Here is a 71,683-nt window from a genome sequence, read left to right as displayed (position 1 = left end):
CGGTGCAAGATTTTTATATTGAGAGTGGTGGGGGGCACAGAACACATTGCCAGAGGTGGTGATGGAAGCAGATACGTAGATAGCCACATGGTAGTGCAGGGTACAGAGGCATATGGATCATGTGCAGGCAGATGAGATCAATTTAACTTAACATCATGTTCAGCAGATACATTGAAGCCCAAGAGGTCCGTTCCTGTGCTATACTGTTCTATGTTCTCCAAGTTCTAAGGTCATCATGGACATGGTGGGCTGAAAGACTTGTTTGAAGGCTGCATGACCCGATTAGATTAGTGTTTTGACCATTTCAAAAATACATTTCAAGTGTATTCTTCCCAGTTACCAGGAGAAAACTGCTTCTAAATAATAATTGGAAAACCTATCACACATTTTAACCCATGATTCAAATCCACCAGGGCATCTGAAAAAAACATGATCCAATGGAAAATAGTCTCCAGCACATAATATTCCTCATCAATTTAATATGCACATATATAACGACATATAATCATAGGACTGACTTAAGTAATTTAATTTCTGAGAAGATTTAAACCACAACTATCCAAATCATCTTAATGGGATTACATGCTGATTTGTATTCACTCTTGAGTAGTTCGAGAATGTAATACTTTAGATTTGAAATGTTCTGTTAACATTTCTCAGCTGTCTCGTCCTCAAGTTAAAAATCCAACCATGTTATTAATGTGGATTATTTTAACAATGCACTCTATTCAAATGTCTAAACACATATTAGCCTGAATAGCATGTCGGTCATTGTAAGTCAGAACACATCCTGCACGTAAAGATCTAATTTTTCTTTGATAATAATTATACATTAAGAATTATCGAACACTTGCTCATCTTCCTCCATTAATCAATTTACATAACAAAGCCTCTTCAAATTAGAGAAAACTCAGCCGGATTGCTTCCTGTTCTGTAAACAATGATTCTTGGAAGAGCAAAAAATAAACTGCTGGTGGAACTCAGCGCAACATCTTTGGAGAGAAATAGACAAACAGTGTTTTGAGTCTGGTTCCTTCTTCAAGGCTGGTATAGAGGGAAGATGGATGGTGGAGTACGAGTGGGCAAGAAATTGGTAGAGCCAGGTAAGGAGGCGTTGACAACAGATGACTCAGGTGGCGGCAAGAAGGGTGGAGAGTCACAAAGGTTGGAGATGGTGCAGAAGGCAGCAGAAGGTGGAAGAGGAGGGTAAAGGCAATGGGAGCTGGGGAAGTGTAAGGAAAGTTATGTGAGGGGACTTGGGGAGATCAGGACAGTGAAAGAGGGGAGGGTTAAGTGAAATTGGAGAATTCATTGTTCATGCCTTTGTGTTATAGATTACCCAAGAGAAATATGAGGCACTTCTTCCAGTTTGCATGTGGCCTCACTCCAGCAGTGGAGGAGGCCCAGACAGATCCATATGAGAATGTGAAAGGGAATGGAAGTAGCTTGCGACTGGGAGCTCCAGCTGGTTCAAGCTCTTAATCAGGGATATCTCTAGTTACATTGACAACACTCAGACTTGATGTACTGCTTTTGTTTTGAGCCATGAACTGAAAGGATAGTTTGCATTTTCAAACTATGGAACTTCTCATAGTAAGTCAATAACTTGAAGCATTAATCAGTATCTTCCTTCACAGATACTGCTTAATCCACTGAGTACTTCTAGCAATTTTGGTTTTATTTTAGCTTTCCAGGAGTCGCAGTATGTTAATTTAACTAAATGGTTTTAGTTTAGCTTTAGTATTAGACATACAGTGTGGTAAAAGGCCCTACGACCCACCAAATCCACGCTGACCAGCAATCACCCCGTGCACTAGCACTATCCAACACACAAGGACAATTTACAATAACCCATTAACCTGTACGACTTTGGAATGTGGGAGGAAACCAGAACACCCGGGGAAAACCCAAGCGGTCATGAGAGAACCTATATACTCCGTCATACAGCACCTGTAGTCAGGATCGAACCCGGGTATCTGATGCTGTAAGGCAGCAACTCTACCTCTGCGCCACCGTGCTGCCCCTGGTAGTCTATCCTGGTGTACCTACATATCTTTAAACAATTCAAATACAAAGACAAATAAATTGTACTTCTACAATTGAGCCTCTCAGGGATTAAAAGGCTCACTGTCCATCATGTCCATCCATTATAATTAATGGCAAAACAGAGGGCACCGAACCTGTGAATCCCTTTGGCCAACGGTAATACCGTCCCATTGCAATAACATACACTCTCTAAGTACTCATACATTACCTGCATGGATCGGACTGTGAGCAGTACATGAAGCTCATTGTTTTTTACCAACAGAGGCACAAGCACTGAAGCTCTGGGAAGGGCCAAGTCTGAGTATTTATTTCCTATATCATGTGCCTTCAGGGCATATTTGGCCTTATCTTTAATGGATATTCTAATGAAAAACAAAAGATATATCATGTTAAATTCTGATGGAGTTTTAAGTAGTACAATGATTTCCTGGTTGTAACTGACTGGAAGTATCACAATTCTTCATTTAAATCCCTGACAATGTGAAGAAGACAATCAAGCAATTGAAAGGAGACACTTTTTTTCTGGATCCATTGATAGATGCGATTTAATTCAATAATATTTAAAAAAAGATTGGGTAGATCTGCAGTTGGAGAGATGGGACTGCTCGGAGAACTGGCAGAGACTCAACGGGCCAAATGGTCTCCTTCTATGTCATAGAAAAAATGAGGGAAGTGAAATATGATAGCTGACAAAAATCCATTCCATTTCGATATGGCATTCAGCCAGAAAGTCACAGAGAGTACTCACACTAGTACGAATGAGTGTGTTTAGTTTGTCAGAACACAATTCGAAAGGAGTATTTTCATGGCTCGCACATCATTGCAGAGCGGGGGTGTTCAGCTAATTAGTCCAAAATGCAAACAATTTGCTTTAAGCATTTATTATCAAATAAACTCATCGGTTAATTATATGGTAACAATTACCCTGCTGCTTTCTTGCATTTCAAATAGACAATTTGAGACAGCACTCTGGAATGTTACTACTCTGCAATATTATTTTGCAACTTTTCCTCTAAAAGTGTTAATATTGTATTTAAGATTAAATGTTTGGTGTGCACTTTGAAAAGCGAATCTACTAGTTTAATTTAGTTTAGTTTAGACACAGCATGGATACAGGCCCTGTGGTTCACCGAGCCCACGCTGACCATTGATCGCTCGTTTACACTAGTTCTGTTATCCAACTTTCTCATCCACTCCATACACATTAGAGAAAATTTACAGATACCAATTAACCTAAAAACCTGCTCGGCTTTTGGGAGATGTGGGTGGAAACCGGAGCACCCGGAAGAAACCCATGTGGTCACAGGGCGTGCAAACTCCACACAAACAGCACCCTGATTCCAGATCGGACTTGGGTCTTTGGCGCTGTGAGGCAGCAGTTCTACCAGCTGCACCACTGTGTCGCCCTAAATTGTTTATTGAGTGTACACTACTTAAACCATTTCCTATCACTTGCATGCATCAGCATATTTTCATTCTTTTCATAGCCGTCTGTTTATTGATTTTGCTTGTACATATATGCTATTTGCTTTAAATATTCCCAGTAGCAGCGAGATCTACATTATAAGTGCACTCTGGGTAAAACGCAAATTTGAGAATTGAGTAAAATGTATCCATGCAGCAATGAGCTATTAATCTTTTTGACTGAATATTGCCATATCAGGGACATAATATAATAAAATAATGCAGCAGCTGTTGTTTGTACAAAAACAGAATGCAGATCAGCTGAAACAAGTGATATAAAAGACTGTTCTCAAACTAAAGGATTGTATCATCTGATGGGTTCCTATGGCAGGATCATCAATTTGTAAAGTTGACTCAGTCAGATGCTGCCTGACCGATTTCCAAAGACTAGGTTATTCTCTATTGCAGGGTTCAAGAATTGTTTCTCTCTTTCATCTCCCTCTATTTACATCTTCTCTAGATGGATTGAATAGTGAAAGGCCTGGATTGAGTGAATGTGGAGGGGATGTTTCCATTAGTGGGAGAGTCTAGGACCAGAGGCCATACCTCAGAATAAAAGGATGAACCTTCAGAAAGGAAATTAGGAGAAATGTCTCTGGTCAGAGGGTGGTGAATCTGTGGAATTCATTGCCACTGATGGCTGTAGAAGCCAAGTCACTGGGTATTTTTAAGGCGGGAATTGACAGATTCTTGATTAGTAAGGGAATCAGGGGTTATGGGGAGAAGGCAGGAGAATAGAGTTGAGAGGGGAAAACAGATCTGCCATGATTGAATGGAGTAGTAGACTTGAAGGGCTGATTGGCCTAATTCTGCTCCTAGAACTTCTGATCTTATGAAGATGAGTTACAATGAACTAGTCTTCAACTCTTTCTCTCAGCCTGAATCCACAGCATTTGTGTAATTTATTCTACAGTCAACATACTGTCATGGATATTCCCCCTAGTTCTTTCCACTGCTCCCCTCTCTGCAACTTAGAACATCATGTTTTCCGATCTTTTTCTAGTTCTGATGAAAATTCATCCATCTAAAACATTACTCTTTAACCAGAGTTCACGTATAATTTAGAACTGCTACTGGGAATATTTAAAGGATATAGCATATATGTATACGCAAAGTCAATAAACAGATGGCTGTGAAAATAATGCAAAAAATGTTGATGCAAGTAAGCAAAGGGAGAAGGTTTAAGTGCAACGTAAACTCAATAAATATAATGGTCTGACTTAAACTAGTGGAGACCTAAATTTAGAGCTAGGTCATTCAGAACCAAAACCAGGAACTACAACGTGTAAGAAGGAATGGCAGGTGCTGGTTTACACCGAAGACAGACACAAAATGCTGGTGTAACTGAGGCAGCATTTCTGAAGAGAAGCAATGGGTGAAGTTTTGGGTCGAGAACATTTGTCAGGATCTGCAATCTTGCACAAATGGTTGCAGATATGTGGGATTTTATCTCAAAAGTTGTACAAGCTTCATTGATAGAAATGCACAACATTGAGATGAAATCATTTTTGTTTAGTAAAACAATCAATGGACTAAGGAGCAAAAACAGTGTGAAAGAAGGAACTGCAGATGCTGGTTGAAACCAAAGATACGACACAAAAAGCTGGAGTAACTCAACGGGACAGGCAGCATCTCTGGAGAGAAGGAATGGGTGATATTTTGGCTTGAGACCCTTCTTCAGAAGCAAAAGCAAATGTAGTTAAGTACACCAAAGTGGCAAATGGTCTACTCCCAATAATATAGTTTTGGAATTAATAGTTTTGTGATTCAGTCTGCATTTGTTCATATTTGTATGCCTTTACTATAATTCCTCCTTATATTTTACATCATGACTTTTCAGTCATTCCTTCTGCCTCCAATACCAGTGTTTGCATTTTTCAACATTACTCTTGTTCAAAAATGCCAATTAAAGGAACTTTTCTTTCGCTCTATTGCCTTGAAGCATATCATTGCCGTATTACAACCTCGTCTTATTTATTTCTTCTTCCATCAATTCCATTCCCCCGGAGGCTTTATAATGCATAACTGCAATATTTGATCAGCAAATGATGCCAACAAGCTAGGTACAATGATTTGTCATGGGATGTCAGCATCATCCACTTTACATAGAGTAGGAAAAGGCTATGTGGCCCACCATCCCTGTATTATTCTTGTCATAGAAACATAGAAAATAGGTGCAGGAGTAGGCCATTCGGCCCTTCGAGACTGCACCGCTATTCAATATGATCATGACTGATCATCCAACTCAGTATCCCATCCCTGCCTTCTCTCCATACCCCCTGATCCCTTTAGCCACAAGGGCCACATCTAACTCCCTCTTAAATATAGCCAATGAACTGGCCTCAACTACGTTCTGTGGCAGATAATTCCACAGATTCACCACTCTCTGTGTAAAAAATGATTTTCTCATCTCGGTCCTAAAAGACTTCCCTCTTATCCTTAAACTGTGACCCCTAGTTCTGGACTTCCCCAACATCAGGAATAATCTTCCTACATCTAGCCTGTCCAACCCCTTAAGAATTTTGTAAGTTTCTATAAGATCCCCCCTCAATCTTCTAAATTCTAGCGTGTCATTAATCTCTAAAGGATGCAGGGAAAAAATATAAGGATGTTGCTACGACTCGAGAGCCTGAGCTACAGGGAGAGGTAGGGCAGGCTAGGACTTCATTCCTTGGAGTGCAGGAAGCTACGGGGTGATTTTAGTGTGTAAGATCATGAGGAGAATATATGGGGTAATGCAGTCTTTTTCCTAAAAATAGACGAATCAAGAATCAGAGGACATGTTCCCAGGGGGAAGTTTTAATTAATAGGAACTTGAGAGTGGTGAATATATGGATCGAGCTGCCAAAGGAGGTAGTTGAGGCAGGTTGAAGGATATTTTAAAAACATTTGGACAACTAATTGGATAGTAAAGGTTTGTGGAATACAGGCCAAATGGGACTTACTAAGATGGGGCATCATGGTCGCGTGGGCAAGTTGTGCTGAAGAGCCTGTTTCCGTGCTGTATTATTCTATTCCATCTAATTCCTACTCTTTCTCTGTAACCCTTAAAAATAATCCCATTCAAACATGTGCAAATCCAATTAGACAATTGCAACAGAATATATCCTTTTAAGCAGTTTATTCTACACATAACATTGTTTCAATAACGAACTTGATCCTTCTCTGATTACTGCCTTTTATTCTAATTTTGGCAAGCTATGACAATGTGCACTTCATCCAAGGCTGAAGACTGCCGAGTCATATTATTCATATATATACATACATACAACATATCACTTATTTAATATTAGAAACATATTAAATATTTACTGATCCCTCTATTTAAGAAATCAGTGAAACTACAATGGATTGTGGATTTTTTTGGTTTGTTTATAAAAACAATTTAGGCATTGATACTCACAAACCAGGAAATTATTCTATTTACATGAGTTACACTCCCAAGTGTAAATCTTAATTCAAATCTTTTCCAGAAATTCAAAATACTGCTGGTCATCACACTAACTGCATCCTTGGACAAAGCACACTTGTAAATCCCAACCCTAGAATTGGCAAATGATGCAAAAAGTTGGGGACAAGTCTTCTAGTGTAATAATAGTACCTCATTTTTAATCCTGATCTCTCGGTTGTCATGAAGCTGAATTGAAGTATTGTGCTAATTCTTTTCTTACTAATTTAGTTTGACATTACTTATGCATAATTCACTTCTGGCACCGTTAAATCAATTAAAACTGTAATGGTTTCTCTGAAGAACAAAGCTTTTAAATGGCTTTGTCTCAACAGCCACAGCCATATTTCAAACTTCCAGTTCAAAAACGCGTTGCTTGAATACTGAGGTAAAGTATAATTTGTGTATTTTGTGACTATATAAATAGGGATGTTTAATCAATGATATTTCACATTAGTGAATAAAAATATAAATTATCCAGACATTATTCCTACTCTACTTGGAATGTTAGTACAGGGTATAGGAGGTTCCTGACCTGACGTAAGGAAATCTGACTTTCTGCAAATTCTATCACATATCTTTATGGCATTTTAAAGCTAGTGATAATAATATGCTTCTGGTATTTATTAATGATTGGATACAAAATATAGTTAATTAGTTTAATTATGGATAGTATTAGGGTGATTATTCACTGAAATGATAATAGATATACGCATAGTAATATAATATGGAAAATAGAATTAGGTGGACACGGAATGGTGGAGTAACTCAACGGGTCAGACAGCATCTCTAGATAAAATGGACAGGTGACATTTCGGGTGGGGACCCTTCTCAGAGTCATTCATTTATTACCACATGTACGGAGGTACAGTGAAAAAGCTTTTATTGTGGCAAAATATCCTGAGGTCTTTCCCAAGAACATTTTTAACAGGTTGACACAATGCCACATCATCACGTTAGGGTAAATGATCAAAACCTCAGTCTGTTTTAAGGAACAAGGTGGTGAGTTTTTTTGCTACAATTAAATAGCTGACAGTTACAGCCAGCCATCTTATGTAGTAGCTAATTCAGAACTTTGATGTCAGGGGATTTATGAGGCAAGTGACTTTGAATATCATTGTCTAGCATTTGTCTTCCTTGATTATTAATTGGCTTTATCAGTCCAAGCTTGCATGTTGTGCAGGGTCTGAAATGCATGCATGGGCTGCTTAATTGCTGGAGGATCCACCAATACATTACAATCTTCAGCGACATCCCACATTTGATATTGTGATGTAGCAAGCTCATTGATGAAGCAATGTACGATGGGTACTGTTCAATTTAGCTGAGTAGGTTGCTAGGCTACTTCAGAAGACAGGTTAAGAAAAAATCTTTGGTCTGAAGTCAATTAACAAACCAGCAGTGGTGGATGTTGTCTATATGAACTATATTGACATGGTGCCACATGGTAGACTGCTCTGGAAGGTTACATTGCATGAGGTCCAGACAAAGCTAATTGGAGACATAATTGGCTTGATAGTAGAAAGCAGAGGCTGGTGATGGTTGAAGGTTGTTTTTTGAAATGGAGGAGTTGTTCGCTATTTATTTAAACAATTTGGATGAGAATGCACAAGGGATGGTTAGCAAGTCTACCATTGACAACAAAATAGAAGGTATCCAGAAATATGTCAAAAATTACTGCCGTATCTTGATCAGTTGGGTAAATTGGCCGGTGAATGGCAAATGCTGTACAATTCAGGTAAGTGTCAAGTGTTTTTTCAAAGTCAAACCTGGATGAGACTTTCATTGTGAATGTTACGGCCCAGGGGAGTGCTGCAAAACAGAGAGACTAAGAAGTACAAGTATGTAGCTCTCTAAGAGTGGCATCACAAATAGTCAGGACGGTGAAGGCATTTGGCACTGACCTTCTGAGTCAGGGCATCAAATACTTAAGGAGATTTTGCAGAGATATATCTCGTTTCCCTTTCCCTTGACTCTCAGTCTGAAGAAGTATCTTGACCTGAAATGTCACCTATCCTTTTCTGCAAAGATGCTGCCTGACCTGCTGGAGTTACTCCAGCTTTTTGTGTCTTTGAATACAAAAATCGGGATGTTAAATTACAATTGTACAAGACATTCGTAAGGCCACACTAGAATACTGTGCATAGTTTTGGTTACCCTGCTGTAGGGTAGGGATCAGAGTGCAAAGAAGATTTATTAGAATGTGGCTAGGTCTAGAGGACCTGAGTTATAAGGAGAGGTTAGGCAAACAGGTGATCGACGGTCAGTGAACACGGTGGGCCTGGGACTTTTTCCATGCTGTAGCTTTCAACCGACAATCAATCAAGCTGGATGTTATTCCTTGAAATTTAGGAGATTATATAGCAACTTTATAGAGAGTGGGTCGTGCTGGACCTGGTGTCCTTATCTGCTCATCATTTAATTTTAATTATCTCATGTTCCTTGAGTTCAAATCAAGGCAGGGAAGCCAGACGTGGAACATTCGGGTCCACAAGTGATCAAAGCAGGGATGATGAGGCATACCAGGATGATGGTAGCAGCAGGAGGCTTATGCAGAGATCAATTATCAAGGGATATAAGATCATATTGGAGCAGAATTATGCCATCAGGCCCATTGAGTCTGCTCCACCATGAATCACATACAGGAAGATGAGATTAGTTGGCATCATGTTTGGAACAGGCATTGTGGGCCGAAGGACATAGCTTTTGTTGTGCTATTCTAAGTTCAAAGACAAAGGTGAAATAGAATCATAGTCATACAGTGTGGAAACAGACCCTTCGACCCAATTTGCCCTTGACCAACATGCCCCACCTACACTAGTCTCACATGTCTGTTTGCCCCATATCCCCCTAAATCTATCCTATTCCTGTACCAGTCCAAATGCTTCTTAAACTTTGCAATAGTACCTGCCACAACTACCTTCTCCGTAGCTCGTTTCATATACGCACCATCCTTTGTGTTAAAAAGTTGCCTCTCGAGTTCCTATTTAATGCAACATTATACCTGGTGCAGGTATCTGTTCCAAAGCTCGCCTCAAGTTCAAGTCTAAGACCAAGCTTGCCAACATTCTCAACATAATATTTAATATCAACAAGGAATTGTAAGCAGATATACTGAAATATTAAAGTTAAATGCTAGAAATGTTCAACGGGATTAGGTTAAGGGATTAATTGCCATAGGAATTGGAGGAGAAATGTTGCTAAACCGAGGATTGTTATTCTCCAACCCAGGTGGCCGTGGCTGTTCTGCATAATCAAGGATGAGAAGAATATCTTTTTGGAAACTTGGTTTCGTGGGATATTGAGATCCGTCGAAGTAAAGTAAACTTGAGGCGCAAGATTTACCATGAGATCTTTTTAAATAATGTAGCAGAATTATGGAGCTGAATAATCAACACTGACGTTTTATGTTCTTACGAGGTGCAACGTGATGTTATGCAGTGAGTTTGTTAAAGACTCCCTCTACCCCCCTCCATCCCTTCTCATTCTTTCTCTCACCTCCCATCCTCCATCCCTCCCTCCACCGCTCGCCACCCTCCCTGCCGACCCCTCGGCTGCTCTCACAGAACAAATAGCGCACAGCGAGAAGAGGGAGGAGAGAGGAGAGAGAAGGGAGGGAGGAGAGAGAAGGGAGGGAGGAGAGAGGAGAGGGAGAGGGAGAAGGAGGGAGAGAGAGGGAGGAGAGAGGAGGGAGGGGAGAGAGAGGAGGGAGGGGAGGGAGAGGAGAGGAGAGAGAGGAGGAGGGAGAGAGAGGAGGGAGGGAGGGAGGAGAGAGAGGGAGGGGAGGAGGAGAGGGGAGGAGAGAGAAGGGGGGGAGAGAGAGAGGGAAGGGAGGGAGGAGAGAGAGAGGGAGGGGGAGAGGGAGAGAGGAGGAGGGAGAGAGAGAAGGGAGGGAGAGAGAAAGGAGATGGGAGGGAAAGGAGACGGGAGGGAGGAGAGAGAAGGGAAGGCCAGTAAGTTTGGGAGGGGGAGCGAGTGCGGGAAGGGGAGTGTGAGTGAGGGAGGGGGTGAGGTGGTGAGGGAAGGGGAAGAGGGTGAAGGAGAGAGTGAGAGGGTGTGGGCGAGAGAGAGACGGTTAGGGGGTGAGATTGGGGGGAGTGAGTGAGGGGTGGACCTTGAATCCGCCATCGCCGTCACCGCTCCCGCGTCGCTCCGGCAACAGCATTAAGCTGGAGCAGCCCCGCCCCCCCTGCCCCGCAGCGCCGCCTCCTGCAACGCCCTCAGGCGGCCGGGCGGAGCAGCCGCACCTCCATCACCACCACTCTCTCCAACAGAGCTAGCAAACGCATCACATCAGAGGTCTGAAGAAGGGTCTCGACCCGAAATGCCACCTATTCCTTCGCTCCATAGATGCTGCCTCACCCGCTGAGTTTCTCCAGCGTTTTTGTCTTCCTTCGATTGTTCCAGCATCTGCAGTTCGCATCAGTAAACATCAGAGGCACTTCTCACTTATCCTTGATCTGCCTCTTTTCCATGGCAGATGAACAATGCTGGTCATTATTGCGAATTGTAACATCCAGCGTTCAAAGCACCCCACAGCAATGCAGTACTTTCAAAGTATTGTACCTTTGGAAGTGCAGCTTTGGAACAACAGCACTTCTTGTTCCACTTGGGTACATTTAAACTTATGAACATTAAATTCTACAATTTTAAGTAGTTAACCTACAAGCCCCCCTCCCCCTCCCTGTGCCCCACCATTTCTGCCTTTCCATCTACATTCCTCTAGCATAAACATTTCCAGTTTTAAGTAAATAACCTACATGCACCCCGCCAGCCTGATTTGCACAAAGTTCTCGCCTTCCATCTACATTCCCTCTAGCTTTACAATTCCTTGCTGTCTGGCTCGCTAAGTTACTCCAGCACTTTGTCTTTTCTTGAAGAGCATAGTTTAAGAAAGTGAACCATTTCTCACACCGCCATAATTTTGTTTATTCACCTGGGTCATTTTGCTTAAATGAAATACACCTATAATGTACATACACATTCACATGTCTTCATCGCTGATGTTATGGGGCAATAATAAAGATCTGGCATTCATAGTATTTTATTACACCCATGTGTCACCAAATACTATCAAACAAGAAACTATAAATTGAAGCAACTTCTCTTTATCAAGAATCGCGTTGCACAGCAACCCCCCAAAACACATACAGTGCCCTCCAGAATCTTTGGGACAAAGACCCATCATTTATTTATTTGTCTCTGTACTCCACAATTTGAGATTTGTAATAGAAATAAAATCACATGTGGTTAAAGTGCACTTTGTCAGATTTTATTAAAGGCCATTTTTATACATTTTGGTTTCACCATGTAGAAAGTACAGCTGTGCTTATACTTAGTACCCCCATTTGGTGGGTCTTTGTCCAAAACATTATGGAGGGGACTGTATGACATGCAATCAGTTAATCTGATGATGGGGTGGGGGAGGAGGAACTAATTGGTCAGAGAGCTCTACAGCACTGAAGCAAGCCCTTCGGCCCACGCTGACCAAGTTGCCATACTAGGCTAGTACAATTTGCCCCAAAGCCCTCTCAAACATTCCAATCTATATATCTGTCCAAATGTCTTTTAAAAGTCATAATTGTGTCCCTCTGGCAGCTCTTTCCAGATACGGACTACCCTCGGAGTGAAAAAGTTGCTCCTGAGGTCTTTCTTAAATCTCTCCCCTCTCTCCTTAAGCCCATGCCCCCTAGTTTTAGAATCCTCTACCCTGGGGGAAAAGATTGTGAATGATCACTCAAACACTCAGAGTGTACATGTGTGAATGCTAGCAGACTTACATGCCGCTCATGATCAATAAAGTCACCTCTCAGCGCAAGAAAAGACCCAGCCTGCACATCCACTCCCTATTGCGCAAGTTTGCAAGCCCAGTTAACATCCAGGTTAATCTCTTCTGCATCATTTTTCCACAAAAAGGCTTTGAATTCCACCATGTGATTCTTTTTCCTTTAAATCTGTCCATGTTGAGTTTTTAAAATAATAACACAGTTTTAATAATGTTTCAGAGAGGTGGCCATCAATAGCAGACTATGAAGGCTTTAAAGGTTAGATTGGGGAAATATGGGGTGCATTTCCATGTGGGAATAACAATTAGTTTTGCACATCAATGAAATGACAGATTGAATCCAAGAAATATAGCTTAGTTTAGAGATACAGCGTGAAAACAGGCTCTTCGGCCCACCGGTCCACGTTGACCAGCAACCACCCGTACACCAGTTTTAACCTACAAACTAGGGACAATTTACAGAAGCCAATTAACATACAAGCTTGCACATCTTTGAATGTGGGAAAAAACCAGGATACCCAGTAAAAACCCATGTGGTCACAGTGAGAATGTCCAAACTCCGTAGAGAGCACCCGGAGTCAGGATCGAACCCGGGTCTCTGGTGCTGTGAGGCAGCAACTCTACCTCTCCACTATTGTGCCACTCTATATTTTAAAGATTAGAAATCCATTTTCTGAAATCACACTTTTTTGATTTAGATGAATGTTAACGTGTTAGTGTGTAGCTCTGGGGCAGGTTAAACATATGTAAAAATCAGTCATCTTCAGACCAAATCTAACAGTATGAGCTGAGTGCATGTGAACAGGTGCATTGCCCTGCTGAATCGATAAACTGGCAAATAATTAATGTAGGTTCCTGGGGTCAATGAGGTCTGAAAGGGAAGGTCATTTTAGTGGAGGCCTTTCACTCCATTGAACCAAGACGGCAAGAGGGGACTATTTCATACAAACACAACAGCCATCTCAAAATTGCCAAATCCAATCAGATAGTAAAACAAAAAGTGTTGGAGGTACTCACGGGTCAAACAGTATCTATAGAGGGAATGGACCGGCAATGTTTCTGTTCAAGACCCTTCTTCAGATGCTGCCCGATCCACTGAATTTCTCCAGCTCTGCGTTTCACTCAATTTTCCAGCATCTGCAGTTCCTTGCCTCTCCCGTCACAGACAGTGCCAATTTACAGCAGTGATGCGCTAATAAGTTCACAAGTAATCGGAGCAGGATTAGGCCATTCAGCCCATCAAGTCTACTCCGCCATTCAACCATAGCTGATCGATCTTTCAACCCCATTTTCCTGCCTTCTCTCCATAACTCCTGACACCCATACTAATTAAGAATCTCATTCACTCATTCATTAATGTTACAAATTTAAGGCACTAGAAATATTTTCATTCTGAAAATAAAGCGATGATCATATTGTTAATCCTGGCTAAATTGGAGCAGCTACGACTTCAAAATGGGGTTAAGGTTGCTGGGAGATTTGGTCAAATTGGAATTACTCTCTGCAGAGCTGGGACAAGCTGCGGAGAGGTGCCAGAGTGTCTGGAGCTTAGATACAATTTGCTAGAAAAGAATGGGAAGATCTGGAAACCGTTCTTCAGACTGGTGTGGGGTGGGGGGCGGGAAGAAGAAAGGAAGAGGAGGTGCCAGAGGGCTATCTGAAATTGGTGAAGTCTTTTTGCGGTTGCAAGGGAAAGTGCCCGGGGAGGGGGTGGATGGGTGGGAAGGGACGAATTGACCAGGGAGTTACGGAGGGAGCGGTCTTCGCGCAAAGCAGACAGGGGCGGAAATGGGAAGATGTGGCGAGTGGTGGGGTCACGTTGGAGGTGGCGAAAATGACGGAGGATTATTTGTTGTACGTGACTTTGCCAAGTGTTGATTGGATGAGGTGTTGAGCCATGTCTGGGCTTTCTGTAAATCTGGGTAAATGTTTCCAAGTTGATTTCATCTCGAAATCCGTTTTGAATACAATGGATTGAACTGTTGTATCATTGGGTTAGGTAAATGTCTGTTATGTATGGGGTTAATTGATATCTGTAATTGGGTTATTGAGGGACCACCCCCATGTGGTTCAGCCCCTCGAGGTCCCGGGACATATAAAAGTCCGCGACCACCAGGCTCGGCGTCGATCTTCTGGAAGTGCGCTCGGGACTGTGTGAACTTCTGGAGTGCCTCTGTCTGAGCGAGGATCAAATCAATGGTGGGATAGGTACAGTGTGTGATCTGTGACACGCTTTTGGTAAAATAAAATGTAGTTGTTTCAAGTGCTTGATTCAGTGTTTTTACTGAAACTAGACTAAAGGGAAGCTTAGAAACGAGCAATTATTAATATGACCTCGCTCAGTCTGGAGAAGGGTCCCAACCCAAAGATTGGCTGTCCACTTCCCCCCTCAGATGCTGCCTGAACTGCTGAGTTCCTCCACCATTTTATTTTTTTACAAAAGGGCACAAATTGGTGGGGTAACTCAGGTCAGGCAGCATCTCCAGAGAATGTTTGCATTTTGATCTTATGCAGTATCCAGTTCCATCACCTACACATCTGCAGTTACAATTGCTGTGGGAAGAATTTTTAAAAATTGGTCATGAGCAGCAGAGTGGCACAGCAGTAGAGTTACTGCCAGACACCAAGGTTCGATTCTGACCTCGGCAACTTGTTCAGTAGTGAGTCAAAGGGCCTGTTCCTGTGTTGTACTGTTCTACGTTGGGCAGCACAGTGGCGCAGCGATCGAATTGCTACTTTACAATGCCAGATACCCGGTTTTAATCCTGACTATGGGTGCTGTCTGTATGGATGTTTGTATGTTCACCCTATGACCCTGTGGGTTTTCTCCGGGTGCTCCGGCTTCCTCCCACAAACTAAAGACGTGCAGGTTTGTAGGTTAATTGGTTTTGGTAAAATTGTAAATTGTCCCTAATGTGTAGGATAGTGCTAGTGTATGGGGTGATCGCTGGTCAGCACAGAATCAGTGGGCCAAAGGGCCTGTTTCCACATTATATCTCTAACGTCTAAAGAAACTAGACTATTCTTGGTTCTTTATTTAAGATCTGTCTGCTAGCCACCCTTCCACTTGCAGTATCCATCCTTCCACCAATGAAAGTAAAACTTCTGATTAACTTCTTTGGCAACAGCATCCTCTGGAGGTTGCATTCTGATACTGCACTAAATGTCATTGTCTTTTAATTCAGTCTCACTGTGGGACACTGATTATTAATCCATGCCTGATTTAATCCAGGGTGTGCTTGGCAATCACGCCAGGAAATAAACAAAAAGGGACGTGCAAAATACAGTTCCAGCCATGTTGTTACACTGGGATCAGAGGTTGAAGAGTGGCAAAGGTAGATGACGCAGTCAAAATGTTGAAACAAAGAACTGCAGATGCTGGTTAATACACAAAAGGGCACAAAGTGGTGGAGTAAATGAGCGGGTCAAGCAGCATCACTGCATTGGGACTCGAAACGTCACCTATCCATGACCTCCAGAGATGCTGCCTGACCCATTGAGTTACTCCAGCATCTGGTATTTTACTCGAGATTTTAGCACCTGCAGTTCCTTGAAACAGTTTAACATTGTCAATTTCACTGATATGGGAGGATGCATTAAAAATAGTTTTCCCATATTTCAATACGATAAAACTAAATTAACTTTACGATCAAAACACTTTAACTCTGAGGGCAACGCACATTTTAATTATTTCTCTCCTTAAAAAAGCTCTATACAGTTCAACACTGGAAATGGCATTTAAAAAGTTAAGGAATGTTAACTGTTTAAATGAAATACAGATGCAGCCTTCTGTAGTATTGAATATCTAAAGAATTCAAAGACCATCATGTTATATTTGTGCGCTCCAACACTCTTTTCCCCTCTCTCTCCTTCAACTTTAGCAGCCTGTGATCACTGATAACATACAGCATTCAATTCTCAAAAAGTCCGCAAGATTGTACATTCAAGATAACATCCACCCCAGTGACTCTATGGGGCTGAACGACTGACCCATGTCTGCCCGTAACTCACCTGTACTAAAAGCTCCTTAAAATGGAAGAAGAATATAATGTTAGTCATTGAATTGGGCTTGAGTAGTGTCAGACATACACGATGTATGTGCTTTTGGGGCTGAGTGTGTGTTATTCTGTTCATAGAGGAAAATTATTTTTAAATAAGAGAAGCGCCATCTCTTCACAAGAGTTTATACAATAGAGGGGAGAGAGGTGGTAATCTCTGAGAGCGTTTAATGCCCCAAGATGAGTGACATGGCCACAGTTAAAAGAGCGACTCAATAACAGCCTCATCCTCAAGTCTCCTGATAAAAGATAACCCCCACACAAGCCTACCAATAATGATGACCAAGGAAAACAAATTTAGTTTGGTTCAGTTTAAAGATACACCATAGAAACAGGCTCTATGGTCCACCGAGTGCATCAATTACCCGTTCATACCAGTTCTGTTATCCCACTTTTGCATCCATCTCCTACACTATTTTACAAAGACCAACCAACTGACAAACCTGCACGGTTTTAGGATGCGGGAGGAAACGAACGAGGTCACAGGGAAATCGTTCAAGCTCCACATAGCACCCGAGGTCAGAATCAAACACGGGTTTCTAGCGCTGTGAGGCAGCAGCTTTACCAGTTGCACCACTATGAGGCAGCAGTTCTACCAGCTGCGTCATTGTGCAGCCCTCATGATAAGTTTTTAAACAAAATACTGATGCAGCCTTTTGTAATATTGAATATCTAAACTGTTCAAATACCATCACATTATTTTTGTGCGCTCCAGCACTCAATTGCTTTTCCCAAACCCACCAATAGACAAAAGAAACAAACCACATTCACTCCTCTCGTCTGAGTAAACAGGCAGATCAAGTGCCCGTTTCTTAACCTGTTCAGTCAGTGCAACTTAACCAGAACAAAGGATTGGTCCAAGTCAGCATGGATTTATGAAGAAGAAAGACTAATCTTCTGGAATTATTTGAGGTTGTGACAAGTAAAATGGATGAAGGAGGGCCAGTGGATGTAGTGTATCTGGACTTCCAGAAAGCCTTTGAAAAGGTCCCACAGGGATTAGTGGGCAAAATTAGAGCACATGGTATTGGGGATAGGGTGTTGACATGGATAGAGAATTGGTTGGCAGACAAGAAACAAATAGTTGGAATAAATAGGTCCCTGTCAGAATGGCAGACAGTGGCGAGTGGAGTACCGCAAGGCTCAGTGCTGGGGCCGCACTATTTACAATATGCATGAATGATTTAGATAATGGAATTTGAAGTAACACTAGCAAATTTGCAGATGACACAAAGCTGGGTGGCGGTGGAACTGCGAAGAGGATGCTAGGAGGTTGTATGGTTATCCACTTTGGCGGGAAGATCAGGTAGGCAGATTATTATCAGATTAGGAAAAAGGGAAGTGCAGCGAGACCTGGGTGTCCTTGTACACCAGACTCTGAAAGTAAACATGTAGGTACTGCTGGCAATGAAGAAAGCTAATTGGCTTTCATAACAAGAGGATTTGGGTATAGGAGTAAAGAAGTCCTTCTGCACGGGGCCCTGGTGAGACCACATCTGGAGTATTGTGCACAGTTTTGGTCTCCTAATTTGAGGAAGGACATCCTTGCTATTGAGGCAGTGCAACGTATGTTCACATGGTTTATCCCCAGGATGGCAGGACTGTCATATGAGGAACGATTGGAAAGACTGGACTGGAATTCAGAAGGATTTAGAAACATATGAAATGATAAAAGGACTGGACAACCTAGATGCAGGAAAAATATTCCCAATGTTGGGGAAGTCCAGAACCAGGGGCCAGTCTAAGAATAAAAGGGAGGCCATTTAAAACTGAGATGAGAAAAAACATTTTCACCCAGAGAGTTGTGAATTTGTGGAATTCTCTGCCACAGAAGGCAGTAGTGGCCAAGTCACTGGATTAATTTAAAGGAGAGTTAGTTAGAGCTCTAGGGGCTTGTGGAATCAAGGGATATTAGGAGGGTAGGCACGGGTTACTGATTGTGGATGATCAGCCATGATCACAATGAATGGTGGTGGCCTCCTCCTGAACCTATTTTCTATGTTTCTAATGCCTATCCAAGCTTTAAATGAAATCATATTTATCATTAGTTGGCAGTAAAACACAGTAGAAATCAGCAGATTAGAAATGAGCAGTTCTGGAAAGAGAAAATAAACAGGCTCAGGTTTGAGGTTAGTTTGAACAGGCAGTTCCTGTTGTGGATACAGAGCATAAGCCAAGAATGTGGCTGGCTCCTGTTCATCTGTCTGATCCATGCAATCGTAACCCTGTTAATCTTGTCTCTGAGATACAGTCAGTGTTCCTCACTGGTGCCTTTGCAAGATAGTGCCCCACCCATCCAGCCAGTAAATTTTAGACTGACCGATAACTCTTGTTGCTGCAAACATTACCCTGTGTTCTCCCTGTTCAGCAGCTGAATTGCCTGCTGCACATTGCCAGCAGCTCCAAGCATCACCATTTGTATTCTACTGTATGCAGTGCAAAGAATATCGCTCCTGGTCTGCTACCCAGAGAAGTGACATGGTGTTTGGAATATACTCTCTTTTTAACGGGTTTTCTTTTTCACTTATACAGTAGATGTGGTACAGTTCATTATTAATACCCTGAGGTGCTACTGGACAATCAGTCTCGAGTACAACAGAGTAATTAATGTGTCTGGGTAGATGTTCCCAGCACACAACAAGATCTCCTCCCTGTTCAGACCCGTACAATTCACGCACTGGCTGCAGTCTCGATTCGGTTTGGTCCACTTTCTGCTCCATTCTGCCAACGCCTCTCCACTCCGTCGCGCTACTTAGGAACAGCGGTAAATATCCTCAGTCCGTGCATAGCTTGGATTTCATCTTTCAGCGCCTGGAATAAAGAACGAAGAAACTGCAAGCTGTAGCACTCTCCTCAGCAGAAAGACAAATACATTAGTCTTTAAAAACAAAAGAGACAAGTGTCCTTGTGGGAGTATCTCAGTGGGTCAGGTAGTGATGCTGAATTACTCCAGCACTGTTTGTGTCTTTTCTGTAAACTAGCATCTGAGGTTTCTTAGAAAGATGCAAAATGCTGGACTAACTCTGTGGGTCAGCAGTTACACTGAGTTACTCCAACATTGTGTGTCATCGTTTGTAAACCAGCACATTAAGTTCCTTAGAAAGACACAAAATGCTGGAGTAGCTTTGCGGGTCAGGCTGCATCTCTTCACACTGAAGGAGGGCCCTGACCCGAAAAGTCACCAATCCAGAGATGCTGTCTGACCCGCTGTTACTTTGTGTCCTATTGTGCAAACCAGCATCTTGTTTCTGCATCTGAAGTTCCTTGTTTCATTATGTTAGTCTACCTGTGTCAGCTGCTCTGCACCCTACACAGTGATCATGACCAGACAGTCGGTGAGAAACTGAAGGAGAAACACTAGTAATAGCCCACCTCAAGAAAGCAGTGGGGTTTGCAGGACCAGATGGAGCTGACAGGCTCTACGTTTCATTTGAAAGATAGTATGAATGAACAAGCTATGGAGCCAAACATCAGAGCCAACTAATTATTACAGTTCTGAATGGCCTGAAGGATCCCGACCCAAAAATGTCACCTGTCCATTCCCTCCACTGACGCTGCCTGACATGCTAAGTTCCTCCAGCACCTTTGCGTTTTGCTCAAGATTCCAACATCTGCAGTCCTTGTGTTGTCAATTGCTATGGTTTAGTACACCAGGGTGGAGCAGATTCATTACAGTAGTGACATTCAAATTATTTTTAATTGGACTTTATTCAACTTTACCTTTTTACCCGTTATCCTGTATCTGCGCTTGTCACTTTCCTAATAAACAGTTTACTGTTATCTTGTTTCTGCATCATAAAGGCATGCTAGCTGTGATAGGACAGCACAGTGGCGTAGCTGGTAGAGCTGCATGCCTCACCGCATCAGACACCCGGCTTTAATCCCGACCTCAGGTTCTGTCTGTGTGGAGTTTGCATGTTCCCCCTGTGACTGCGTGGGTTTCCTCCCACATCCCATGGATACCCAGTACCTGGTTGATCATCTGGTGCTGTTGCACAACTCGTTTTCCTTTAAATTCCACTGATTCAACATGAACTTCATACATGGCTCCACAACCTCCTGTGTGGGGGAAAATGATGGGGAAAGAGGGGGAGTGAAAGACCTTCAGTATGTGTTTATCCAATCTCAGTGTAATCATGAGAAAATGTACATCAATCTTGTGGAATTAAAGAAACACAAAGTGTTGAAGTAACTCAGGCAGCATTTCTGGAAGACATGGAAAGGCAACATTTCAGGCTAGGACTCGTCTTCCGACACCTATCCATATCAGTCTTTGTTAAACCAGCAACTGCAGTTCTTTGTGTCTTTAATGAAAAATCACCCTGATGTCCTACAACCCAGTGGCAAAAAAGATGCGGTGAGATCTTCCAAAATTCTCCAACGTTTGAAAAGGTTTAGGTTTATTATTGTCACATGTACTGAGCTTTGCTTTGCCAAAGGTTCGCAGAATGATCCAGGTCAGGGGTGGGGAACCTGCAGCATTAAGGCCGCATGCGGCCTGCTAGACCATTAAGTGCGGTCTTTTGAATTAATCCAAATTTTGTAGAACAAATCCTTTTATTTTTATTCATATGTTTTTGTTCGTCTTTTATTATTTTTATTTTAATCTTAAAATGAACGTATTTAAAATACCAAAGAGTAAAAGAAGATTCAACTAAATAATCCTCCCCGGCTGACAGCCACAATTAAAACATTAGTAAGTCATGAGGGCTATTTTAATACCTGTTATGATCATGATTTAGTTCTAATGCAACTCTAGACTCCAGAAAGCAGTCACAACAAAGTCATTAAAAGGTTAGTTAACTTTAGAATTAACAAACTAGTTTCATGTTCTTGAAGTGAGTACATAGTAGGTAGACTTTTACAAAATAATGTACATTTTGAAGTATATGTAATTGAAGTTTCTTGGATGCAGCTTTATTAGATTACAGCTAACTTAATACGGCATTCCAACATGAAAAGATTCCCCACCCCTGATCCAGGTGAAGCCAACAGCTGGAAGGCCTGTAACAGCCTGAGGCTTGCTTGGAGGAGGCGCCGCTCCATGGGACCAAGCACACGGACCTATTCATGTTCTCCAGAGATGCTGCCTGACCTATTAGTTACTCCAGCACTTAGTGTCTTTTATTTTCAATACTTGCCTGAAATATCCACAACCTTGACCACTGAAGCTTGTGGAAATGTCTTCTTCAAAATATTTGCAATACGGACCTCGCCGTTGGGTAGTGTCGAAAAGTTCCTTCTCATCGTAGCGGTGAGTACAAGGGTCTGTGAGGAGAAATGCAGTCAGTTAATTATCAGATCAGTTTCACATTTCTGTGTACAGTTAATATTGGAACAGGCAAAGATATTCATGATAGATGAGTTGGTAAATACCCTTCTAACCACCTCTCCTCCTCCCATGCACACACCCTATCCGTCCATCCCTCACCTCTCCTCCCCTCCTCATCCTCCCTTCCTCTCCTTTCCCTTTTCTCCCCTTCTGTCCCTCTTCATCTTCTTTCCCTTCCTCCTCCTCCTCCTCTCCCTTTCCTTCTGTACCCTTCCTTCCCTCGCTCTTCCCTCTCCCCCACTTATCCTTCCTCCCCTTCTCACCCCCTCCCCTTCCTCTCCCTTCTCTCTTCCTCTCCCCCCTCCTCTCCTCCCTCCCCTCCTCTCTCCTCCCCCCTTCTCCCCTCCTCCTCCTCTCTCTCTCCCCCTCCTCTCCTCTCTGTCGTCCTCTATCTACCCGTCTCTCCGCACTCCCCCTCTCTCACCCCCTTTTGCTCCACAATCTCTCCCCTCTTCCTCTCCCCTTCCTCCCCTCGCTCCCCCCCCCTCTCTCCCCATCTCTTCCGCTCACCCTCCCCCCTCCCTCTCCCCCTCCCCCCCCCTCCCTCCCCCCTCCCCCCCCTCCCCCCCCCCTTCCTCCCCCCCCCCCCTCCCCCCCCCCTCCCTCTCCTCTCTCCCCCCCCCCCCCCCCCCCCCCTCCCCTCTCCCTCTCCCCCCCCCTCCCCCAGCCTCTCACCATACACCGGCCCAGCTGCTGTATCCGCGCCTCCATTGTCGCCGCTGCTCGGGGTCAGTCAGGACCAGACGTTGCGGTGGCGGCGCAGAGTCGACGTCAACGCACTGCGGCGCGGCTTTCAGATGTCAGAGAGCGCGGCCTGCGCCCCCCGGCGGTGACGGAGAGCGGTGCAGGGAGAGTGTCAGGGGCAAAGATTATAGAGGAGCTTAAGAGGGAACTGCAGATGCTGGAGAATCGAAGGTTACACAGAAAAGCTGGAGAAACTCAGCGGGTGCAGCAGCATCTATGGAGCGAAGGAAATAGGCAACGTTTCGGGCTGAAACCCTTCTTCAGACTGATCAGGGGTGGGGGTGGGTGGGGACAAGAAAGGGAAAAGGAGGAGTAGCCAGAAGGCTGGGGGATGGGAGGAGACAGCAGGGGGGCTGAGGAAGGGGAGGAGACAGCAAGGACTAACAGAATTGGGAGAAGTCGATGTTCATGCCCCCGGGGTGCAGACTCCCCAAACGGAATATGAGGTGCTGTTCCTCCAATTTCCGGTGCTGCTCGCTGTGGCCATGGAGGAGACCCAGGACAGAGAGGTCGGAGGCGGAGTGGGAGGGGGAGTTGAAGTGCTGAGCCACCGGGAGGTCAGCTTGGTTATTGCAGACCGAGCGGAGGTGTTCGGCGAAACGATCGCCCAACCTCCGCTTGGTCTCACCGATATAGATCTGCTGACATCTAGAGCAGCGGACGCAATAGATGAGGTTGGAAGAGATGCAGGTAAACCTCTGTCGCACCTGGAACGATTGCTTGGGTCCTTGAACGGAGTCGAGGGGGGAGGTAAAGGGACAAGTGTTGCATCTCTTGCGGGTGCAAGGGAAAGTGCCCGGGGAGGGGGTGGACCGAGAGGGAAGGGAAGAATTGACAAGGGAGTTATGGAGGGAGCGGTCTTTGCGGAAGGCAGATATGGGGGGAGATGGGAAGATGTGGCGAGTAGTGGGGTCACGTTGGAGGTGGCGAAACTGACGGAGGATTATTTTTTGTATGTGACGGCTGGTGGGGTGAAAGGTGAGGACTAGGGGGACTCGGCCCTTGTTGCGAGTGCGGGGATGGGGAGAGAGAGCAGTGTTGCGGGGTATGGAAGAGACCCTGGTGCGAGCCTCATTTATGGTGGAGGAGGGGAACCCCCGTTCCCTGAATAGTGAGGACATTTCAGATGTCCTGGTGTGGAACGCCTCATCCGTGGAGCAGATGCGGCGTAGACGGAGGAATTGGGAGTAGGGGATGGAGTCCTTACAGGAAGCAGGGTGGGAAGAAGTGTAATCCAGATAGCCATGGGAGTCAGTGGGTTTATAGTGTATGTCGGTTAGAAGTCTATCACCTGCAATGGAGATAGTGAGGTCAAGGAATGGTAGGGAAGTGTCGGAAATGGTCCAGGTGTATTTCAGTGCCGGGTGGAAATTAGTGGTGAAGTGGATGAAGTCAGTCAGTTGTGTGCGGGTGCAGGAGGTGGCACCAAAGCAGTATTCGATGTAGCGGAGGTAGAGGTTGGGGATGGGGCCCTGGTATGTATTGAACAAGGATTGCTCGACGTAACCTACAAATAGGCAGGCATAGCTGGGGCCCATGCGTGTGCCCATAGCTACGCCTTGTATTTGGAGGAAGTGGGAGGAGTCGAACGCGAAGTTATTGAGGGTGAGGACCAGCTCCGCTAGGCGGAGGAGAGTGTCAGTGGCTGGGTATGGGTTGCTTCTCTGGTCGAGGAAGAACCGGAGGGCTGTGAGACCATCGTGGTGGGGGATGGAGGAGTGGAGAAGTTGAGGCGGTTGATGTCGCGACGGCAGTTATTGATAAAAAGTTCTAAAGCCGGAAATTGGCCACGAGGGGGGTTCCCCACCCCCTCTAACTGTGTGACCCCTGCTCTTCCCCACCCACACCACAGCCCTCTCACCCCCCCACCCCCTGACCACCCACCACCCCCCCCCACCACACATCGCCTCTCGTCCCCACCTGCCTTCCTCCGGCCCCAACCCCCATCCCTGTCGAGTGTTCACCATCCCCCCCGACCTCCCCCTCTCCAACACCGAACGGTCCGTCCTCAACAGAGGTCTTACCTTTGTCCCCCTCCGTCCCCACCTCAATGAATTCCGCGCCCACCACGACTCGGAGCGCTTCTACCGTCGCCTCCGCCTCACAGCTTTCTTCCATGGGAAGGAGTCCTCGCCCCCCACTGATGACCCATTTTCCCGTCTCCAACGCACCCCCTCCTCGTGGAACCCCCCTCGTGGCCAATTTCAGGCTTTAGAACTTTTTATCAATAACTGCCGTCACGACATCAACCGCCTCAACTTCTCCACTCCCCTGTCTCACTCCAATCTCTCACCCCAGGAACGCTCTGCCATCGACTCACTCCGCAACAACCCAGATTTGGTTATCAAACCCGCTGACAAGGGAGGTGCCGTGGTAGTCTGGCGCGCCGATCTCTACAAAGCTGAGGCCACGCGCCAACTATCGGACACCTCCTCCTACTTACCCCTGGACCATGACCCCACTGACGAGCACCAGGCCACCATCTCCAGCACCATCACCAACTTCATCCACTCCAATGCCCTGCCCGACCGAGCCTCCAACCTCATCGTTCCCCAGCCCCGCACAGCCCGATTTTACCTTCTCCCTAAAATCCACAAACCTGATTGTCCCGGGAGACCCATTGTCTCCGCCTGTTCGTGCCCCACCGAACTCATTTCCAAATACCTTGACTCCATCCTATCACCCTTGGTTAAATCCCTCCCTACCTATGTCCAAGACACCTCAGACACTCTCCGTCGTCTCCGCGCATTCAATTCTCTAGGCCCTCACCCCCTCATCTTCACCATGGACGTCCAATCACTATACACCTCCATCCCCCACCACGATGGTCTCACAGCCCTCCGGTTCTTCCTCGACCAGAGAAGCAACCCATACCCAGCCACTGACACTCTCCTCCGCCTAGCGGAGCTGGTCCTCACCCTCAATAACTTCGCGTTCGACTCCTCCCACTTCCTCCAAATACAAGGCGTAGCTATGGGCACACGCATGGGCCCCAGCTATGCCTGCCTATTTGTAGGTTACGTCGAGCAATCCTTGTTCAATACATACCAGGGCCCCATCCCCAACCTCTACCTCCGCTACATCGACGACTGCTTTGGTGCCACCTCCTGCACCCGCACACAACTGACTGACTTCATCCACTTCACCACTAATTTCCACCCGGCACTGAAATACACCTGGACCATTTCCGACACTTCCCTACCATTCCTTGACCTCACTATCTCCATTGCAGGTGATAGACTTCTAACCGACATACACTATAAACCCACTGACTCCCATGGCTATCTGGACTACACTTCTTCCCACCCTGCTTCCTGTAAGGACTCCATCCCCTACTCCCAATTCCTCCGTCTACGCCGCATCTGCTCCACGGATGAGGCGTTCCACACCAGGACATCTGAAATGTCCTCACTATTCAGGGAACGGGGGTTCCCCTCCTCCACCATAAATGAGGCTCGCACCAGGGTCTCTTCCATACCCCGCAACACTGCTCTCTCTCCCCATCCCCGCACTCGCAACAAGGGCCGAGTCCCCCTAGTCCTCACCTTTCACCCCACCAGCCGTCACATACAAAAAATAATCCTCCGTCAGTTTCGCCACCTCCAACGTGACCCCACTACTCGCCACATCTTCCCATCTCCCCCCATATCTGCCTTCCGCAAAGACCGCTCCCTCCATAACTCCCTTGTCAATTCTTCCCTTCCCTCTCGGTCCACCCCCTCCCCGGGCACTTTCCCTTGCACCCGCAAGAGATGCAACACTTGTCCCTTTACCTCCCCCCTCGACTCCGTTCAAGGACCCAAGCAATCGTTCCAGGTGCGACAGAGGTTTACCTGCATCTCTTCCAACCTCATCTATTGCGTCCGCTGCTCTAGATGTCAGCAGATCTATATCGGTGAGACCAAGCGGAGGTTGGGCGATCGTTTCGCCGAACACCTCCGCTCGGTCCGCAATAACCAAGCTGACCTCCCGGTGGCTCAGCACTTCAACTCCCCCTCCCACTCCGCCTCCGACCTCTCTGTCCTGGGTCTCCTCCATGGCCACAGCGAGCAGCACCGGAAATTGGAGGAACAGCACCTCATATTCCGTTTGGGGAGTCTGCACCCCGGGGGCATGAACATCGACTTCTCCCAATTCTGTTAGTCCTTGCAGTCTCCTCCCTTCCTCAGCTCCCCTGCTGTCTCCTCCCACCCTCCAGCCTTCCGGCTACTCCTCCTTTTCCCTTTCTTGTCCCCACCCACCCCCCCCCCTGATCAGTCTGAAGAAGGGTTTCAGCCCGAAACGTTGCCTATTTCCTTCGCTCCATAGATGCTGCTGCACCCGCTGAGTTTCTCCAGCTTTTCTGTGTAACCTTATAGAGGAGCTCCTCTATAATCTTTGGTCAGGGGAGGGGGTTTAGAGAAAGGAACGAGGAGGGGAGGTCAGGAATGGGATACACAGCAAAGGTTTACACAAGATAGACACAAAGCTGGAGTAACTCAGGCAGCATATCCGGATAGATGGAATGAGTGACCTTTCGGGTCGAGACCCTTCTTCAGAATCCGATGATCAAAATTTACTCACACTACACCATCTAATTCATTAACACAGCTCCATTGAGACAGTAATAAAAGATGCAATGTCAACAGTTTGTAGAGTGAATGGTTCAATGGTACACGACTGAATGGTTCAATGATGCAGGAGTCAACTGGTACAAGAGTGAATGGTTCAAGTGTCAGCGGTTCAAGAGCCAATGGTTTTAGAGACAATGTTACAAGCCAATGGTTCAAGGGTCAATGATTCAACATGACAATAAAGTACCATTGATCTACTACCTTACACTCTTTTGACTGCTGTCATCAGGGTGGAGGTACAAAAGCATTTAGTTCAGGAAGAGCTATTCACCTAGGACCCTCAGGTTCTTAACAGTGCTGCACAACACAAACATTGCCTTGGCATTACAACACCGCAGACCATCTCTGACACCATTTATTTTCTGGTTATATTTGGCACTAATATTTTGGGGGTTTTTTTGCAGTCTTTCCTTCCATTATCTTGTTGGGTATGTATAATTCATATTTTAGTGTTAACCGAGTCGATGATGTTACTGTAAGCAAAATTTTCATTGTACCTCTGCCACATTTTCAGTCTCAACCCAAAATGTCACCCATTCCACCTCTCCAGAGGTGATGCCTGTCCCATTGAGTTACTCCCTGTCCCATTGAGTTACTCCCTGTCCCATTGAGTTACTCCAGCATTTTGTGCCTATCATCATTTTCCTTGCGACAATAAATTTGACAACAATACCTTGTACCATCAGAATGACCGAGTAGGTCAAAGGTTTCATTAATAAATGCACTAAGTGTAGACACTCCCATCTGACCGGATAACACACGAGCAACCAGTCGTCACTTTTGTTCTGTTGTATGGTTTTATTGCAGATGCATTCATTTCTGTTCATTAACATACTTTAATAAAAATAATACATTATTAGTTCACAATTCTATGCCGACATCGAAATAGCATACATGATCAAAAATGTACTACGGAGGTACATAATGGCATTACTTTGGTGCATTCCTAATTTGAATGCTCAGTGTGCAATATTCAATGGAAACAGAATCATAGCTTGCTATGTCTCATTAAAAAGTTGGTCTGCGCGTGAAAGCATTTGAGCAGTTTAAATACATGCAGTGATATAGAACATGCTGATGAATATTACACCCTCTACAAATATTTCTAAAAGGCAGCCAAAGTAACAAAGCAACATTAGCAAAGGGAATAGAACAATGTACAATTGTTTATACCAAGGAACTGTGAATACTGGTTTATACCAAAGACACACACACACAAAGTGCTGGAGTAATTCATCGAGTTAGGCACCATCTCTGGAGAACATGGCTAAGTAACACTTTGAGGGTGTCGACCTGAAACGTCACCTATCCACATTAACCAGGGACAATGCCTGACCCACAGAATTACTCCAGCATTTGGCATACAAGCGTTTCCTGGGTTGGAGGGGATTTACAGTTGTGTAATGATTCATAACATTTGTTTGGTACAATTGGATTCATGATGCTCCTGTCTTTTAGTTTAGTTTAGTGAAACAGGCCATTCGGCCCACTGAGTCCACACCACCCATCAAACACCCATTCACACTTGTTTTATGTTTTCCATCTTTCTCATCCACTCCCTAGACACCAGGGAGTTAATTAACCTACAAACCCACAGAACGTTGGGATATGGGAGGAAACTGGAGCACCCGGAGGAAACACATGCAGTCACGGGGAGAACATGCAAACTCCACACCTACAGCACCCGAGGTCAAGATCAAACCCGGTCTTTGGCGCTATGGAGCAGCAGCTCTATCAACTGCACCACTGTGCCATCACCCTCTGGTATTTCCTGAAGCACTTCATGGTTGAAGTGCTGTGAATGCCCTATCATCAATGGGCAAATCCCAGCAGCCGATTCACACACAGCAAGATCCCACAAACAGCAATGTTTCACCTTTCATGGGGACAAAGGATCAAGATCAGATAAGTCCCTCACGTCTCATCCGCCACGTCACCACGGCAACTTTTCAACTAGGATTCAGTATGTGTTTCTGGATGTGATGTGCATCCTCAAAAATATGCAAATAGAGTTTAGGTTTCAGTTAAATACGACTGCACACGGCGGCACAGCGGTAGAGTTGCTGTCTACAGCATCAGACCCAAGTTTGATCCTGACTACCGGTGCTGTCTGTACGGAGATTGTACGTTGTCATTGTGACCATGTGGGTTTTCTCCGGGTGTTCCGGTTTCCTCCCATATTCCAAAGACCTGCAGGTTTGTAGATTAATTGGGTTCAGTAAAATTGTAAATTTTCTCTAGTGCGTAGGACAGTGCAAGTGTACGAGGTGATCGCTGGTCAACATGGACTCGGTGGGCCAAAAAGCCTGTTTCCACGCTGTATCTCTACAGACTTATGCAAAGTCTGTCTGATATCAGTGACTTCCTGTGAAAATTACACATTCACATTTTTTAGGAGGTTCTGTTCTCTTACCATTCCTTGTAAATCTTCTCTGCACCTTGCCCAGTCGAGGAACCTTGATTCTTTGGTTAAGCATCATTCTTTGCATTGATGTTGCTTTCAGTAAGATCAGCTAGAACACCTACATCATGCTTGAAATTTGCACATTGGTCGTGACACCAAAACAGAAGCAATGCTTTATTTGGCATATTTAGTCTGGAGTTTCGCAGCAGAGAAGCAGGCCCTTCGGCCCATTGAGTCTATGTTGACCATTAACCACTAACCCTACATCAACCCATTTTTTATTCCCCCTAGATATTCATCAACTCCTCCCAGAACCTACCACTCTGCTACCCACCAGGGACAATTTGCAATGGCCAATGTTGGGGAAATGCTGAACTTCGTAACCTTTCTATGGAAATAGAGGCATTGGTGTGCTTTCATGGCCATTGCTTCGATATGGCTAGTCCAGATCAAATTGCTGGTGATATTTACTCCCAAGAACTTGAAACTTTCAACCATCTCCACTTTGCGCCGTCAATGGAAACTGGGGTACGTGTACTGCTTTGCTTCCTCAGGTCAATCACAATCTCCTTTGTCTTGCTGACATTGAGAGAAAGATTGTCGCCTTGGCACCAGGTTACAATATTCTAAATTTCTTCTCACGACAGGCAGTGAATCTCTGGAACTCTGCTCCTAAGAATGGTTGAAGCAGTTCATTAGATATATTTAAGGTGACGATGGACAAAGGTTTGGAATTGAGGGTTACGGGGATCTGGCACAGATGTTGAGGCCAGCATAGACCGGCCATGATCACATTAAATGGCTGGGCAGGCTTGAGGTCCCTGTTGGCCAATTTCTGTCCTCATTTTCCTGGGTTCTATGTTGAAAGGAGTCTTCATGTTGGAAAAGTTGATGATGGATTGGACATACATGGGAATAGACAATCAAGGATCCAAACTGGTTGGAGATACAGTTTTGGTTCTGGGGATGAGATTAGTTTAGTTTCAGGTAGACACAAAATGCTGGAGTAACACAGCGGGACAGGCAGCATCTCTGGAAAAAAAGGAATGGATGACATTTTGGGTTGAGACCCTTCTTCAGACTGTTTAGTTTTGTTTAGCGATACAACATGGAAACAGGCCTTCCGGCCCACGCCGACCAGCAAACCCCGTACACTAGCACTATCCTACACACTAGGGACAACTTTTACCGAACCCAAATTAACCTACAAACCTGTAAGAAACCTTGGCGTGTGGGAGGAAACAAGAGCACCTGGGGAAAACCCACGTGGTCACAGGGAGAAAATATAAACCCCATACAGACAGTGCCCGTAGTCAGGATTGAACCCGGGTCCTGATGCTGTAAGACAGCAACATCCACCGCCACTTGCCTCCAGTAACCTCGGGCCATCGTTCCCCACGCACAGGCAACATTTTAAATACAAAAATATTTCTTGCTCTTTCTCACCACTTCCAGAAGGGCCAAAGAAAAGTTTTTTTTACAGGATGTTTGAAATATAAAACTTTAAGCCATTTCCCTCAGACACAATACAAAAATAGTGAAATAATCTGAATTATTTGCAGCTATGTACATCTTCAGATGGAACATTTTGCCCACATTCATTGCCGATAAATAAATTGATTGGGAGGGTGAGGACATTGAGGATTCTACAGTGATCGATTCTCCACCAGAATCTTCCCGTTATTGCGAGGGAATCCATCCTTTCTTCAGACTTTGTACTTCTGTCGGCCTTTATCACTGATCACACAAATGTGCTGTGTAAAAAGATGAGAAGAAAGTTCAATGACAGTGGCATGTTTTTCTTTGTTCAACAAGCTAAAGTTAACTTTAAAATGTCAACTGGAAACCTACAAGTTGGTGATCAAGGGCCTCTTTCCTTGCTGTACCTCTAAACTAAACAATTACTGTAAATTAGATACCAGGAATGATTGGGTTATCATATGATGAATGTTTGATGGCACTGAGCCTGTACACGCTGGAGTTTAGAAGAATAAGGGGGCGACCTCATTGAAATCTACTGAATAGTGAAATGCCAGAATAGAGTGAATGTGAAGAGGATGTTTCCACGAGGATGTTTCCTGGGAAAGTCTAGGACCAGTGGCTCTAGCCTCAGAATAAAAGGACGTCCCTTTAGAAAGCAGATGGTGGAATTTATTTAGGTTTAGGTGGGTTTCATTCCAAGTATCCACTCCTGATTAAATTTTGTTGTGTTTATGTACACATTTTTAATAAAAATCCTTCCCCCCCCCCCCCCCCCCCCCCCCCCCCGCACTCACTCATTTTGTCGCCTCCTGCTGGCCAGTGACCATAACAGCTGCTGGCGCCCCCCTCTCGCCTCAAAGACACCATTTAAAAACACGCACGTCTCCCGTGGGGGCTACGGGTAGGGAACGGCTGCGTTGGGGGAGCAGTCTGCACTTGGTCTAGTAACTTATGAATTCAACAGTGCAGAAATCAACAGTGCAGAAATCAACAGAGCGACTGAGTTGTGCAGCTGGTAGAGCTGATGCCTCACAGCACCAGAGATGCAGATTCAATCCTGTAGAATGTGTGTGGAGTTTGCACGTTCTGCCTGTGACCAGAGCACCCAGAGGAAACTCACGGTGCATAGAATTGCAAACTCCACACAGACTGCGCCCGAGGTAAGGATCGAATCCCGGTCTCTGGCGCTGTGAGGTTGCAGCTCCAACAGTTGCGACACCGAGTTCTTCAATGAAGATCTGACAGCTGACAGAAAATTAGTAGTAATAAAAAGGAACTGCAGATGCTGGTTTATACCAAAGATAGATACAAAATGCTGGAGTAACTCAGCGGGTCAGGCAGCATCTCTGGCATAAAGGGAAAAGGTGACGTTTTGAGTCGGGACCCTACTTTGTAGCACTGGATACTTACGTTCAAATCCCGGAAATGTTCATTGTAATCAAGGGCATATCCCACCACAAACCTATCTGGAATTTCAAATCCTACAACTACAAAGAAAGAAAAATTAACACAAGTTGATTCACTGATGCATTTTTCATCGCCAAAGATGACTTAGTTCAAATCTATTCGCAGTTCATTGCATGCACCCTGATAAATATTTACTCCACCATCTTCCCACCAGAGCATTCAATGGGTGGAGCCGAATGAACAACTAGAACCAGTTTACACTTGCAGAAAGGAGCAGAGACAGAGGATGTAGACTTAAGATCATTGCAAAATAGGATAAAGGCAACACAAAAAATGTTTTCCAAGCAATTAAAGTTGTTTTGTTTAAAGATACAGCATGAAAACAGGCCCTTTGGCCCACCGTGTCTACGTTGACCATCGATCTCCCATTCACGCAGGTTCTGTTATCCCACTTTCTCATCCATTCCCTACATACCAGGGGCAATTTAAAGAGGGTCAATTAACACAAAACCACACATCTTTAGGATGTGGGAGAAAATGGGAGCAAACCCACACAGGCGCAGGGAGAACATGCAAACTCCAGGTAGACAACACTGAGGTCAGGATTGAAATCCACACAGGTTAAAACTCATCTCTTCAATATCGCAAGTGGCAGTCAAGATCTAGAAAATGCTCACTGAGTAACCAATCAAGATGGGATTAAGATGTAATTTGTGTGATCTTTGCAGGATTATGCGAAAAGAGCTCAGAAATAGGTAAACTTCCAAAAATCTCAGCCGTGCCCTATAATTCCCCAGAGATATCTGAAAAAGGAGGCTCTGCTATTGGCGCACAGTAGCTCAGCTGGTAGAGCCACTGCCTCAGGGACCTGGGTTCGATCCTGACTTTGGATGCTATCTGAGTGGAATCTGCATGTTCTCCCTGTGACCGCATAGGTTTCCACCCACATCCCAAATACGTTCAGGTTTGTAGGTTAATTGGGCTCTTTAAACTGTCCCTTGTGTAGGAAATGATCGAGAAAGTTGGGTAACATAGAACTAGTGTGAACAGGTAATCGATGGTCAGTGTGGAATCTGTGGGCCGAAGAGCCTGTTTCCATGCCTTTTCTCGAAACTATAATTGCTGGATGTATAGGTTTAAGATAAAGGATGAGGTTTGATGAGGATCTGAGAACTGTTTAATCCACAGGTTAAAACTGAACTCCTCACTATGAAACACATGTGTATTATGGTCTCCAATTTTAATCCTAAAATTATTAATATATTTCCTAGATGCTCAAGTTTCCTCCCACATTTCAAAGGCATGCTGGCTGGTCGGTCGATTAGCTTTGGGACATTACCCGTAATCTTTGGAGTGGGTACCAGTATGAACTATATTCTGCACTCTATCTTTCCCTTTGCTCTACTTATTGTACAGGTCCACCACCGATTTTCCCGTACCCTTGGTTTATCCATTTTGCTGGATCAACAGAGGTCACGGCCTTAGGAGGGCCGACATAACAGCCCACAAAGTTGGGGCGGACGTCAGCTACGGGAATGGATATGCTGCCTCCGGCTGGGCCAGAGTTCCAGGGCCTCAGCCGCAGGGTGCAAATTCGACCCCCGATTGGTACGGAAGTCCCAATAAGGTAGAGATCAGCCGCTTCACCCCGCCTAGGCGCTACATTTTTGGCGGGATATGCGGTGCGGGGGGTGGAGGGGGAGATAATCCAGAAACACTCCAGAACCAAGGGTGCCAGAAAATTGGTCTGGACCTATAGCAGAGAACAGAAATGCTGAGACTCAATGGACCAAATGGCATCCTTTTAGAAATGAAAAAAGTAAGAGATCAAAGGGGTTTTGAGAGGAGTGTTCCCTAAATCTCAATTTATTTTCTCTAGGTTAGACAGGCTACCCCTGACTCCCACCCACCCATCCACTGGGTGTAACTAATGACATCAAACAAGTTAATCTAAAACAAGCAGAAGGTGAATGGGTGCCACACCGTTTGTGGTGTATTAACCAAATAAAAGCACAGCCGCACTTACAGTCAGGTCTGTATCCTGAGCTCCGAGGTGTCCGTTTCAACAATAAGCTGTAGAGAGATTAAACAGAAAGCCGTTTAACTCCAGAAATGTTGTGCATATACTCAATAAGCAAAGTTATAAAATTGATGAGAGAGCCAAAATGCTGGAGTAACTCAGCTTGTCAGGCAGCATCTCTGGAGAAAAGGAATAAGTGACGTTTACCATTCAGACCCAAGAAATTGATGAACGCGAGTATAGAAGTTGGGAAGTCATGTTGTAGTTAAGCAAGGTTTTGGTGACGCCACATTTAGAGTATTGTGTTCAGTTCTGGGCACAATATTAGAGGAAAGATATTGTTACGGTTGAAGAGAAGATTTACAAGGATGAGGCCATGGCTCGAGTTCTGGGCTCTTGAGAGATGTTGAGCAGGCTGGGACTCTTTGTTCTCTGGAGTGTAGGAGGATGAGGGGTGATTTTATAGAGGAACATAAAATCATGAGAGGAATAAATCGGGTAGACGCACAGAGTCTCTTGCCCAGAGTGAAGGAATCGGGAACCAGAGGGCATAGGTTTAAGGTGAAGGGGGAAAGATTTGATAGGAATCTGAGGGGAACCTTTTTCACGCAAAGGGAGGTAGGTGTAAGGAAAGAGCTGCCAGAGGAGGTAGTTGAGGCAGGGATTATCGCAAGAGACCATGGCACATATCTGGAAAAAAGTGGACGAGATGAGAAGAAACTATTTTCACTCTTAAGGAGAGTCAGGAGGAATGGTTAGCAAGGTGTAAAAATGACACTGAGGCCTTTCAGGGGTCAAATAAACACAGAAAAATGCTGGAATTACTCAGTAGGTCAGGCAGTATCTGTGGAAGGGGAAGCAGAGTTAACATTTCAGGTCAATGGGCCATTGTTAGAACCGGGAAACAGATGTACAAGGTACTTTCAAATTGTAGAGGTGTCATCGAACCTGGGACTTTGGTTCAGTGTGAGACAGCACCACTAGCTGCAGTGCCACCGATCTCTCAGAGAACAAGACATGATGGAAACAGACAGACCTGTGGGGTGAGGCAACATCATATCAGCCATTTACTTCGGCAAAGAGAGGGAAAGGACTGGCAGCTTAAGTTCCAGGATATGGGTGCTACAGCAGAGATAGACGTGGGGGTGAGGAAGGAGTGTTGCTTTATTGATTAAGGAGAATGTCATGTAGTCCAAGATAACATTATTGATGGACCGTCCTGTGAGGCTACATGGGTGGAGTTCAGAAATAAAAAGGGGATGATCACTATGTTGGGAGTGTACTGCAAGACCCAAAATAGTCAATGGGAATTAAAAGAGCAAATTAAATAAAATCTACTATCATAACATTAAAAAGCCATTTGGACAGGTACATGGATAGAAAAGGTTTAGGATTGTATATAGGTCAAAGGTGGGCAGGTGGGACTAGTTTAGATGGGGCATCTTGGTTAGCATGGGCAAGTTGGGCCAACAGGCCTGTTTCCATGCTCTATGTCTCTATGCCTTATTGAAGAGTGATGCAGGGTCAACAAGCCACATAGCTTCCTCCTGCTTCTTAATTTCTCCATCTTCACCCGAGCCAGGTGATGCTGGTACAAGTGTACGACTGCACTCCTACCTTGCCACTTTGACCATTTGGGGCTTGTGGCCCTCCAGAAGTTTAAGAAGCTTCTTCATCGTTCTCCCAGTTTCTACAATGTCCTGGAGGGGGAAAACAACACATGGCATAGGTTTATTCCCACATTAGAGGTTTGTTCGCAAGCTAGAGGTAATAACACAATGGTGAAGGCATGTGGGGTATCATTCCAGACGTCTACAGCTATTGGTAATGTACATCCATCACCATTGTCTCAACTTCACCTTTACCCTTGGCCCTCTCCCTAGTCTGGCTGCGGTGCTCCCCCCAGCCTGGTCCCAGCGCTCCTCCCTAGTCCGATCCTGGTCCTCCCTCACACCTGCCACAGGGTTTAAAGCCCCTTGATGGGTTTTGTAAAGCTCGGATTCTTGATTAGTACAGGTGTCAGAGGTTATGGAGAGAAGGCAGGAGAATGGGGTTAGGAGGGAAAGATAGATCACCCATGATTGAATGGCAGAGTAGACTTGATTGGCCGAATGGCCTAATTCTACTCCTATTCCTTATGACCTTATTCAGGAGGCAGAGACAAAGGTGAAGTTACTTTGTATAAACTAACTGTAAATGACTGAACATGAGGGACATTTAGAATTGATGATTTGATCCATAAGCTGTGAGCGGTGGGAAGAGTCAGACCCTTTTGAATTTGAGATAACTTGCACGGACAGGAAGGGATAAAGTTCCGTAAATTTGGTCCCGAGTTAAATAACCTACGATTGATGAATTGTACAAGCCGTATAATTAATCGTCTCCCGAGGACCAGAGGGAGCATTTGAGAGCGGACACAAGGGAAAGGGCCAGTAAGAGGCCAAGGGTGAGGTGGGCTGCTGGAGTTGCGAGGTGACAAAGGCTGAAGGTGGCCAGGTGAGGAGATGATCTTTGGACAAGCTTGGGTCTCGCCTGGATCGGGTGCCGTTCCAGAATACCGAGCGTGTGGACCGGACTGGATTTTCAAAATGGCGTCAAAACCTGGCGACCCTTGCATGCCGTCTCAGTGGACTATTTCTAAACTCTTTGTATTTAAGGTGATTGTGCTTATGTATGGCAATACTTTACTGAACTGCATGCAGTAAAAAACTTTTCACTGGAGATCGGCACAGGTGACAATAATAAACTAAACTAAAACTAAACTAATCCTTCCAATGAAACCAGGGTTAGTATAAAGCAATCCAAATGACAAAGAACAGCAAAGTACACAGGGAAAATTAAAATACGTGACTTACTTCAACGATCAAGATGTTCTGTGTCATGTGTTGGCAGATGGAAGAGGGGGGGAGGGGGGGAGAAATAAAAGTGATTTTATTTCATTCACTTTGCAATGATGTTTTATTATTATTAATGTTTAGCATTTTCTGAGTCACTCGTAACTGTCACTGTATGCCATGTTGTTACTTGTGGGCGGAGCACCAAGGCAAATTCCTTGTATGTGAATACTTGGCCAATAAACGTACTTACTTACTTAAATATAACATTATCAGCTTGCACAATCTGTATACAAAACAATGTGAGCTGGATGCAGGCTTTGGGTCTTTGTTTTTGTTAATCAAGGACGAGTCTCACCTCAGGCATTCCCTCTTCTCTCCTCTCCCATCAGGCAAAAGGTACAGTTGTGTAAAAACGCACACCTCCAGATTCTTCCCAGCTGTTATCAGGCAATGGAACTATCCTATCAAAACTAGAGAGTGGTCTTGAGCTACTATCCAGCCATAGAGGGATTCAGTTTGGTGACTTGTGTAATGAAGAGAGATAGGTGGACCATTAACCATTCAATGGAAAGGTAGTAGTTCGTAAAAGCTGTCCTATAAAGGGATGAAGTGAGAGAACCTCATCTGAAAGAGACAGATCTGAAGATCGCATGAATTAATGTCTATACATGATTCAGGAAGAAATGCAGATTTGGAATAAATAATTGCAACAATTCATTTGAATGGAATGTCTTCAAAAAATTTCAGGGGAAAGAAATTTTGTGCAGCCTTAGCTGAGGCAATGGCCAATTAATCTCCCAATCCATAAATCTTTGGGATGTGGCAGGAAACTAGAGCATGAAGAAAAAAAACTGTGCAATTAGAGGGAGAACATGAGGTCAGGACTAAACCCTTGTGCATGGCACCATGAGGCAGTGAAGCTGCCATTTAATTATTAAACCGAATGTTATCTTGTTGGAGTAAAGTGATCAACAAAACTGGTTTTACCGTCATGTTGTATTAGGTCTGTCCAAACCCTCCTAGTTTTAACTGGTACACACAGACAATACTGGATGCTTTGATGACACCATTGCTGCAGTTATGGGAGCATTGTACCAACCTTTCCAGCCAATGTAGACAGGTCATCTCCACCAATAACTTTCACTTCTGCAGTTTGATCATTCTGTACAATAGACAACAAAACAGTGACAATCATAGAATCATACAGAACGGAAACAGGCCCTTTGTCCCAACTTGCCCACGCCAACCAAAATGCCCCATTTACACTAGTCACACCTACCTGCATTTGGCCCTAATCTATTTAAACCTTCCCAATCCACATACCTGTCGAAATGTATTTTTATACTAGACAAAGTGCAGACCTGTTGGGTCTGTTCCCCAAATGTGCGGTTGTGGGGGGGGGGGGGGGGAGGCGGCATGCAGCGTCACGCACACTAACTAACCCCCCCCCCCCGCACTCACGCTAATTACCCCCTTGTCATTATATTAATATTATAAATTTGCTCCTTTTACCCCATAACCACCCTATCTACTGTCGCATAGCCCCCAACTTGCAGTCACATATAGAGGGGGGGGGGGGGGGAGTAGAGAGTGAGGGCAGAAAGACAGAGAGAGGGGCAAGAGGGAGACGGGGGCGGCGAGGATGAGAAGAGGGAGGGTGAGAGTGAGGGAGAGAGAGGGGGGAGGGAGGTGAGGGGAGGGGGAGAGGTGAGGGGGAGAGGGGGGTGGGAGAGGTGAGGGGGAGGGGGAGAGGTGAGGGGGGGGGGAGAGGTGAGGGAGGGGGAGAGGTGAGGGGAGGGGGGGGAGAGGTGAGGGGAGGGGGGAGAGGTGAGGGGGGGGGGGGGAGAGGTGAGGGGAGGGGGGAGAGGTGAGGGGAGGGGGAGAGATGGGGGAGCAGGGAGGGTGGAGGGAAGGGGGTAGGGGTGTGTGGAGGGGAGGGGGGTTTAGGGGAGGGACGGTGGGGGAGGGGATGGAGGGGAGGAGTGGGAGAAAAAGAGGGGGAGAAAGAGAGAGGGGGGAGAGGAGAGAGGAGGGAGAGGAGAGAGGAGGGAGAGGAGAGAGGAGGGAGATAAGAGAGGAGGGAGAGGAGAGAGGGGGAGAGGAGAGAGGGGAGATCTACTGTCGCATAGCCCCCAACTTGCAGTCACATATAGAGGGGGGGGGGGGGGGGAGTAGTAGAGAGTAGGGAGTGAGGGCAGCAGGAAAAACACAGAGAGAGAGGGGGGAGAGGTGAGGGGAGGGGGAGAGGTGAGGGGGAGGGGGGAGGGGGAGAGGTGAGGGGGAGGGGGGAGGGGGAGAGGGGAGAGGGAGGGGGAGGGGGGAGGGAGGGAGAGGGGGAGGGGGGGGGAGGGGGAGAGGTGAGGGGGGGGGGGGGAGAGGTGAGGGGGAGGGGGAGAGGTGAGGGGAGGGGGAGAGGTGAGGGGGAGGGAGAGATGGGGAGCAGGGAGGGTGGAGGGAAGGGGGTAGGCATGTGTGTAGAGGGGAGGGATTGTGGGGGAGGGGATGGAGGGGAGGAGTGGGAGAAAAAAAAAGAGGGGAGAAAGAGAGAGGGGGAGAGGAGAGGAGAGGAGGGAGAGGAGAGAGAGGGGGGGGAGAGGAGAGAGGGGGGGAGAGGAGAGAGGGGGGGAGGAGAGAGGGGGGAGAGGAGAGAGGGGGGAGAGGAGAGAGGGGGGAGAGGAGAGAGGGGGGAGAGGAGAGAGGGGGGAGAGGAGGAGGGGGGGGAGAGGGAGAGAGGGGGGAGGGAGGAGAGAGGGGGGAGAGGAGAGAGGGGGGGAGGAGGAGAGAGGGGGGAGAGGAGAGAGAGGGGGGGAGAGGAGAGAGGGGGGAGAGGAGAGAGGGAGAGAGGAGAAAGGGGGGGGGGGGGGAGAGAGGGGGGGAGAGTGGAGAGGGGGGGGGGGGGGAGGGGGGGAGAGGGAGAGGGGGGAGAGGAGAGGGGGGGAGGAGAGAGGGGGGGGGGGAGAGGGAAAGGGGGGGAGAGGGGGAGGGGGGGGAGAGGAAAGGGGGGGAGAGGAAAGGGGGGGAGAGGAAAGGGGGGGGAGAGGAAAGGGGGGGAGAGGAAAGGGGGGGAGAGGAAAGGGGGGGAGAGGAAAGGGGGGGGAGAGGAAAGGGGGGAGAGGAAAGGGGGGGAGAAAGGGGGGGAGGAAAGGGGGGGGAGAGAAAGGGGGGGAGAGGAAAGGGGGGAGAGGGAAAGGGGGGGAGAGGAAGGGGGGGGAGAGGAAAGGGGGGGAGAGGAAAGGGGGGGAGAGGAGGGGGGGGGGGGGGAGAGGAAAGGGGGGGAGAGGAAAGGGGGGGAGAGGAGGAAAGGGGGGGAGAGGAAAGGGGGGGAGAGGAAAGGGGGGGAGAGGAAAGGGGGGGAGAGGAGGAAAGGGGGGGAGAGGAAAGGGGGGGAGAGGAAAGGGGGGGGAGAGGAAAGGGGGGGAGAGGAAAGGGGGGGAGAGAGGAAAGGGGGGGAGAGGAAAGGGGGGGGAGAGGAAAGGGGGGGAGAGGAAAGGGGGGGAGAGGAAAGGGGGGGAGAGGAAAGGGGGGGAGAGGAAAGGGGGGGAGAGGAAAGGGGGGGGAGAGGAAAGGGGGGGGAGAGAGGAAAGGGGGGGGGGAGAGGAAGGGGGGGGGAAGAAGGAAAAGAAAAACCCCTCAAGCAACCATTTACAGGCAGTGCTTTTTTACTTTAACCATATTTTCATTTTCAAAACACATTAAGGGTACTTGCTCACAGTTATGTGGAGAAATGTGTTCAGTGTTATTCACAGCTCAGAGAAACGTGACCCTCTGCCTTCCTCCAGCTTGCAGACTAATTGAGGCACACCACTTCCTGGTTTTATAGTCCATCCCCCCTGCCGCCAGGAGGGGCAGCAGAGAGAATGGGGAATTTTGTAAAATCATTAACATCTCTGTCATTTTTCATCGACTGGAAAAATCCTTGGCACACATGCGGCGGAGGGGGGCTCTGAGCAAGGTGGCCAAAAATGACGGCCGTAGGTGGCGGCGTTCTCTCGGAAATCGCAGCACAGATCGCCAAAACCGGTCAAGAACAGACTTTTAGCAATATAGAGATAGTGATAGTGCCTACCTCAACCACCTCCTCTGGCAGCTCGTTCCATATAGCCACCACATTCTGTGTGAAAAAGTTGTCCCTCAGATGCCTATTAAATTATTCCCCTCTCATCTTAAACCTATGCCCTTGGGTTCTTGATTCCTCTTCACTGGGTAAAAGATTTTGTACATTTTGTCCTATCTATTCCCCAAGATTTTATACACCTTTGCACGATCACCGCTCAGCCTCATGCGCTTTAAGGAATAAAGTGTTAACCTGCCCAATCTCTCCCTACAGCTCGGGCTCTCTCTCGTCCCATCCTGCAGTATTTATATCTAGTTGAGTTGGTGCGACCTTCCCCCACAGTCTAGCAGCTTACCAACATTTTTTGACACACGTCAAGAATAGCCACTTGGCCGAAATATTGGTCCAGCCACAAGTAGGGTAGTCAGAACCTTTCTCCCCCAGTGTGGAAATATCAAAGACTAGAGGATACCTTAAAGGTCAGAGGGACAACATGTAAAAGAGATGTGCTGGGCAAGTTTTTGTTTTTGCACAGCAAATGGTAGGTGCCTGGAACCCACTGCCAGGGGGGGTTGGTGGAGGCAGATACGACGGTGGCATTTAAGTTTTACGATAGACCCAGATTCGATCCTGATCTCAGATGTTGTCTGTGTGGAGTTTGCACGTTTTTCCTGTGACCATGAGGGTTTTCTCCGGGCGCTCTGGCTTCCACCCACATCTCAAAGACGTGCAGGTTTGTAGGTTAAGTTTCTGCTGTAAAAATGGCCTTTAATGTATAGGGAGTGGATACGAAAGTAGTACAACATATAACCTGTTTGATGGGGAATGGATCAAGTCGGCCGAAGGGCCCGTTTCCTTGCCATATAGAAACATAGAAACATGGAAATTAGGTGCAGGAGTAGGCCATTCGGCCCTTTGAGCCTGCACCGCCATTCAATATGATCATGGCTGATCATCCAATTCAGTATCCCGTACCTGCCTTCTCTCCATACCCTCTGATTCCTTTAGCCACAGGGGCCACATCTAACTCCCTCTTAAATATAGCCAATGAACTGGCCTCAACTACCCTCTGTGGCAGAGAGTTCCAGAGATTCACCACTCTCTGTATGAAAAAAGTTTTTCTCATCTCGGTTTTAAAGGATTTCCCCCTTATCCTTAAGCTGTGACCCCCTTGTCGTGGACTTCCCCAACATCGGGAACAATCTTCCTGCATCTAGCCTGTCCAACCCCTTAAGAATTTTGTAAGTTTCCATAAGATCCCCTCTCAAGCTCCTAAATTCTAGAGAGTATAAACCAAGTCTATCCAGTCTTTCTTCATAAGACAGTCCTGACATCCCAGGAATCAGTCTGGTGAACCTTCTCTGCACTCCCTCTATGGCACTCCCTCTATACGGCAGTATATCTCTAAACTAAACTGTCTGCAAGCTGACTTTTCTGTAAGTCAGAGACATCCATTTTCTGGAGCATCCCTTATCATATATGGCTTTACATATAAATCACTATAAATAATTTCATGAAAATCCACGCTAACGTCACCCATAATTGAATATACAGCCATTAATGAACATCACAAATCATTTTATTATGCCAATCATTTCTCAGCGGAGATGGATAGTTTCGTGATTAGTTTGGGCATCAAAGGTTACGCAGAGAAGTCAGGGGAATTGTGTTGAGAGTGACATGTAGATCAGTCATGATTGAATGGTGGAGCAGACTCGATGGGCCAAATAGCCTAATTCTGCTCCAATGTTTTATGAACTTACAAAATCCTTTATAAATGCATGGGAGGATTTATACCGTCGGATTTCAGTAAATGTGATCATAAGGTATAGGAGCAGAATTAGGCCGTGTGGCCCATCAAGTCTATTCCGCCATTCAATCGCGGCTGATCTATCTTTCCCTTTCAACCCCATTCTCCTGCCTTCTCCCCACAACCAGGTAAAACCTTTACTAATCAAGAATCTGTCAATCTGCGCCTTAAAAATACCCAATGGTTATGTGGACCCACTGTACTTACATGGTAACTCTTCAACCTGATGAAATCAATGGTCATCGGGAGTGACTCTTCATGGTTCCTGTTCAGAGCCTTGATGTAGTCCAAAAGATCCGCAAAGAACTTGTAGCCCCCCTTCAGTACGCAGAGGACCACAATGTGGTCGCCTCCCATGTCCTTCATTATATCTCTGGCCAAGCGCTCTGTCCTGTCAGAAAGAGAAGGAGCAGGGCACAATGTGAGAGGGGCAAAGTTTCAAGGAGATGTGTCGAGCAATTAAAAAAACCTACCTACCCACCAGGCTGTTTGATTGTTTATTTACACAGAGGGTGGCGCGTGCCTGGAATGCGCTGCCACAGTTGGTGGTGGAAGCAGATACAATAACAGCATTTATGAAGAAATGGAGGGATATGGATTAATTGCAGGTAGATAAGAGAAGGTCTTGGCATCATCTTCATCATCACTGGGAAAATGGATAGGTGACGTTTCGGGTCAGGACCCTTACTCGGACATTTTCTCCAAAGATGCTGGGTGGGGCCACATGCAAATTGGAGGAACAGCACCTCATATTTCACTTGGGCAGCTTACAACCCAGTATGAACATAGATTTCTATAATTTCATCGGTGCCAGCTCGGATTTGTACTGTACCTTTCCAGACCTCTAGTTTCCATCTCCCCTGACTCTCAGAATGAAGGGTCTCGACCCGAAACATCACCTATTCCTTTTACCCAGAGATGATGCCTGATCCTCTGTGCTACTCTGGCTTTTTGTGTCTTTATTTCCTGCCTGATCTGTGACTCTAGTACTTTGTGCCCAACTTTGCAGAAATATGCTTCTGTTTTATTTACTATGTGTAACTGTTTACCTACTGCCTGACTGTTCTCAGAATAATATTGCTTTAACTAAACTTGACAAAAAAGGCATTTGTTCTGCTTCACTAGTTTTCCACAGGAAAACCTCTCTAAATTCGTCCTTCACACTTCTCAGGGTAATGCCGAGTTTATGACTTCTGTTACTGATTCACCAAATCAGTCCTTTGCTGCTTATCCTTTCAATGCCTAACCACTGTTCAACATGTTAGAGTTGCTGCCTTACAGTACCAGAGGCCCAGGTTCGATGTTCATTATGGGTGCTGTCTGTACAGTGTTTGTATGTTCTCCCTGTGACTGTGTGGGTTTTCTCCGGGTGCTCTGGTTTCTTGCTACATCCAAAAGACGTTCAGGTAAGTTGGTAAGTTGTAAAATTGTCCCTGGTGTGCGCAGGTTAGTGTATGGGATGATAGCTGGTCGGCAAGGACTCGGTGGGCCGAATGGCCTGTTTCCACACTGCATCTCTAAAGTCTAAAGTAAAATCTAAAGTCAACAGGAGTCTGAAGAAGGGTTCCTACATCACCTATCCATGTCCTCCAGAGATGCTGCCCAACCCGCTGAGCTACAGCACTTTGTGTTTTTTTTTTGTAAACCAGCATTTGCATTTATTTGTTCCTGCACTGTTCAACATTGTTATGCTCTTCTCAATTAGGAAACAAAACACAGAGGAAGCCTTGCAGTCCTCCAGTCCATTTCTCCAGTCAGAGATTTCATGCTTGGTTGAGGTTAGTTTAGGGATATAGTGTGGAAACAGGCCCTTCAGCCTACCGAGTCCATGCCGTCCATCGAGCATACGTTCCACCAGTTCTACATTATCTCACTTTCCCTACTCCCTACTCACTGGGGGCAATTTACAGAAGGCCAATTAACCTACAAACCAGCACGTCTTTGGGATGTAGGTGGAAACCAGAGCATCTGGAGGAAACCTTGGCAGTCACAGGGAGAAGGTACAAAATCCACACAGACACAGCAGCCGAGGTCTGGATCAAACTCGAATCTCTGGCACTGTGAGGCAGCATCTTTACCGGCTGCTCCAAAGTGTCGCCCATCTGTTTCTTCGCCCATTCGTGTCTTGCTTCTATGTCCTATCAAAACCTACACCAGCAAAACTGAGTACTGATCTCCTGGCAGTTCAGAATGCCTACACATCAACATTAACCCCACTTCATAACGTCATAAGTCATAGGAGCATTCAATGCTCCGACATTCAATCATGGGTGATCTATCTTTCCCTCTCTTCCAGATCTGTTTTATAAATCCTAGCCTGGTGATAATTTGTCTTCAATTCCAACAGTTAGAAGTGAACACCATTAAGAGAAAATGGTGATTGTTATAAAATCACTTCCTGAATCCTACACCAGAGCCGTTCTATTCTTCAATGTGTTAATTGCTTAAGAAATTCAATATGATTATTTAGACGAGACCTTTCACAAGTAATTATTGGCTCTTTCTAAGTGTTGAGAGAAATTTGAGTAGCTAAGTATTCTTAATTGCAGCTTGACCTTCACAAAAGATGCTGGGCTAACAGTGTGTCATTTCCCAGCTCCTTGCTAACTATTGTTTAAGAAGGAAAATCGAAGGTAGACAAAAGTGCTGGAGAAACTCAGCGGTTGAGGCAGCATCTACGGAAGCGAAGTAAATAGGCAACGTTTCGGGCCAAAACCCTTCTTTAGACTGCTTGCTATTCTTGCTTACTATTCTTATGGTACCAACACAAAGTGGTTGTTGAATTAGTTGATTAGTCTACAAAGTTTACCTTTCACACAAATCATTTCACGAATTCCAAATGCCTATACTTGGCGCAGAGCCTTTCTTCATTCCTGACAAGATCCTTTTATTAAACCTTCCGCCGATGATGGAAGACGCAGAATTGCAGGGCAGAGACTCAGATGAGGACTCGGTTGTTTCCCCCCGCTATATCTCTAAACAAATTCTCTATGTGGAATAGTGCACCTGCCTTCTGTAAATGAACATCAACAACATCCTCTATAGTTCCCATAAGAATGGACATGGGGTAGGGATGGGGTTTATGGGGTAACTTTCCTAGATCCCAACATGAATCCAGTGGGCCAAATGGCCTCCTTCTGTAGTATGGAAACAGGTCCTTTCACTCAATTTACCCATGCTGACCAATGTGCCCCATCTACACTAGTTCCACTTGCCCGTGTTCGGGCCATATTCCTCTAAATCTTTCCTATCCATGTACCTGTCCAAATGTCTTTTAAATGTTAAATATGGTAAGCTATACACTACAAATTCAAAAATTATTTTAAAAATTAACTGACTCTATATACTCTTTATGATTTCAGACCAATCTGTTTGACCCAAGACCCAAGTATTCATTAACTGTACAGGTTTGCACAGGGCCAAAGATTACTTAATTGCTTCCTTTTTTCATGAAAATGGAGCAGTTATTACAGTCAATTAATAACTGACACAGGAGTGGGAAAGTGGCGCAGCAGTAGAGTTGCTGCCTTACAGCGGCAGATTCCTGGGATCAATCCCGACTACAGGTCTGTGCGGTTTGTATGTTCTTCCTGTGACGTTTCCCTGGGTGCTCCGGTTTCCTCCAATATTCCAAAGACATGCAGGTTTGTAGGTTAATTGGCTTTGGTAAAATTGTAAATTATCCCTATTGCTTAGCATAGTGTTAGTGTGCAAGGATCGCTGGTCGGCGCAGACTCAGAGGGCTGATGGACCCGTTTCTGCGGCGTCTCTAAATTATATTGCACAATTTTATTTCCCCAAGATAAGTGTGCATAAAGGATTCACAATGGTCATTTTATCTTGTCATAATGACAGAAAAGGCCATTCAGCCTATCCAGACCATTTATCTTCGTTTTTAGAGATACAGCGTAGAAACAGGCCCATTGGCCCATCGTTTCCATGCTGACCAGCAATCAACTGCACACTAGTTCTATCCTACGCACCAGGGACAATTTATGAAGACGATTAACCTACAAACCTGTACGCCTTTGGAGTGTGGGAGGAAACAGGAGCACTCATGTATTCGCAGGGAGAATGTGCAAACTCCATACAGACAGCACCCATAGTCAGGATCGAACCCAGGTCTCTGGTGCTGTAAGGCAGCAACTGTACCGCTGTGCCATTGCCACCCGCTGCCTCACAGCAAGAGACCCATGTTTGATCCTGACCTTGGGTGCTATCAACGTGGCATTTGCACGCTCTCCCTGTGACCATGTGGATTTGGGTGCTCCGGTTTCCTCCCACACTCCAAAGACATACGGGTTTGTAGATTAATTGGCCTCTGTAAAATGGCCCATAGTGTGCAGGGAGTGGATGCAAAAGTGGGATATCATAGAAATGGTACAAATAAGTGCTTGATGGTCGGCGTGGATCTGGTGGGCCTAATTCCATGCTGTATTTCTAAACTAAACACCCAATTTAAATGATGATACAATGGCACTTTATTGTCAGACGCAGGTCTGAATTTTGTTTTTGCATACAGCCATACAGTAAAATAAAGAACACAACACACAAATAGAGTCCAACATAAAACATCCCCACACAGCAGAATAGAAACGTTTCCCACTGTGAGGAAAGGCACCAAATTGATATTAACCAGAAAATAATCAATGCAGAGGGCAAAACATTAAGGAATATCTCTTACCGATCCATAATAAGCCCGTGAGGAATGAAAACTCTTTCCAGGTCTTCTTCATAGTGCTTCGGGATACAAAACAGCTCTGGGTCGTAACCCTTTTCATCATCACTGATCTGCAGAGATGAAAATGACACCATTAATATCCAAATTATCCCATTGGAAATGTATTTGCATCTCCTTGGAAAGCTAGAATTGGATCAAATTCACTCTGCGACCATTACCCTTCTTCAAGGTAACGTTGTGCTTCACGTGACCAAACGAGGTGGTTCCTGCAGGGGGAGGTTAAAACCACTGCTAAAGGCGGCACAGCACACACACCCAGTGGCCAAACATTGGTGGAATAGGAGAGGGGAGAGAGGTGGGAGAAGGAGAGAAGGAGAAAGCTTCTTCCCTCTGTTATCCGGCTTCTGAGCAGTCCTTCCATAAGCTAGGGTTCTACCTGCTTTTCCAATCTACCTCAGTGCACACATTAGACTTTGTCTCTGGAACTGTTGCGCTACAATGCTGAGAACTATGATCTGCACTCTGTATCTTCCCCTCTGCTCCCGTCAGCCAGAAGGAACAGAAGCCTGAAAACGTGCATCCCCAGACTCAGGGCTTCTTCCCCTCTGTTATCAGGATTTGGAATGGTCCTTTCGTAAGTTGGGGTAGTGTATGTTCATCTCTACCCAACTATACCTCTGGAACTTTGTAGGAAGGAACTGCAGATGCTGGTTTAAACCGCAGACACTAAATGCTGGATTACCTCAGCGGGACAAGCAGCATCTCTGTAGAGAAGGAATGGATGGCGTTTCGGGTCGAGACCCTTCAGTCTGAAGAAGTGTCTCAACCTGAATCGTCACCCATTCCTTTACTCCAGAGATGCTGCCTGTCCTGCTGAGTTACTCCAGAATTGTGTGTCTATCTTTGCCTCTGGAACTATTGCACTACAATGCTGAGAACTATATTCTGCACTCTGTATCTTCCCTTTGCTTTACATATTGTACTTGAGTTTGGTTTGATTGTATTTACGTATTCTACCAACAACTAGAAAGCAGTCCTGAGCTACTGATCTACCTTATTGAAGACTGTCGGACTATCTTTGATCAGACTTTAGCTTGCACTAAACATTATTCATGTTATTTCCTTTATCAAGCATCTATGCACCGTGGATGGCTCAAGAGTAATCATGTATTGTCTTTCCACTGACTGGCTAGCATGCAACAATGGCTTTTCACTGTACCTTGGTACACATAACAATAAACTAAACTCAAACTAGTTTTACCTGACTTGTTAGGATAACATGCAAAACAAAAACTTTTCACTGCACACGTGACAATAATAAACTTGAACTTAAACAAAAGTAATAGCCCTGTCCCACGGTACGAGTTCATTCCAAGAGCTCTCCCGAGTTAAAAAAAAAAATCAAACTCATAGTAAGCACAGAGAATGAACGTAGCGGGTACGTCGGAGCTCGGGGACGTCTCTAACCGGCTCGTAACGCTAATGGCAGGTACCCGGGAAGACTCGCTAACGGCAGGTAAGCACGGGAAGATTCGTGAAGATTTTTCAACACGTTGAAAATGTCCATGAGAGCCCCGAGTACCGACGAATGGCCATTACCGTAAATCTCCGAGCTCGAATCAGGGCAAAACTCAGGAGAGCTCTTGGAATGAACTCGCACCATGGGACAGAGCTATATGGTCCTTCAGAATATTCCAAAATACTTTACAACCAAGTAAATACGCTTGAGGTGACATTATTTCAATTCAATTTAGTTTATTGTCACGTCCACCGAGATACTGTGAAAAGCTTTTGTTGAATGCTAACCAGCCAGAGGAAAGATAATACATGATTACAATGGAGCCATTTGCAGTGTACAGAAAAGTGTGGAACAATTGTAATATGTGACTGTAGATCTGCTTCTTCTGTGGCTAGCACGCAGAAAACAGTCACTTTACACACAGCAACATTTTAGAAAGACCAATAACATAATGACTAAATAATTTGTTTGGTTAATATTAAGCGAGGATACTGGCCTCTTCAATGTGTTAGTTGCTCTTATTATAAAGTAGTTAATCATTTCATTCATTTATTCTGTCTGTTACAGCTGCCGAGTCACATTTATACGGAGCAAAATAACTCTTTCTATTTCAGACGCTCGTTGCTGAGAGACAGCTGTGTTAACTCTTGAAGAAAGACACAAAAAGCTGGAGCAACTCAGCGGGTCAGGCAGCATCTCTGGAGAAAAGTAGGTGAAGTATCCGGTCGAGACCCTTCTTCAGATTGAGAGAGAGGAGAAAGGAAAACTAGAAGTATGAAAAGGTACGAAGAACAAACGAATGAAAGGTATGAAAAGAACAAATCAACACCAGCAACAATGATAAAGGAGCGGTAGAGCCCACAATGGTCCATTGTCGGCAGTGGAAAAGGTGATAACGAGTAGAAACAAAGAGTGAAACTAAGGAAAAGTATAAGTGGCAGGATCCTTATGAATATTGATGTACAGGGGGATTTTGGGCTCCCTGAAAGTGGCAACACAAGTGATATGCGGCCCCATAGCAGAAACTGAAAGTATCCTGAGCTAATTCTGCTACCACCATCATCTACTGCGACAAGCGATGGCTTCCACTGATTGTCGCCGGAAGTTTGTGTCCTTTTCAGGACGGACAATCACAGTGAGACCAACATTTGTAACAAGATGGACACGAAAAGAGAGGATAGGGTAATAAAGGTAGCACAAGGCAAGCTTGTCGTTATCAATTAGAACATTGAATATAAGAGTTGCGAAGATAGACACAATGCTGCATAACTTAGCAGCAGACAGGCTAATGGGCCTGTCCCACTTAGGTGACTTTGTAGGCGACTACAAGAGACTATGCGGTCGTCGCATGCTCGTGGGTGGTTGCCGCGGAGTCGCCTTCATGGTTTTGATGCCTTGGAGAGTAGCGAGATTTCCCGTGACATAGGTGCAGTGGTAGTGGGCTGCCAGGAGATCATAGGTTGTTGCCGTGGCTGACCTGTGAATTTCATTGGCTCATTGGAGAAAAAAAACGTTTTCAGAACCATGGCTAACCGATCGGTAATGTTAATGTCCGCCGAGCTTCACAGTCATGTATCTCTGGCTTCTTAAAAGTTGTGCCACTCCTTCTCCCATCCCGTCTCCCCCATCTCTGCCATCTCTCCCCCCCCCCTCTCTTTTATAGGACTTAAGTGACCCTTCCTGTACTCTGTGCTTTCACTGTCTCAATTACAGCACCAACCTTCCTGTTCATCGTGGTGTGAATTTCACTCAGACAGCGCTCCCCCCGCTTGACCTGTCCCCTGCCTGCATAACTGGCTGGTGAAGGAAGCGATCTGTGTATGTGTGTGTTCCACTCTGACAGTCGCCATTCCAGTTGCCAGATTTTCAGCGACCTGCTACGACTTGACAGTCACCGGAAAAATCACCGAATCACACGATAACTGAAGAAGGATCTCAACTCGAAAAGTCACCCATTCCTTCTCTCCAGAGCTGCTGTCTGACCAGCTGAGTTACTCCAGCATTTTGTGTATATCTTCGGTATAAACCATCATCTGCAGTTCCTTCCTACATACAAGAGTGGGGAAGAGTTGCAGCTGGCTAATCAGCCTTTCTACATTAGTCAGGCCACATTTGGTGTATTATGTTGAGCTCTGGTTGCCACATTACAGAAAAGGATGTGGAAGGTTCAGAGAAGACACAGAAGGGAATCACCAGGATGTTGGAGACACAAGGAACTACAGAAACATAGAAAATAGGTGCAGGAGTAGGCCATTCGGCCCTTCAAGCCTGCACCACCATTCAATATGATCATGGCTGATCATCCAACTCAGTATCCTGTACCTGCCTTCTCTTCATACCCCCTGATCCCTCTAGCCACAAGGGCCACATCTAACTCCATCTTGCACTAAACAGTCTGTAGTAACTAGACAGGTCAGGCAGCATCACCAGAGGATATAAGTAGGCGATGTTTCGGGTCGGGACCCTTCGGGTTGATCAGTCTGAAGAAGGGTGTCAACGTGAAACTTCGCCTAACATTGTTCTGCACAAATGCTGCCTGACTCGCTAAGTTATCCCAGCAGTTTGTGTCACATATTGTTGCTTTCCTATCTTCTCTGTCGTCTTAAAACTGCTGGGTACAAACAATCTTGTTCAGAATTTTGAAACACCCAGTTCTGTGACGGGACTCCTTGCACGAACAAAAAGATCACAGGAAGAGAATTACAACATTGGGATTCAATGGTGGATTTTGCAAGGCAGAGATGCATGCCTCAGCTGTTACTAGATACATTCCTTTGTATTCAATAACTGAATGTTCTATTAACTTGAATACATCATTGTCTCATTAGTGATTACGTCATCAGTTTCTCATTTGACTCACTGACAACTTTGAGTTGAGGACAAATGCCAACTTCAGTGGACGAGACCTTGAGTCAATTGAGTTCTGATCAATATCAATCATCTTATGAACCCGAGGCAGCACAGTGGTGCAGCGATAGAGCGGCTGCCTTACAGCGCCAGAGACTCTGGTTCGATCCTGACCTCGGGTGCTGTCTGCAATGAGTCTTTACTTTCTTCCTGTGGCCATATGGGTTTTCTCCAGGTTGCTCCGGTTTCCTCCCACACTCCAAAGAGTACAGGATTGTAGGTTCATTGGCTTTGGAAAAAAATTATAAATTGTCCTTCGTGTGTAAGATAATGCTAGTGTACGGGGATCGTAGGTTGGCGTGAACTCGGTGGGTCGAAGGGCCTGTCTCTGCCCTGTATCTCTAAACTAAGCTAAACAAATATGAAACTACATACTTACTGGGAACAAACAAAAGAAAATAGGCCTAAACCCCTACATTAAAAACTTTCATAATGAGATCCACAATCACAAAGCTCTCTCGGGACAATATATTTATATGATAGAAATGTATTTATCCCAGGAGGGAAATTGATCTGCCAACAGTCATAAAACATAGAATACATGATACATAAAATTAAAGTGACGAGTGGAAAGGATTGGGGATGTGCTAATCTACAAACTAATCTAAAGAGCTAATCCTAAAGAATCCTGATGAGTTTGTTAATCCGTTATATTTCATATAAAGACAACAAATAAATAGATCCATCCTCAACATTACAAACATTGCATGTAGAACACAAACCATTTTTAATTTGAACAAACATTCTGGATTAGCATTGTATTCCATCCGGTTAAATAATTCCAGAAGACTCAAGGATTTGGCTTGAAAAGTTAACTCAATTTCTCTTCCCACAGATACGGCCTGACCTGCTGAATAACCCAACAGGTTCTGATTTTATTTTAGATTTCCAATATCTGCAGCTTTTTTGTTTACACTTTCATTGGGACATTATGTTCACACAGATCTATTCTGGTCCATCTTGCATGTTTAAGCAAATTACTATTGCAACACAATATTTATCAAATAAAACAAAATTCATATTGCGAAATCTCTCTGATGTCTATAGTCTCTACAAATTCTGCCTGGTCTGCTAAGTATTTCTAACTATTTTTTTCATTTAGTATTTACCACTTGATTACTATTGCAAATGGTCATTGATCAGCTGAGTATTTTTAACTTTATTTTTTATTTCAAACTTCACTTTCTGGAGTATTTCATATTGCCAAGAACCAGAGGACAAAGTTTAAGGTGAGGGGGGAAAGATTTTATAGGAACCCAAGGGGCAACTTATCTACACAAAGGGTGGCAGGTATATGGAATGAGCTGGCAGAGGAGGCAGTTGAGGTATCACAAAAAAAAAACAACATTTTGATGGGTACATGGATTGGAGAGGAGTAGAAATATATGGGTCAAACGTAGGCAGGTAGTGTAGATATGGCATGTTGGCATGTGGGCAAGTTGGGCTAATGGCCTGTTTCCATACTGTATTACTCTATGAGAGTATTTTTTTTACTGCCAAAATGTAATCAAACACTTTAATTGATTACAATAGCAAATGTCGGACCTGCTGAGTATATCAAGCATTATTTTGCGTTATACTAGAGCATTTCATATTTCCAAAACACAACTTTAATTGATTACTATCTCCAAATGCTGTCCCCCCTGCTGGGTATTTCAACATATTTTTCTTATTTCAGAGTTCACAAGAGTATATTGTATTTCCCCCCCCCCAAAAATTTTTTTTAAGGGTTATTTGATGTTAAAATAAGAAAATTGCATTTTAGTAATCAGATGCAAATTTTAAAAAAATTGATAAGACAGTGCCTGGGAATATAAAACCCAACTACATTGCTCACAAATAATAGTAGAAAAAAAGAACTGCAGATGCTGGTTTATAATGAAGATGCAACAAAAGTTGCTGGACTGATAGGTCCTGGTCTTTTCTCGCTTCCAGCTCTTTACTTCATCCTCTCCTCTCCTCCCACCCCCACCCCCCCACTTTCAATCTGTAGAATGGTCCCGACCCGATACGTCACCCATCCTTTTTCTCCAGAGATGCTGCCTGACCCGCTGAGTTGCTTTGCGTCTATCTGCCCACAAATAAGCCTGACTGTGTTGGCAAGCTGTTCCTGGCGTCTGTTGAAGGCATCGGCCAGTGCATTAATCAGGATAAATGCGTCTGCAATTAAACCTGTAAAATAAAGCCTGCGATTAAGAGAAGGTTGCTGCTCACCAACAGTTTGGAAGCCATTGCAATAGATGCGCGGTTGTGGCACAACTCGATATTTCAAACAAAATAAGGAAATAGATAAGGGGGTGGGCGAATAAAACTGTGGACCCTGTGGACGAGACAACATCTGCGGAGGGAAATGGACAATAGATGTATTGAGTCAAGACACTTTTATCTGGTGCCCAATGAATACTATGTGTAGAAAGTTTCTGCAGATACTGGTATATACAAAAATAGACACAAAGTGCTTGAGTAACTCAGTGGGTCAGGCAGCACATCTGGAGAAAAAGGATAGGTGATGTTTCAGGTCGGGACCCTTCTTCAGACTGAAAGCAGGGGGTGAGGGTGGGAGGAGAGGCGAGGAGAGGAGAGAGGGGGGTGGGAGAAATAAAGAGCTGGAAGCAAGAAAATACCAGGACCAATCAGTCCAGCACCTTGTGTAGTACCTTCAGTATAAAGCAAGAAGTCTGCAGTCTGAATAAGGGTCCCGACCCAAAACATCATCCATCCTTTTTCTCCAGAGATGCTGCCTGACCCACTGAGTTACTCCAACATTTTGTGTCTATCTGTCCAATAGATGTTTGGGTATTTACTTTAGACTTTGGAGATACAGAGCGGAAGCAGTCCCTTCGGCCCACAGAGTCCATGCCGACTAGTGATCACCTGTACACTAGCACTTTCCTACACACCAGGGCCAATTTACAGTTTTTCTGAGTCAATTAACCTACAAACCGGTACGACTTTGGAGTGTGGGAGGAAACCAGAGCACCCAGAGGAAACCCACACGGTCACAGGGAGAATGTACAAACTTCATACAGACAGCACCCGTAGTCAGGATCGAACCGGGTCTTTGGTGCGGCGAGGCAGCAACTCTACCCCTGAGCCACGGTGCCATCCATCATAAGCAGGGAACTTCCTTTCTATTGCGCAGAAACAGGCCCTTCAGCCCAACACATCCATGCTAACCATCAAGTACCTATTCCACACTAATCCCATTGATCAACACTTTATTTGGGGATACGACATGGAAAGAGGCTCCTCTGCCCACTGAGTCCACGCCGACCATTGATCACCCGTTCCCACTAGATCAATGTTATCCCACTTTCACATCCATTGCCGATGCAATAGGGGTAATTAACCTACAAACCTGCACGTCTTTGCGATGGGGGGGGGGGGGGGGTGGGGGGGGGGGGGGGGGGGGGACACACACCAGACCACCCACCCAGAAGAAACCCCCAGGCAGAACGTGCAAACTCCTCACAGGCAGCACCCCAGGTCAGGATCAAAACCCGGGTGCCTGGTGCTGTGAGACAGAGGCTCTACCAGCTGCACCACAGTCTTAACGGTATAGTAACGCAACTGGTAGAGCTGCTGTCTTGTAGTGCTGGAGCCCCAGGTTCGATCCTGGCCACAGGGTGCTGTCTGTGTGGAGATTGCACGTTCTCCCTGTGACCGCGTGGGTTTCCTCCGGGTGCTCAGGTTTCCTCCCACATCCGTGTGGGTTTGAAGGATAATCGGCCTCTATAAATCACTCCCTCGTGCGTAAGTGGCATCTGGGAACATTGTGTGTAGGAAAGATCTGCAGATGCTGGCTTAAATCAAAGGTGGACATTCTGAAGAAGGGTCTCAACCCGAAACGCTAGTTGATGGGAATAAAAATGGGATTCACATGGATTAATGAGTTGGCAGGGACTCGATGGGTCAAATGGCCTATTTTCTTGCTGCAGGTCACGCCTGAGGTCCTTCCTCAGCCTCATGTGCTTGGAGAATGGCAGATGTTCCTTTCACAGGCCTCAACAACAACCCTTAGAACGTAATTAGAAACAATTCACCTCAATCCCAAGAGACAGGATGAGATTTACCCATCACAGTGCTCCAGGTAAACGACTGGCAGAAATGACAACCTAATAATTCTCCAGCGGGTATTGTCAAACATTAATTAAAATCCTGGCTGATACAGCACAATGCAGGAGACTGTGAGCTGGTGCAAGGACAACCAACCCGATATCTTTGAGAAGAGATGCAGACATTTATGCCGACAACCAATATTAAATCAACAACAAATGCTTGCACACCTATGTTATTGTTTACCAACCCCTGCAATCAATTGACCCCCGTTCCCAGACCGTTAAATGCCGACGCATATTTTGCCATTTAAATTAAATAACGTCCCAAAAGCACAATACATAGAAGGGTGCATTAAACCGTACAGATCAGCCTGGCTGTGTTAACAAGCTGTCCTCAATACACAGCAGCGGGCGGTGCACTAATCAGGATAAATGCGTCTGCAATTAAACCTGTAAAATAGAACCCCGCGATTAAGAGAAGGTTTGCTGCTCACCAACAGTCCGGAAGCCATTGCAATGGGATGCGGGGTTGTGGAACCTGCAGACTGCTGCTGCTGCTGGTGGCTTGTTGTTGCAGAAGCGGCGGCTGAGTAGAGAGTGGCTGTAGCAGCCCCTTGCACCGCCCGGCCGGCCGGCCACCTTCCCCCTGCAGCTGATCACAGCGCCGCTCAGGTACTCGCTCCTCCAGTCAGTCACTGCCACCGCAGCAACAGCCTCTGCAACCTCACCTGCGCTGGCCCTACTCTCGCCTCCTCTCTATCACTGCGGAGCAGACAGTAGCTGAGATGGATTGTAGTGGAGAAATAGGCCACTCGGTCCTTTGGATAATAGTGTGGGGCACCATACCAAAGTGGGTGGCGGAGTAAAATAACAGTGGTCAAGGCCGACTTCATTGGTATTCAAAAGACATCGATGTGGAGAGGTATCGAAGCCGGAGGAAGGGGGAGTGTTATGGATGCGGCAGGACGGGTGAAAATTCGGGGGAAGAAGAAGGGAGGGCGAGGAGGAAGTGTGAGGGGAAACAAACCAAGGAGGGTGAACGAGGACCCGAGCCCGGGAAAAATCGTCAGCCCGATGAAAGGGCGAGAAGAAAGGGGGCGAAAGACACATTCTAAAAGGACGGGTATGAAAACGCAAGGCGTGATTTTAATTTTAGTGAAGCGTGAAAATGGCGAGGAAAGTTAGGGTGCATTAGATCTGAATAATTGGAATGAGCGAAGGAAAAGTGTAACAACGTGAATCCGGGTGCACAACTGAGCAAAAGAGCTAAAATGGGGTGCACAAAGGCACCAAAAACAAGGGCACGAAAGTAGGGAAAGAGCGATAAGAAAAAATGAGCAACAGATTGCTTGAAATATGGTAAGGAAGTGCAGAGAAAAGACATGAGAAGGACCACGGGGGTTTACAAGGAAGGGAAGTAACGAAAATAAGGGGAAATGGAAGACAAAACGAAACAGGAACAGTGGGGGAAACACAAGGAAGCGGAAAACTTGGTGAGCAGTGGGAGGAAAATAAATAGGTGCAGGACAAGGAACAGAGCAGAAAACCCAAAAAAGAGGCGAGGGAAGAACAAGAGAGATGGAATAATGAGTAACCACACCAAAGGGATCAACAACGGGGGAAAGAGGCACAAGAACAAGGAACTGCACGAAACGAAGGAAAACAGAAGAAAAAACATTGGAGGAGAGAGAAACCAAAGAAAAAAAGGAGAATGTGAGAAAACAAATTCTTTCGATTACACAAGTTTGGCCAGGCTTGAAACAAAGAAAGAGTCATGTGTGAAAGAGTGCTGAACCTGCAGATGCCCACTGAAAAAGAATGGAACAATAGAAATAGCAACCCTGCGAAGAAGAGAGCCAGGTTTGAGAATGGGAAAAAAAAATGAGAGACGGAAAAAAGAAGGAGAGAGGTCCCGAGGAGTCAAAAGAGAGAAGAAAGAAGAAACATAAGAAAAGAGGTACAGATAAAAGAAGGGACAAACGGTGCAAAGAACCACAAGGTGAAGAAAAGACAAGGCACTGGACCAAGGAGTAGGAACTTAGGTTGAAAACGAAGAAAATAAAGGAGAGGGGAGTCCACAAGAAAACAACGGGACAAATGAGAGAGAGGGACAGGAACGCGACGAGAAGGAAGGACCAAATGACGCTTTGGTTGTGGGACTAAAGAAGTATCTGACATGGGGGAAAATGGACGGACCCAGGGATAGGTGGAGTGGGACGGATAGTAAAAGGGCCCAGAAAGTTCCACGGGCAGAGGTGAACCCAACGGAAAAAAAGAGGGAAGTTCCCCAGCAAGACGGCGTGCTGGGAAACCAAAATGCGAATGTGGGTGAATCGGTATTAACAGCAGTGAAATAACTACTCGCACTCAACAGAAATCAGGAAAAAGTGAATGAGGAAACTGCCAGGTGCAGAAGGTGAGCGCCGAGGGGCGCAAACCTCAGGTGCGATGAAAGAAACGGCAGCCATGATGGCTGGGAAAAAGTGAACAGGAAGAAAAGGAGGCGATGAAACTGGCAAAAATACGGGTGGCGAAAGGCAAAAAACGGGGTGGGAAAAGTAGCAGGGGAGGCCCAGAGCCCAAGAGGCAGTGATGAACGGAAAAAGGGGACAAAGAAGAGGAAGACAAGACCGGTACAAATTCACCTCCATGAAGAAGCCCTATGCAAAAAACCTCCATAGAGGGGGGGTTGTAGTGTTGAAGACATAGAAACCGGAGTGAATTGCATTCTTGGGGGGGTTGGGCGGGAACTGTAATAAAGAAAGCTGGTTACTATCCCAAAGCACGGCACAGGACACAAAGTGTATGGTAAGTAAGGAAGGGGGTCAGGCAAGGAAAAAACAAAAGGGAATAGATCTGACGAAAAGAGAAAAAAACAAAACAAAAGGACCTGCGAAAAATGAGATCAGGGTGGCACGATAGACCCCAACGCGGAATCACGGAAAGAAAAAAGAGCAGGGCCGTGAAAAAGAGTGAAACGACAAGAGAAGGAGCGGGGACTGCAAACATGCCAAAGCAGAGGTTTGACCAAAAACGACGAAAAGGGGGTGGGTGCGGGTCTGATTGAAGAAGAAAAGGCGATTGCCATCGGCCACGCAAGGAGGGGCAGAGAGGGTTGGCGCAAGCGACAAAAGTTGGTAGTGTGGACGCAGTATAGCTTGAAAACAATTGGTTTCCGGTAGGAAGAATCAAAAAAGGCGCGCGGGGCAAAAAGTGCTGCTTAAACAAAGGTCCGGACCAAGGCCCCCAGAAGCGCGAACAGTTTGCGAAGAACGGAAACGGTCGGGAAGGTGGAAACCCCGCGCCAAATGAGTGAACCTCGCCAGACGCCAGAAAAAACCAACCGGAAACCACGGGCGTGAAAACACAGAAGGCCACTTTTCGCTAAGGCTAAGGGTGACATTAGGGAACCGGGAACCTAATGAAACTAAAAAAAAGACAAACTTGATGCGAGGGAGGGGACAGCCAAACCGGGAGGAACAAACCAAGAACCGGTGACAACCCCGGGAACCGGTGACATAAAGGATGGAGGGCCGGAAAAAGACGCGGGAGGAAACATAAGGGAACACAGCGACGGCTGCACAAGGGAACCGGTGGACTATAGACGCGACCGATTGCAACTGGTGGGCACGAAAACCAGAAAACAGAGGTTGACCAACAAAAAACTCACGTCAAAAAAAGAACAAGCAAATTAAACGCACAGGCGAACGGACAAAACGGAACGGGCGAAGGAGCAAAAAAAAGAGCACCAACGGCGACCACCCAGGCACAGGTCCAAGGCAACAACCAAATTATTCGGGACCGGAAGACGAAAAAGGTTACTAGAGCTGCTGTCTTGTAGTGCTGGAGCCCCAGGTTCGATCCTGGCCACAGGGTGCTGTCTGTGTGGAGATTGCACGTTCTCCCTGTGACCGCGTGGGTTTCCTCCGGGTGCTCAGGTTTCCTCCCACATCCGTGTGGGTTTGAAGGATAATCGGCCTCTATAAATCACTCCCTCGTGCGTAAGTGGCATCTGGGAACATTGTGTGTAGGAAAGATCTGCAGATGCTGGCTTAAATCAAAGGTGGACATTCTGAAGAAGGGTCTCAACCCGAAACGCTAGTTGATGGGAATAAAAATGGGATTCACATGGATTAATGAGTTGGCAGGGACTCGATGGGCCAAATGGCCTATTTTCTTGCTGCAGGTCACGCCTGAGGTCCTTCCTCAGCCTCATGTGCTTGGAGAATGGCAGACTTTCCCTTCACAGGCCTCAACAACAACCCTTAGAACGTAATTAGAAACAATTCACCTCAATCCCAAGAGACAGGGTGAGATTTACCCATCACAGTGCTCCAGGTAAACGACTGGCAGAAATGACAACCTAATAATTCTCCAGCGGGTATTGTCGAACATTAATTAAAATCCTGGCTGATACAGCACAATGCAGGAGACTGTGAGCTGGTGCAAGGACAACCAACCCGATATCTTTGAGAAGAGATGCAGACATTTATGCCGACAACCAATATTAAATCAACAACAAATGCCTGCACGCCTATGTTATTGTTTACCAACCCCTGCAATCAATTGACCCCCGTTCCCAGACCGTTAAATGCCGACGCATATTTTGCCATTTAAATTAAATAACGTCCCAAAAGCACAATACAGAAAAGGGTGCATTAAACCGTACAGATCAGACTGGCTGTGTTAACAAGCTGTCCTCAATACACAGCAGCGAGCGGTGCACTAATCAGGATAAATGCGTCTGCAATTAAACCTGTAAAATAGAACCCCGCGATTAAGAGAAGGTTTGCTGCTCACCAACAGTCCGGAAGCCATTGCAATGGGATGCGGGGTTGTGGAACCTGCAGACTGCTGCTGCTGCTGGTGGCTTGTTGTTGCAGAAGCGGCGGCTGAGTAGAGAGTGGCTGTAGCAGCCCCTTGCACCGCCCGGCCGGCCGGCCACCTTCCCCCTGCAGCTGATCACAGCGCCGCTCAGGTACTCGCTCCTCCAGTCAGTCACTGCCACCGCAGCAACAGCCTCTGCAACCTCACCTGCGCTGGCCCTACTCTCGCCTCCTCTCTATCACTGCGGAGCAGACAGTAGCTGAGATGGATTGTAGTGGAGAAATAGGCCACTCGGTCCTTTATGGCCCATACTAGCCCTTCTCTAGATAGGAGGGGGAGGGGTCTAGTGTTAGCTATAAATAACCATTGGCATTGCATAATGTAATAAAGATGCTGGTTTATACCAAAGATAGACACAAAGTGCTGGAGTAACTCAGCGGGTTTAGGGGTAATATGAGGGGGAACTTCTTTATGCAGAGTGGTGGCGGTGTGGAATGAGCTCCCAGTGGAAGTGGTGGAGGCAGGTTCATTGGTATCATTTAAAAATAAATTGGATAGGCATATGGATGAGAAGGGAATGGAGGGTTATGGTATGAGTGCAGGCAGGTGGGACTAAGGGGGGAAAAAAATTTGTTCGGCATGGACTTGTAGGGCCGAGATGGCCTGTTTCCGTGCTGTAATTGTTATATGGTTATATGGTTTATATGGGTCAGGCAGCATCTTTGGAGATCAGGGATAGGTGACGTTTGGAGTTGGTGACTGACTAGTTGGGGGGAGAAACTGGAAGTGAGGAAATAACCAAGACAAATGGGAGCGGGCAACAGTTGATCTCGGGCAAGGAGGTTTAGTTTAGTTTAGAGATATAGTGTGTAAACAGGTACTGCAGATGGAGTGTGTAAACAAGTCCTTCGGCCCACCGAGTTTGCACTGGCCAACAATCATCCCGTATACAAGTTCTTTCGTACACACTAGGGACAATTTACGGAAACTAATTAACCTACAAACCTGCACATCTTTGGGAGGAAACCGGTGCATCGGATGAAAACCCATGTGGTCGCACGGAACCTGTCCTATCACCCGAAACCTGTCTTATCCATGTACCTGTCTAACTGTTTCTTAAAATGTTGGGATAGTCCTGCCTCAACTACCTCTTCTGGCAGCTTGTTCCATACACCCACCATCCCTTTGTGTGGAAAAGCTACCCCCCAGATTCCTATTAATTTTTTCCCCTTCACCTTAAACCTATGTCCTCTGGTCCTACTGTACACTAGGCACAATCATACTAAGCATAAGAGTGTAAGACAGTAGTAATAGTCAGTACACAAGAATCACCACTTTTTCAGGCTATGCTTTGGTTTGGGACCTTTCTGCATCCTGACCCAAAATGTCGCCTATCTGTGTACACCAGAGATGCTGCCTGGGTTCCTCCAGCAGTTTGTGCTTTTTGCTCAAAATTCTGGCATCTGCAGTTCTTTGTCTCACATCTGACCCTATCTACATGTCTTTAGACCCTTTTTTAGGTATTCAATTTCCTCGTCAAATAGCCATGGAGTTATGCACCATGGAGAAAGGATCTTCAGCCCAACTCATCCATGCATGGACCAATTGGGCTGAAGGGTATATTTACCTGCAATGTAACTCCATGCCAACCACATTGTCCACTTGAACTAGCACCATATTTCTCTAAACTTTTCCTATCCCGGTATCTGTCCAAATGTATTTTATTATTATATTTGTACCCACTTCTACCACATCCTCAGCAAATGTGCTCCATATACAAATCACCTTCTGCATGATAAAGAGAACACGGTAGAGTTGCTGCTTTACATCGCCAGATCAAGGTTCGACCCTGACTACAGGTGCTGTCTGTACGGAGCCTGTACGTTCTCTCTGTGACCGTATAGCTAAGTCAATTGGCTTTGGTAAAAATTGTAAATTGCCCTCGCATGTAGGATACTGCTAGTGTACGGGGGGTGATTCCTGGTGGACTCGGTTTGCCGAAGGACCACTTTCCACACTTTATCGCTAAAGTCTAAAGGTGACATTTAGGGTTGGGATCCTTCTTCAGATTGATGTAGAGAGAGGGGGGGGGGGGGATAGACAGTGGAGAGACAGGACATATCGTAGACGGTAATGGGGTGAATATAGGTGAGAGGGAGGTTGTGAATGGCAGATGGTTGGGACAAAGGTCAGAGATTTAAACAGACGGTGTGAGACAAAAAGGGGGGGGGGGGGGGGGGGGGGGGGGGGGGGTGGTGTCCATTATTGCCGATTGTCTGTTATAACCAAGACAGGGATTATCATTGTATTAGAAACAAATATCTGCAGTTACTGGTTAATGCATGAAAGGATGCAAAGTGCTTGAGTAACTCAGAGTGTCAGGTAGCATTGCTGGTGAACATGGATAGGTGAGATTTCGGGTTGAGACCCTACTTCAGACACTCGGTCTGCAGCTGGGCCTGGAATCCAGGTGAGTTGACGACTCCAGGCTGCTGGTGGCCAGGGGAAAGGTGAGGACCAGCGCTACTTACAGCATGTACATCGCTGACTGGAACGATAGGGGCAATGATGTCTCAGAAAGTCATTCAGCTTCACTGAGCCAAATGTGAGTGTCCTCCCACAGGCCCCAGACCAGAGGCTCAAGTTACACTCAGTCAGTTCATTTGGCAGCCATGTCACTCACAGGCTTTATAGTGGGCTTCCAAAACAGACACACTATTCCAAACTGCGTCAGGGGAAGAGATAACCAGGAGGTCAGTGCAACAGGTTCAATAATGTATTCCTCTGTGGAAGATTCCACAGTTCCCATTTTGGCTTCATCAGCCTCCTCAGAACCTATAAAACTGGAATGGAAGTAAGTTGTCAAACACATTTCATTGTACCATTGACCCTGTGTGAACCTACATATGACAAATAAAACTGAACTGAGAACTGAACTGAACTGAGAACTAAATTTAATTTAGGAAGGACCTGCAGATGCTGGTTTACACTGAAGATAGACACGAAATGCGGGTCAGGCAGCTTCTCTCGAGAAAAGGAATGGGTGATGTTTCGGGTCGAGAGACTTCTTTAGACTGAGAGCCCTGACTCGGTCTGAGGAAGGGTCTCAATCTGAAACGCCACCCATTCCTTCTCTCCAGAAATGCTGCCTGACCCGTTTAATTACTCCAGCATTTTGGGTCCATATTTAGTTTAGTTTAGTGTATTATTGTCACGTGTATCAAGGTATAGTGAAAATCTTCTTTATTGCGCGCTATCCAGTCAACGAAAAGACTGTACATGATTACAATCAAGCTGTCCACAGTATATTTGACATTATATCATAGAGAACATTCTTAAAAGCATTTCGGTGATTTAAATATTTTTGGGACATTATATAATTTGAAAGCATGACACAAATTTTTGGCTTATACCTTCTTGTGTGATTGCCACATACTATCTATCCTTAGATGTATGTGATCTCTATGTTTGTGCTTAGTTTAGTTCATTGTCTTGTGTACTGAGGTACAGTGAAAAGCTATTTGTTGCATACTATCTATGTCAGCTGAAAGACTATACATGATTACAACCAAGCAGTCCACAGTGTACAGGATAAAAGGAATAACATTTAGTGCAAGATAAGTCCAGTAAAGTGGCGGTAGGGGGAAGTAATAAATATGTTTATCACCTCATAAATAAGGCACCTAAAATAGATCGGAGTTGATCTTATAAACTTTGTTAAATCCTCAAACCGTTAAAGGAGAGGTCCCGGGAATGGGAACATTCTTCTCAACGGAAAGTAAGAAAGGAAAGCAAATTTTAATGGTAGGCAATAGCAAAACATGGGGCAAGGAGCAGCACCAACTGGCCGCAGCATTGCAGTAGAGGTAACAGGCTTTGAGCACGACATGATTTGGAAAAGCAACAGCTACGTACGTTTATATATAGCACAGAAAAACATGGCAAAGGGTAGCTTCACAGCTGAATGTTCTTCCAAAAATAGACACACAACCAAAGGGATATCATTACAGCAACATAATTTCGCTTTCATATCGAAATTTTAACAAGGTGAAAAAGTCCCAGGGCAATTAAATTAGGACGGTGACCAACATTTAAGTTTTTGTGCAGGGCCCAAAGGGAGAGAGAGTAAGGTGAAGAAGTTTAAGGAGATAATTCCATAGCATTATACCGGTGAAATTCCTGGAACAGTAATCCAAACACTCAAGTTTCAATCCATCACAGCGACTAAAGCATTTCAATAAAAGTAGATATATCTGGTATAAAAAAAAAAAACATTGATGACTGTGTAGCCTCTGGATTGTTGCACTGAAACAAATCTGTTTCCCTGAGGTGTTCCAGAGAAGAAAATCCACCATCATCAGCCACCAGATAGCCCCTAGGTTTAGTGAGGTGGTGAGTGTAAGAATGTCTTTGTCCTGTTCCTGGTGCATTTGACAATTAAATATTCCTGACTCTTGATTTTCATTCCTGACCTTTGACTCCTGATTTTGACCTGACAAACTTGACCCCTAACTCTTGCCTGTGGAACATGCCTTCATGGCCAGCAACAGCTTGGACTGTAAAATAGTGCCAAAGTGGCTCATTTTTCATATTGGCTCAGTGGCCTGTTCTGGACATTCTGTACTGACTAGGGTGATACTGCTGATGCACGCAGATAGTTTTGCTGAGCTGTGTACATAAAATGTATTTCACTGTACCTGGAACACTTGCCATTAAAGAAATCATTGAACTATTGAGAAACCATTGAACACTTAAAAGATTCTTGGACAGGTACATGGATAGGAAAGGTTTAGAGGGATAAGGACCAAACACGGGTAAGTGGAACTAGCTTAGATAGGGCATCAGTTGGCATGGCCAAGTCGGGCTGAAAGGCTGTATCACGTTATAACTCTCATTCATTTAATCAAATTTAAAGGCAATTCTTAACTATTATATTGTGTTTTATATTGTTTACAGTGTACTGTGTTTACATATTCTGTTGTGTTGCCGTAAGTAAGAATTTCATTGTTCTATCTGGGACATATGACAATAAAACACTCTTGACTCTTAACTAATTGGAAGGGCACAAGGACATCTAAGGTTTGTAATGATAGGGAAGAGTGAGGGCAAGGACGGTAATGAAGAGGAGACAAAGTAGCTCATCAGGTCAAGCAGCATCTCTGGAGAACATGGACAGCTAGCGATTTGGATCGAGAGCCCTCCTCAGTACTTTAAAATTTCGCTCTGTGGGCCATGAGACAATGTAAGTCAGCGTAAGTGAGGAACTTAATGCATAGAAGAAAGGAAAAGTACAGCCAAACATATATATTTTTTACTTCAGACATGACTTCACCATTGAAACACTTTGCCAATTGTCTGGTTGGTTTGTTGGTTAATAGTAATCCTTTCTCATTTATGGAATTTGGATCTGAAAGATAAACAACTGGAAGCCTAAGGCTTTCCACAGTCCCATCACGGGCAGAACAGGATGGGTCCTGCACATAATCAGGACTTTGAGGGTTTTTTTTGTTTTTGCTGTTCATGGAAAGAGTCTAGCGTGTGTCTTCTCGTGGGTCACATGAGATCTCACTGCGTGACCACAGTAATTAGCAGCTAAGTGAAGTTTCCAGACAGCATTCCTTTCCTTGCCTGGATTAGAGGGTATTAGCTACAAGGAGAGGTTGGACAAGTTTGGATTGTTTTCCCTGGAGCGTCAGAGGCTGAGGGGAGACCTGATAGAATAACATTGAATTTTGAGAAGCGTAGATAGGATAGACAGTCAGAACCTTTTATCCAAAGGTATAAATGTCAAAGACTAGCACGCATAGCTTTAAAGTGGGAGGGGCAAAGTTTAAAGGAGAAAGATGGGGAGTGGTGAGTGTCTGGAATGGGCTGTCAGGAGTGGTGGTGGAAGCAGCTATGACAGTGGGAATTAAGAGGTTTTTTGATGGGAACATGGATATTTAAGTAATGGAAGGACACAGATTATGTGCAAGCACATGAGATTAGTTTACCTTGAAATCATATTCAGCGTGGCCATTGTGGGCTGAAGGGCCTGTTCCTGTGCTGTACTGTTCTATGCTGAATTTTCGAAGTTATATGTTCCAATGTTGTCGTGTACAAATATTTCACACTCAATAAAGGAAAACGTCCAACTATATGATACCTTTCACAAACACAGGACATCCTAAGGACACAACATGCTGCAGTAACACAGCAGGTCAGGCAGCATCTCTGGAGAACATGGATAAGTAGTGTTTTGGGTCAAGACCCTTCTTCAGGCTGATTGTGGGGGGGGGGGGGGGGGGATAAGAAGAAGGCTGGAAAAGGGAGCGGCAGAACTAAGCATTGCAAGTAATATGTCGACACAGGCGAGGGGACGTCCTAATCCACAATCGAGTCAACAAAGTGCTTGGGTGGAGCTGTTGTCCAGATGTCCAAAAGTTCTTGGAGAAGAATGGAGATGAGGAGAAATTGCTTTAGTCAGAGGGTGGTGAGGGAATTCATTGTCTGTGGAGGTCAAGGCTGGCTGTGGAGGCTGGCTGTGGAGGTCAAGTAAATGGATATTTTTAAGGTGGAGAGTGACAATGGTTTGATTAGTACAGGCATCAGGGGTTATGGGGAGAAGGCAAGAGAATGGGGTTGAAATGGTAAGATAGATCAGCCATGATTGAATGGTGGTGTAGACTTGATGGGATGAATGGACTAATTCTGCCCCTAGAATTTATGAACTTATGAACTAGACGTACAGCATTGAAACAGGCCCTACGGCCCAACTTTCCTATGCCAACCAAGATGCCCCAACTACAAGTTCATCTTCTAGGAGCAGAATTAGGCCATTTGGCCCATCAAGTCTGCTCTCATTCAATCATGGCTGATCTATCTTTCTTTCTCAACCTCATTCTCCTGCCTTCTCCCCTTAACCCCTGACACCCGTACTAATCTAGAACTTGTCAATCTCCACCTTATAAATATCCATTGACGGCCTCCATGGCCGTCAGTGGCAATGAATTCCAGAGATTCACCACCATCTGACAAATTAAATTCCTCATCATCTCTGTTCTAAAGGTGGCCTTTTGTTCTGAGGCTATGCCCTCTATCCCGGACTCTCCCACTACAGTGGCTCAGCAGCAGAGTTGCTGCTTTACAACTTTTTATGCACCAGAGTCCCGACTCTGGGTGCTGTCTGTACAGAGTTTGCACGTTCTCCCCGTGACCTGCGTAGGTTTTCTCTGAGATTTTTGGTTTCCTCCCACACTCCAAAAACGTACAGGTATGTAGGTAAATTGGCTTGGTGTTGGTATAAATTGTCCCTGGTGCATGTAGGATTGTGTTAATGTTCCTGGAACACTGGTCAGTGTAGTCTCGGTGGTCCAAAGGGCCTATTTCCGCGCTGCATCTCTAAGCTAAACTAGAGGAAGCATCCTCTCATATCCAGTTGTTTCGGTAACACTGGAAACACATAGAAACATAGAAACATCGAAAAATAGGTGTAGGAGTAGGCCATTCGGCCCTTTGAGCCAGCACTGCCATTCAATATGATCATGTCTGATCATCTCAAATCCGTAACTCGTTCCTGCTTTTCCCCCATATACCTTGATTCCTTTAGCCCCAAGAGCTAAATCTAACTCTCTCTTGTCCTTGCATCTCCCCAAGCCAATTTGGTTCCAAGCTTTCATCACCCTCTCTCACCCAGCACCTACATGCACTGCCTTTTGTCACCATAATGCTCTTCATCAGCCTGCTCTTGATCTGAAAATGCCTTTAACATATTAGTGGAAGATAGACGCAAAATGCTGGAGAAACTCAGTTACTCCAGCATTTTGTGTCTATCTTTGGTGTAAACCAACATCTGCAGTTCCTTCCATAACATATCACTATTTCCCCAAATGATCACACTGTCCTCAGTGCGCTTCTGCTTGTTGAACACAGTGCAAAATATTGTTTAGAATCTCGCTACATCCTCTGACTCGAAGCATAAATTCACTCCTATGTACTTTCACGGTCCTTAAGATTTTCTTTCGCCACATAGTTTTGGCCTTCTGATTGCCTGCCTGAGTTATTTCTGCTTCCTTTTATTCCTCACAGGCCTTAGCTTATTGCATCTTTCCGAACCTTGCATACATTTTTTTTATTTTTGACCAAATTCACAACCGCTCTGGTTCGAACATTCTCATATCTTGCCTTCCTTATACTTCCACCTTATTGGAATATGACAGTTTGTGAACTCTAATCCGCCAACTTCGAGTACCACATAGAAGACAGACACAAAATGCTGCCGTAACTCAACGGGACAGGCAGCATCCCTGGAACACAGCTGTCAATTTGAACATAGTTGGCTTCTACAAATAGTATCTTCATAAATGTCCCGGTAATCTCATTCTCACGGTGCTCTTGAGTGAGGCATAGGTATTAAACCTCAGCAGCAAATGCATAACAGTCACAGGGTCATGGAGTCTCCACCAGAGATCCGATGCAATGGAGAATAACAATTATAAAAATACTTCAAATTATTTTAAATTAATTCACTTTGTCAAACTCATAGACACATGGAGTCAAACAGAGTGGAAGCAGGTCCTTATGCCCAACTTGCCCACATCGACCAATGGTTCAGAACCTTCCCATACCTCTAGTTTCCCTCCCCCTTGTCTGAAGAAGGGTTTCAACCCAAAAAATCACCTATTCCTTTTTTATAGAGATGCTGTCAGTCCCACTGTTACTCCAGCATTTTGTGTTTATCTGGGAGAGAGGTTGTTTTGTGTGATGGTCTGGGCTGTGTCCGTAGTTCCCTAATAGTGAGTTTGGGGGACTAGATGATTAATGTCCTTTAGGGAAGACAGATAGATTCTTCGTACAATCCTGTAGTTTCATGATCACCATTGTAGATGCCTGGCTGAATTCATTATTTAATTGAAAAATAAACACAAAGTGTTTTTCCATTCCAGCACTATTGCCAAGTGGCAGCAGGTGGCGCTATTGGCCATGGATGGACATCTATTGCCAGTGAGTCATAGAGTGAGTCATAGTTGGACAGCACAGAAACAAGCCCTTCATTCCATCTCGTCTACCCCGACCATGATGCCTTTCTATGCTAATCCCATTTGTCTGCACTAGACCCCTCTGCTCCTTTCCTATGCATGTTCATATGCCTTTTAAAAGCTGTAATTGTACCACTTCCTCTGACATCTCGTTCCACATAATCATGACCCTCTGTGTGAAAAACCTGTATCTCAGTTATCCTTTAAATTGCTTCCCTCTCACCTTAAACCTATGCTCTCCCGTGTTAGACTTCCCTCGTGCAAGGTCACCTCTCACCCTCCTACATTCCAATGTGATTAATCCTAGCCGATCCAATAACGATCTATAAACCAATACCTCCATTCCCTGCAATATCGTTCCTGTAATGTGGCAACTAGAACAGTATACAATACTTCAAGTGTTATCTGACTAATGTTTTGTAGAGTAGTAACTATCCATCCCAACTCATACTCAATGCTTTGATGTGTGATGGCAAGCAAGTCTTATGCCTTCTTTCCCATCCTATTTTCAGGAAACTATGATCTTGCAAAATCCCTTTGTGCAACATTTCTAATATCCTGACCATTTTGCCGTCTATGTCCAGCTGGTATGTGACGTCCCAAAATGCATGGCCTCACACTAGTATGGATTAACTTTTATCTGCCACCTTGTTTGTAACCACTTTGTGGAATCCTAATCACTACCCCAAGTCTCAACCCTGTTATTTCCTAAAATCTTTTCCCAATTCGCAACTTCTACTTAAATGACTCACACATGAACATCACCATCCCATGGCTCCCAACCTATTCCTAATCTCCTCTCCTCCACCCCAGGGCCTTGTCACTTCCAAATTCAACAGGAGAATGTTTGAAAAATGCAAATCTGCTCTTTCCATACTTGTTGAAAAGATTCAAACAGTACAGGAACAGGCCCTTTGGCCGACCTTGTCAATGCAAAATTGGCTTACTGGGCTAGACCCATTTGCCTGCAATGGTCTATATCACTCTAAATCCTTCCTATCCATATATCTACCCAATTGTTTTTTTAAAGTTGTAAGTATATCTGTTTCTATAGCTTTCTCCGGTAACTCATTCAAAATTCAATATTCAAGAGAGTTCATTGTCATGTGTCCCAGATAGGACAATGAAATTCTTGCTTTGCTTCAGCACAACAGAACATAGTAGGCATGA

At 45.4% G+C, this 71,683-nt stretch overlaps 3 protein-coding genes across 5 annotated transcripts in view; all 3 read right to left on the bottom strand.

The window, feature by feature from the left end:
• nudt7 (nudix (nucleoside diphosphate linked moiety X)-type motif 7) overlaps nt 1–11,172 on the bottom strand; it is an 18,801-nt gene extending 7,629 nt beyond the window's left edge. Inside the window, exons 1-2 of the mRNA XM_055648837.1 lie at nt 11,073–11,172; nt 2,255–2,408 (exon numbers count right to left, since the gene is read on the bottom strand). Coding sequence (XP_055504812.1) covers nt 2,255–2,408; nt 11,073–11,086 — 168 coding nt within the window. The 5' untranslated portion in view covers nt 11,087–11,172. The remainder of the gene's footprint in view (nt 1–2,254; nt 2,409–11,072) is intronic.
• Nucleotides 11,173–16,409: 5,237 nt separating this feature from the next.
• Nucleotides 16,410–22,962, bottom strand: bola3 (bolA family member 3). The gene is made up of 4 exons (XM_055648838.1): nt 22,809–22,962; nt 21,943–22,069; nt 20,772–20,860; nt 16,410–19,612 (listed from the first exon to the last, which is right to left on the bottom strand). Exons 1-4 carry the CDS (start codon nt 22,842–22,844, stop codon nt 19,550–19,552), a joined length of 315 nt encoding a protein of 104 aa, XP_055504813.1. The 5' UTR covers nt 22,845–22,962; the 3' UTR covers nt 16,410–19,549.
• A 5,312-nt stretch (nt 22,963–28,274) lies between these two features.
• hprt1l (hypoxanthine phosphoribosyltransferase 1, like) lies at nt 28,275–57,436 on the bottom strand. Of its 3 annotated transcripts, XM_055648835.1 has the most exons (9): nt 57,164–57,436; nt 48,189–48,295; nt 43,712–43,895; nt 38,740–38,802; nt 37,659–37,676; nt 36,421–36,503; nt 34,810–34,856; nt 32,787–32,863; nt 28,275–31,648 (listed from the first exon to the last, which is right to left on the bottom strand). In XM_055648835.1, the coding sequence occupies exons 1-9, from the start codon at nt 57,179–57,181 to the stop codon at nt 31,601–31,603; spliced, it is 645 nt and encodes a 214-aa protein (XP_055504810.1). In that variant the 5' UTR covers nt 57,182–57,436; the 3' UTR covers nt 28,275–31,600. The 3 variants fall into 3 exon arrangements, with proteins under 3 accessions (XP_055504810.1, XP_055504808.1, XP_055504811.1); XM_055648833.1 differs by lacking the exon at nt 57,164–57,436 and having other exon boundaries at nt 48,189–48,334; XM_055648836.1 differs by lacking the exons at nt 37,659–37,676; nt 57,164–57,436 and having other exon boundaries at nt 48,189–48,334.
• Between the last annotated feature and the right edge of the window lie 14,247 nt (nt 57,437–71,683).

The sequence above is a fragment of the Leucoraja erinacea genome, chromosome 17, assembly GCF_028641065.1.
Source record: "Leucoraja erinacea ecotype New England chromosome 17, Leri_hhj_1, whole genome shotgun sequence".
Classification (NCBI taxonomy): Eukaryota; Metazoa; Chordata; class Chondrichthyes; order Rajiformes; family Rajidae; genus Leucoraja; species Leucoraja erinaceus.
This window is presented reverse-complemented; position numbering and strand designations above follow the sequence as displayed.

Bases quoted from the DNA above. Each gene is read 5' to 3' on its own strand.
- bola3 (XM_055648838.1), bottom strand. From the start codon at position 22,844: ATGGAGGCGCGGATACAGCAGCTGGGCCGGTGTATG. The intron at 20,861-21,942 runs GCAAGTATTGAA...TCCCCCACACAG, and splicing joins CAAGGTTGTGGATATTTCAG to GAGGTTGTGGAGCCATGTAT. The intron at 19,613-20,771 runs GTACTGGGTATC...TCTTTATTCCAG, and splicing joins AGCACCAGATGATCAACCAG to GCGCTGAAAGATGAAATCCA.
- hprt1l (XM_055648833.1), bottom strand. From the start codon at position 48,319: ATGGTGTCATTTTCATCTCTGCAGATCAGTGATGATGAAAAGGGTTAC. The intron at 43,896-48,188 runs GTAAGAGATATT...TCTTTCTGACAG, and splicing joins CACGGGCTTATTATGGATCG to GACAGAGCGCTTGGCCAGAG. The intron at 32,864-34,809 runs GTAAGTGCGGCT...CTTTCTTTGTAG, and splicing joins CTCAGGATACAGACCTGACT to TTGTAGGATTTGAAATTCCA.